The sequence below is a fragment of the Camelus bactrianus genome, chromosome 27 (assembly GCF_048773025.1).
Source record: "Camelus bactrianus isolate YW-2024 breed Bactrian camel chromosome 27, ASM4877302v1, whole genome shotgun sequence".
Classification (NCBI taxonomy): Eukaryota; Metazoa; Chordata; class Mammalia; order Artiodactyla; family Camelidae; genus Camelus; species Camelus bactrianus.
Window position 1 is genome coordinate 33,614,074 of NC_133565.1, and position 70,581 is coordinate 33,684,654.

The window sequence follows — 70,581 nt, forward strand, 5'->3', positions numbered from 1 at the left end:
CCCCTTGAGGGCAGGAATCATCAGTGTGCTTCCAGGAGCTGGCACAGGGTTGGCACACAGTAGGTTCTCAGTGAATGTACATTGAATGAACATGCCTCAAGCTCAGGCGCTCGGTAGGCCTCCATTGCCCTCAGGACCTAAATCCCTCTTCAGGTCCACAGTGGGGGCCTTGAGCCCCAAAGTCCTCCCAGAAGGAGGGGGTGTCATTCTGGGTCTTGAAGGAGCCAAAGGGCAAGAAGGGCACTTTGCCTGACCCTCCGGCTCTTCAAGGCACCAACCTCTGCTGGAAGCACTGAAGCATCCACTCAGTTTTGTTTTGCTTTGTTTGCTTTTTAATTTAAAGGCATCATTGCAAGACTGAGGGATGAATTCATGCTTTTCAATAAAGGAATCTTCAAATCAAATAGCCCTTGTAGCTGTTGCATCAATCCACTGGAGCACTAGCCACAGAGATAACTCGTTCATGAAATAACGGAGTGAGGATGGGACATTGTGAGATGTCAGTTAAGTGAATTTTTGCTTCATCAAGTGCCTTTCCCCCATAACATTTATACATTCTGAAGGCCCAGTGGATGCCAGGGAGGGATGGGCTTGGCTAGCCTGGCTTACCAGGTCTTCTCATTTCTCTCCTAAGTAAGACCCTGCTGGGATGCGGCTGTGGGAGAGCCTGGGGTCAGACCTCCCTCCTGGAGGCCCAGCAGAGCGCACCTGGACCCAGGCTGTCATTATATATTGCTCCCCTCGCATCTGGCTGCCCGGAAGCTCCGGGTTTGCAGTGAGAGCCCCCTTCACTATGGAGAATGGAGCTTCATGTCCTAGGACACCTTCCTCTCCTCCCCCACCTCCCACCCCCCAACTCCTCCTAGTCCTCCTCGATTCGCAAGTGCAAGGCAAGCATTGCCCGGTCTTCCTTCAAGAGGAAGCCGACACTTCTCTGCTTTTTTAAGGTGTGAGCTCTGGGCTGCGGACAGAACAATGGCGAACGGCTGTGTGGAGTGAATCACTCTCTCACCGGATCGCCCCTGTCAGCAGTGGCACCCCTAGGATGGCTGGATGAGGTAGGGGCTCAGCTGCGGGGCAGGTTCAGTCTACATTAGGAATTAGGGCTCAGGGAGAGGCCAAGGAGGGGACACAGTCAGGGCAAGGGAGGGGCTCAGCCTGCTCTCCTTGACTCAGCGCCCCGATCTCCAGTGTAAACCATCCTTCACATACAAAAATGCAAAACAACGTGTCCCGCTCCTGTTTTAAAACCTCCCATGAAAAAAAGAAAAAAAAAAAAAACTTCAGCGGTTCCTCGTGGCCTTTAGGATCACACTTAAGACCCTCCTAGCTTGGTCTCTGCTGGTTCTCTGCCTTCCTGGCCACTCCCATCCACGCAGCTTTCATTCAAGGCAGGTGAGCTGCTCGCAGTCCCTGAAGTGGCTGCTGCCCTCTGGCCTCTCTGTTCCCAAGGCCACTTCCCCTCCCGGGACTGACTCTGCTTCCCCTCAGGACTGTGCAGGGCCCTGAAGCTCCAGCTCTAGCGCTGAGCAAAGCCGGGTTTGATCCCTGATTTATCACTTGCTGACTGTGGGACTTGGGGCAAGTAGCTTAGCCTCATCTGAGCACAGAGGACAGTTACAGCACCCAGGCATGGGCCGGGGTCAGGTTTTCAGGGTTTGGGGCTAAAACCACAGACAGGGTATAACACTTAATACTCATTTTAATCACTCCGTTATTCCCTGTTGTGTTTATGTCTGATGAACACTGGGCATCCCATTCTTACCCCTCTCCTGGTGGCCCTCCTGGATTGCTGTGATTGGAAAGCTAAAAATGACACTTACTAGGCCCCTTACCGCTGAGGATGAGCTCAGTTCCAGCAACGCGAGGCACTTTGGCGAGACCCGGGCCGCAAATTTGGAGGCCATCTTTGGCTGCTCTGGGCCTGCAAGCCTGGTTGTGGAAATGCAGCCACATTGCAGGGTTGAGTCTTCAGACTCACGGGTGCTGGCAGGCAGCAGCATGACCCCTGCCTCCCGGCCCGGCCACAGCAGCGAGGTCCTGAACCCAGTGCCTCCAGGAATTCCTCCCTACACCCCGTGTTTCTTTGCTGCCGTAATCGAGTGCCACAAACTCACAGGCTTAAAACAACACGAACTGATTCTCTTAACTCTGGAGGTCAGAAGTCCAAAATCAATCTCATTGGACTAAAACCAAGGTGGGCAGTCCCGTGTCCCACTGGAGGCTCTAGGGGAGAATCGTTTCCCCGGCTTTTCTCGCTGCTTGATGTTGCTTGCACTCCTTGGTTCGTGGCCCCTTCCTCCATCCTCAAGCCAGATCCTGCTTCTGTCACCCTGTTTCTTTCTTTTTTCCCTGGCTCTCCTTTCCTGCCTCCCTCCTATCTAACCTCCCTTGTGGTTATATTGAGCCCACCTGGATAATCCAGGGCACTCTACCCATCTCAAGATTCTTTTTTTTCATTGAAGTATAGTTGATTTGTTACATTGTGTTAGTTTTAGGTGTACAGCAAAGCGATTCAGGTTTGTCCTTCAGATTACATTCTACTATAACTCATTATAAGATATTGAATAAGGTTCCCTGTACTATACAGCCCATTTTTGTTGCTTACCTACTCTATGTATAGTGGTTTGTTAATCCCATACTCCTCACTTGTTTCTCCCTCTTCCCCTCCCTCTCCCCACTTTGGCAACCACAAGTTTGTTTTCTACACCTGTGGGTCTGCTTCTGTTTTGTATATAGATTCATTTGTGTTACTTTTAGATCCCACATGTAAGTGATACCATATAGTATTTGTCTTTCTCTGACTTACTTCACTAAATATAATATTCTCTAGATCCAACCATGTTGCTGCAAATGCAATAGTTTGTTCTTCTTTATGGCTGAGTAAGATTCCATTATATATATATATATCCATTGTGTCTGTGTATATATGTATAATGACATAAGATTCCATAAAATGACTTCCAATACTATGTTGAGTGGAAGCGGTGAGAATGAGCATCTTTGTCTTGTTCCTGAATTTAGTAGGATTCAGCTTTTCACACCGAGTGTTATGTTGGCTGTGGGTCTGTTGTAAATGGCTTTGTTATGTTGATATATATTCCCTCTGTACCCACTTTGGTGAGATCAAGACTCTTAATCACATCTGCAAAGTGTCCTTTACCATTATAAGGTAATATTCACAGGTTCCAGAAATGAGGACGTGGGCATTGCCGGGCGAGGGGATTGCTCCAGCGTCCCACAGTGCCTCTCACTGTGGCCAAGGTAGCCGCCTCCTGGCTGGTCCCTTCTGGACTATTCTGGGAGTCATTCCTGGAGACCCAGCCCCAAGCCTGCTCCTTCAGCCCTTCCAACAATTTTGCAAACACCCTGCATGCAACCCCTTTCTGCTTAGAATCCAGTAGCTTCTGTTTCCTACACACAACCATGACTGAAATACCAATCATCCTCCACGTCTCAGTTCAAATGTCACATATTTGGGAAGCCTTCCCCAATTCCTCCAAGGTTTCTTGCTCCCAACTCTGGACCCCACAGCTCCTCCTAGATCAAATCTCCCTGGTGGATCATGACCTCTCCGTGCAACTACAGCACAGGATCAAACATAAAGGAAGGCTACATAAAGAACTGAACCAGAGGCCATCAGCTGAAAGCAACCGTCTGAGCATTAAGCCTTGGGGGTGGACAGAGACAGGCATGGCCTAGGAAGGTGGGGATCAGCCAGGGTGGGGCCTGGCTGCCTGGGCAGCTAGCAACACGAGAAGGGGAGCCTGGGATAGGAGTGCCACCTCAACCTCGCAAAACCCCCAGGGCTCAGAGGGAAAGCAGAAGGAATTTTCAGATACAGAAGAAAGTCAGCAGCTGAACAGATGTGAAACAGTACATTCTTCTGCTCCAGAGCTGCTGACCAGTCTGGGACTTCATGGCTCTGAATGCAGAAATGCAGAAACAATGGTGTGTGATGGAAGGGGCAGGCCCTGATCCACAGGAGGATGTGAAGGGTCAAATCTAGAAAACAACCAATGAGCAGAGGCTGAATCTTCCTTGGATGGAGGCAAAAAAGGAAACAGGCCAAATGATGTCCTCAGTCTACGACCAGGCCGTGACTCCAGTTCACCTGGGATGGGACAAGCAGTCTGACCCCAGAACCCAGAAGGGCATGCCCGTGCCTGGGTGTACATGGAGCAAGGAACCTGTCCCTTCAGCTGCATGCAACAAATCAAAGGGAACTCTGCGTACCCCTTAGAGGACGTGCATATGAAGATGGGACAGTAGGGGAGATAGCCCTGCAGAAGACATCCCCGCCTCCCTGGCCAGCAAGAACCAACAGGCCCAAACTGGAAAGCTCAGAGGTTCTGCCCTGCGTGTGGCTGTTGCATGTCGTGACATCAGGCAGACTCCCTGCCCTTCCTGAGCCTCAGTCTCCTCCATCTGTACAGTGGGAATAGCAGACTCTGTGCCAAAGATCTTAGGGAAATAAGGAAAACAAGAAAGCACCGTGCAAAGTAGGAGGTTAGGCAGGGCAGAGGAGTGGGAGATGCAGATCCTGCACCGTGGCAGGAAGGAGGCTCCGGCTGAGGAGGGAGGCCTGGGAGGCCTGGGGTGTCACTAATGAGGCCCCAGCAGACAGGGCTGGGCATGAGCAAGCTTAGGGAAGCAGCCCTCCTCCATCTCGACGCTCGGCACACTTCAAATTAATAATTAAAATGCTTCCTGTCAGATCCCAGCCTGACACGTAATTAGAGCAGCTCCAGGCTTTAGGCGATGGTGATGAAAACAGTTCTTGTTAGAAAGAGACTTTTCTGGGGATAAGCCGGGTGAGGATAGAACCTTCCTCCCCAGATTTCTCTGTCAAGGCCTCTCTCCATCTGCATTCCGGACAGATACAGACAGGGGTTTTCCTGCCAGCCTGGGGAGGGGCGGAGGCGTGGGGAGGAGCATTCATTTCCCCACTGTCTGCACCAGGAGGAGGTTGGGCCAGGTGACATCCTAACTGACAGGAGAGGGCGGCATGGGGGTCCATGCAAGGAGGAGGGCAGGAGGGGACTCCTTGGACTTTCAAAGGCCAGACACAAATCTGGGGCCAGCTGCAGATCCCAAGTGCCACCCCAACATATGTACACAAGGTATTGCTGTCAGAGCCTTTCCTCCCAGGGCTGCTGGGGAGCACCTGAGTTCAGGGGTCAGGGCCCCCCAGGCCCCTCCCTATCAACCCATGGCACCCATCACTTCCTTCTAGAGCACAGCTCTTCCTATCAACAAAGTGGGGCCCGGACCCAGCAGTCCTAGGCCCCAGCCCCTGGGCATCCCAGATCCCCGGGGGCACAGCTTGGAGGTGCTGTCCATGGTTCTGGTTCCAGAGACGCTTCTAATTTTCAGGCTCCTCCCCTGTCAGTTCTCCCAGGGCCTCAGCCAGGCTCATCAACCCCTTCCCCCAGAGTACAGTCCCTGAGCCTTGTCAAACCACCCTGCCTCCTCACCTGCCACCAGGCCTGGCCCCCTGAGGAAGGAAGGGGACCCCCTTCCTGCTTAGCTCATTCAGGGAGAACCCCAAGTGCTCAACCCTGGGGCTTCACCCTGATGGGCCTGCCCTTAGGAGCTTGGCACTCAGAGCTCATGCCAAAGCTACCTATTAGGAGAAGAAATTCACTTTAAAGCAATGTTGTGTTGCTTCATTGAAGTTGCCTTCATAAATATTTTAAAAGTGTTTATTAGGAAAACCACAGGAGCAGAGAGGAGGCTGCTGAGGCTGTGAGGAGACATGTCCTGTGAGGCCTCAGCCGCCACTGCCGCCACCACCAGCGCAACGTCTCCCTCGGGGGCCCTGGCCCTTTGGGGGCTGCAAAGAGGAGAAGCCCACTTTGTTGGGCTGCCCCCCCCCCCTTGCAGGAGGTGGCTGCTCCAAGGCCATGTTCCTGTCCTTGGATTGAACCCCAGAGGGCGATATAACAGAGTCTTATGGACCCAGTGCTGAGCTGGGGCAGGAGCCTCGGGGGCTCTCCTCCGAGCACAGCTCCCAGCCGCTGGGCAGTTGCTCCCCTTCTCTGACTCAGTGGTACAAGGTAAAGAGCTGGGAGGTCCCTTCCCGGACAGGCTGACGTGCCCAGATTTGTCGATGCTTTCCTCCTCTCTCCTGTCCCCACTCCCTCACCTGCTCCCCTCCCCCCATGCACATACCCATCCAGGGCTGCAGCAGAGCCCGAGCAGGTGCACGGGGCCAGACAACCATCCCAGGAGCCCCTCAGCCCAGGCCTCTCAGCCTCGCCTTGCCCCACTCCAGTGGGCAGGGAGAGCCCAGCTTGTGGCCTGGGGAGGGGGTAAGAATGGTGTCTCCTGCCCCAGCTTCCCTCTGTGGGGGTGGGGCAGGGATGGAGGTGCCATGGCTGCCTCTGACACAGCTCTTCTCCTTGGGAAAGAGCCTCTTTCTCTTCCCCAAGCCAAAGCCAACAAGCCAATTAAACCCCGAGAAAGCAAATCAATCTGCAGGCCAAGGGATTACATTGATCTGCAGTGCTGGTACCCAGGGGGCCATGGCTGCCTCCCCTTCACGCCTGGAGCTCCTTCTACTGCTGTCTTCAGCTGAGCGGTGAGCAGCCCTCCCCACCCACCTCTGTCCTCTACCACCCCCCTCACCCCCGCCACCCACCCTCTGACTGCCTGCCTGTCCCCTCTCTGTTTGTCTCAGGTCAAATCTCTCTCCTTTGTATGGCCTGAGCCTGAGGCCATCTGTTGAGGCCCATCCGTTCACACTGCACAGTGCAGGTGAGGGGGCCCCATGAGGCCTCTGTCCTCTGGGCGATCTCTCTCCATCTCAGTCACCCAGGGAAGGGGGTGCTACTCTTGCCCCCATTTTACAGACACAACCTGCAAGGGCACAGAGTACCCAGCACGCCAAGGGTTAGCAGGTAGCGTCCCCCACCCAGAGCGTGGGAGTGGGCTAATGGAGCCTAGGGAATCTTCTCTGGTAAATAAAAAGAGAGAGTGCCTTGCAATTACCATATCAATTGTTTCTGGGTAAATAGGGGCTTCTAAGAGATTTTTAAAATAGATTATTCCTTTAACTAGGTTAAGCACCCTTTGACAGCCTCATTTACATTCTTCATTTGCTGGAAAATCCTTTTTTTCAGGGATAGTGCAGAAGCAAACTTCAGCCTCAGTCTGAATCCCATTCAGACACTGGACTAAGGTGGTTTGAATACTTCCCTGCCTGCAGTGTTCCAGAGGTGAGGGGCTGCTCTGTGCCCTGGGCTGGGTGGGGGAAATCGAGACCTGATCTGGGGAGAAGAGATGAATTTCCAGAGACCAGTGAAGGAGCCGGTGCTTTCTTACGGCTGTGAAACACGGAGGTGAACCCAGAGGGCCGCACGGGAGGGAGTGTGTAGGATCCGCACAGGCACAGAAGACAGAGGGCAGACCCGCTGGGAGGAGAGCTTGAACAAAGCTTAGAAACAGGATAGAACGTGGTCCGTGCAACTTCTGCCACTCCGTCAGTCATCTCTGTCCCCTTCTCCCTCATCGCTCACCCTCCAGACAGAGCAAACTGCACCCCTCTCCCAGCATGGCAGAGCCAGCTCCACAAATGCCCCAGGTCTGGAGGCCCTGGTTGCCAGCACAGTCTGGGGCTGACCCAGATCCTCCTGGCTGCAGCGGGTGGGCGGACACTCTGAAGGGCAGCCCGGGTAGATGCCAAGGAGATCAGCAGCCTGGCCCTGCCTCCCAGGTCACCAAGGACCTCGGCATCATCAGCCAAGGAGGCCGAGCTCCCCCTGCCACCTGGCCAGCTTCGGGTTCTCAGAATGTTTGCTGAAGCAGCCACAGTGAGCACAGGGACTTCAGGGCAATTATGAAAGCTATAGGAACAAGAAGGAATGTGCTCATTCATCAGCAGCAGATTACACTAAATTCTCCTGGCAAATAAAGCAAAACAGTTCAGTGGCTGGAAGAGACACACGTTGGTCCTTACTCCCAACGCTCGGAGAGTAGGGGTCACATTCTGTAGGAACTGTTTAGAGAGGATATTGAAACATAAGAGGCAGGAAGGGAGTGAACAGGGTGCAGACCAGGACTCGGGGAGCCCAACAGTCTGTGAATTATGGGACTAGACAGGTGGACTCCAGATAGGTAAGTTTTGAGACTGAGGAAGGACTAGAGGCCAGAGACCCCGCAGGAGGGCGGCAGGAAGGAAGTGGTAGAAAAGAGATGCTATGCTCAGGTGATTCTGGATACGGCATGTCTACAGAGCACTGGAGGCCGCAGGATATCCGGGGGCAGAAGCAAATTTGAGGCAGGGATGGAAGAAATTAGAAAGGGCATGAAGGCTACTTCCTTGAGCCTGGCACACGCGCACAGACTGATGGGCTGCAAGGAGCAGGACAGATGGTCCTTCCCTTTGCAGAGAACACTGTGCTGGAGGGAGGGAGCCGGAACCAGCCGTGTGGCACTGCACATCTGGAAGCCTGGGGGTGATGAGGGAGGGAGACAGAGGGAGAAGGGGAGCCAGTGGGAGGAAGAGGGAAGAGCCCCCTATTTCCAGTACTCAGGCTGAAGGGGGCTGAGCCATCACTGCTGGTGCCCCCCATCTTTTCTCACTTCCCCAGAGCCCAGGTGCTTGGTCTGACTTGACCGAGGGCAGGAACTCAGGGTTCCTGCTCCCCTCTGGGCCCCACAACACAGGGAACAGGGCCCCCTTTTCTCCACACGAAACAGGATCACTTCCCTTAACCTTCCTTGTCCTTGTATTTTCTGTGCTTCCTTTAGTCGGAAAACAAACACCCCTTGGTCTGATTCAGTGACAATTAAAACAGTTGGCTTGTCTCAGGTGCCTGGTCTCAAAAGCCCCTGCTCAGGGTTGTTCCTCTGAATTCTATTTTGCATTAACTTGTAAGCCAGGCTGGAGCCCCTGGGGTATGCACATCAAATATTTAGCAATGATCCCAATCACCTGCATCAGAACTTCTGGAGATGGTGCCCAGACATCAGTATTGTTAAAAATCCAAGTGATTCTCGGGTGCAGCCAGGGTTTAGAACCACTGGACTAAGGGGACCCGGGGCTGTATCACTAGGAGCATAGTGCTCAGGACCAAGGAGGTGAGAGACTGGCCTATGATGACCTAAAACATTTCGATCCATGCCAGGGCCTCAGTCTGAAAGGGACAAAGAGGAAACATGTCCAAGGAGGGTGATGGGGCTGAAGAAACCATGTCAGGTGAGGGAAGTTGAGGGGAAGGGGTTATTTTGCGGTTCAGGTGCTGGGGAAAGGCTGGGGACAAAGGTCACAGACCCTCTGTGTCTAGGGCTGGTCTGGGTCTACCCCAGGAGACCCGTGTTTCCTGTGCTCTAACAAGCACCACCTCATTAGTGGTGCAACAGTGTCACCATAATTACCTGGAGCTGGTGGAGCCAAACGGCAGGTCATAAACACCCTCAGACACAAGTGCAGGACATTTAACTTGCCCTCAGGCACCTGCAGCCAATGAGATGCTAATGAATGTCCTGGGCGCCCCATTCATTGCGGTCAGGTGTGGTCAGAAGCAGGGCTCAGCCCACGCTTACACGGCTGCTCTCCCCAGCCCAGGAAGAGGCAGGCCTAGTCCACTCCAGGACTGGGGTCCCGGAAACATGAAGACCGTCAGGTCCTGGCCTGGCGAGCTGAGGCAGCGGCTGCCACAAGGTAGGTGGTGAAGGGGAAGGCAGTGCAGAGGAGGTGGGGGAGGAAGAGATGGCCACAGGCCTCGCCTTCTGCTGAGTCGGGCTCCGCTGCTGAGGTCCCCGAGAGCCCGGCTGGGGCGGGATTCCCAGCACGACTGCTGCCCTGGGTCCGTTTTGCTAGTGGCCCTATGTGTTCTTTGCTCGCACATTCTTACTGCCACAGGTACTGGCTAAAAAAAGGCAGCCCTAACACGTGGAAGCTCTACCAATGTTTACAACGTGCAGGCCTGTGACCCTGTGATCCCACTTCTGGGCTCCATACTGTGGACTCCAGAGCACAAGGCTGCGTTATTTGTATCCAAACTATAGAAACTGGCAAAATATATTCTAGAGCAGCAGCGCTATGAAATACTATGTAGCCATTTAAAAAGAATGAGGGAGGTCTCTGGAAGAAGCTAGACCCAGAAAAGTTTATACGGCAGGACTCCATTTATATGACATTCAGGAACAAGCAAAACAAATCATGGTGCCAGCAGCCAGAGCAGTGTCCACGGTGGGGCTGTGGCCTGGGGAGGGCAGGAGGGAGCTTCCTGGGATCTGCAAGTGCTCTGTGTCTTGAACTGCGTGACGCTGTGTTCACAACGCAGTAATGGGCCGGTGACGTGGGTTGGTAAAAGAATCACCAGAGACCGAGAAAAGTTTAAGGAAGTTTAATAGTTACTCTGCTATAGGCAACAGGGGGCCACACAGAGAAGAGGTGCCTGCGCGAGTGCCACTGAGCGCCGAGGGTGGCCGTGCAGGGTCTTTTATTGGGGGGAGGGGGCTCTGCACACAAGGAAGAGGGGGCTGCATGATGAATTGGTGCACAGGTCCCTGATTGGTTGTAAGATCTGTCGGGGACTCTCTGAACAGTAGGTTTTACTTTGATTAGGTTTTACTTTGTAAAGTAGGTTTTACTTTGGGAAGGGCAGAGTGTGAGTCCTGTCCACCGAGGGTATTGTGAGCCGGGCTGTCTTCTGGGGTGAGGAGTCCGGCCAGGGTAAACACACAACAGGAGACATTTTTATCCTGCAGAAATGCAGGTGTGCAAAGGGTCCAGCAATGGCTCCAGGCACACAGAGCCCAGGAGTGGGGGTTTTCGTGAACTTCAGAGCGGCCTCAGAGCGTGCCAGGGGGATCCCCGGGTGATGCTTACGTGGGTAAATCCACGGAGCCATACACTAAGGGCCAGCATCGTTTCCACCCCAGATGTATGCTACACCTCAATATAGAAGGTAAAGAAAAAGAACTGACTTAAGAAAATGGTAAAGAAAACAGAAAAAAAGTTGCAGGACAGTATGTACAATTTCATTTTTATCGATGTGTGAGCCTGGGGGAAAGTCTCAAAGGATTGCGAACCCTTCCTTCGTGTTGCTTCCCCTCCGAGTAGGGGCGGGGGGCTGGAGGTGAAGACTGCTGCCCCCTACGCCCCCCACATTCCCGCCGCTCATTCACAGCAGCCTCTGGTCCTGCTTCTCGGTGGGTGCCTTGCACGTGGAGGCCTGGGTTTGGGGATCCTTGGGGCAAACTTTGGCTTCACGTCTCAGTGTAAGGCTTGGGCTTTGCAACAAGAGCTTTGGATGTTGCCCAGCTCAGATTCTGCCGGGGTGTCTGCTCATGGGCCCACGCGTACCAGCATCCTGCTTGGCAGGCGCCTCCAGGGATGGGCGAGGTCAGGTGCCTCTCCCCGCACAGACCCCACGGAAGGCGCCCCTCATGCCTGTGAGCAGAAGAGCGCGTGCTAGAAGAGGAAGCGAGCCGGGGGAGAAGGCAGGCTGACTCAGGCCCCCCAGCTGCTCCGTTTGCACCCCTCAACCTGCCTCCTCCTTCTAAGTAGCCAGAGCCACTAGCTGGTCTCCATGGCCTTGGTTACAAATGGTCCTGGAGGTGAATTCCGGTCACACCTCGAGCCAGGAAAACGAACCCTTGCTCTGTCCCCTCTTTAATATGGATGTGACACCTGCAGGCTACCGCTTGTCACCCGGTAGGAATTATTTCTCCACTAAAATGAAGGAGTTGGAGCTTTGCCCAGGAAGGGCAGCTAAAAATACTGCTCTCTGGGGCACCAGTGACTGGGGGACTGAGTGGCCACCTTCCTCACCCTTCAGCCCCCAGGAAGGCCCCACACCTGTTGGGCACCCCCCTGGAGCACCTGGTACAGCGTCCTGTCTGAGCCTCGTCCCAGCCCTCTCAGAAGGAAAAAGCCCTGGTCACCGTGCCTGCTTTACAGACGGGCAAACTGAGGTTCAGACAGCTGTGCTCCACCCACAAAACCACCGAGGGAGCAGGAGCGAGGGAGCAGGAGCATGCCACCCGACCGCAGGGAGGGGGAGAGACGCCATCAGCGTGCACCCCAGCACTTCACAGTTCACAGTGTCTTCTTCCTGTTGTCCAGTCCCCACACTATCCTATAAAACAAGAACTTGTATTGTCCCCACCTTACAGGCGGGGTTGAAGCCTGGGGAGGTGAGAACACAGGGGGAGATAAGGGGCAAAGGCAGAGCCTCAACCCAAGGCTTTCGACTCTAAAACCCACCCAGAGCACCAGTGGTGGGACTTCAAGCAAGGGGACCAGCCACACTGACTTTACAACAAGCAGCCCAGTTTGTAAAGAATGCCACATACTTTTCAGAAGGGGACTCGTCACCCCTACTTAATAGATCAGGAAATTAAGGTTCAGAGGGATGAAGGGCTTGTCACAAGTGAGTAGCAGGTCTGGGAACAGAAGTCAAGTGTCCTGACCCCCGGCCCCGCTCCTCTGGCCGCCCCAGGACTGACTGGCAGATGGTGCTGAGACCCTGGCACCCAGGGGCAAATGACAGCAGTGTGCGCTGCAGGCTCCCTCGTCCCTGAACCCCCGAAACTGTCTGCTACCACGTTCACCCCCTCCTCTCGGTCTTTGGAGCTAGAAAGTGGTGAGAACCTCAGGCCCATTTTTCATGTAAGAAAACTAAGGCCCAGAGAAGCTAAATGCCCTGCTCAGGGTCACAGGGCAGGACCTGGTGCCCATCCCACTAGGTCAGCCAGGAACAGCCAGCAGAGCTCCCTTCCTGGGTCAGCTTCTTACTGGGCCTCAGCTTCTGCATCTGTGAAGTGGGGGCATCAGGGAGGACTTGAACAGGCCTAGGGTCTGACTCTTCTGAGACAAAGATATCAGATGACACTTGTAGGAGTGGGTGGAGCCCCATACAGTGACCAAGGGGCTTGGCTTCCTGGAGGCCAACCTCACTTTACCAAGGGGGAAATGGAGACCAGGGAGGGGGCCGTGCAGACCCGGTGACTTAAGGACGGGGAGAGTAAGGAGACCCAGGTGTCCCGACTCCAGCCTCAAATGTCCGGGAGGGAACCTTTCTGCAGAGTCCCGCCACCCATCCTGCTTCCACACATTTTGCAGAGAAAAAGCTTTCTACAAAGGCATTTATTTTCCCCCCAATACACCCCCCCAGTTAACAAAATTCCTCAGAGTCTCACATTTAAATTAGAAAGCCCCATGTCTTCCATTCCTGGAGAAGGGAGAGATGTCAGCGGGAGGACGTCAGAACATCAGAAGGTTACTCCCCTGGGGGCCAGAGGTCAGCCAGAGACAAGCCAGGAAGTGTGGGCCCAGCCCCAGAATAGCACCATGATGGGGGTCCCTGCTCCCAGGCTTCCCCCATGCTGTGGCTCGAGGCTCCCGGGGCCCTGCTGGGCCTGGCTGCCTGCTCCTGCCTGGAAAGATACTTTGGAAACCATCAGATTCTCCAGTTGTGGGAGAGGCTCCGTCCCTCTCTCCAGGTTTCTGCCCCCACCCTCTGCTCGGGGTAAGGATTAGGGATGGGGTGGGGGTGAGGTATCCAGGGAATTGTGGGCACAGAAGAGAGGTACACTAGGGAGCAGGCAGGAGCCCCCTCATGGACCACTCTTTCCTCACGGGTTTCCCAGCTGAAGGGCAAGCTCCTTAAGGGAAGGGCCTGTCTTGTCCTGTCGGGTCCCCAGCACCTAACACAGAGCTGACAGCCCATGGGTGCTCAGTGAACATTACTTGAATGGATAAACGAAAGGAAAGGCAGGAAAAACAGAGGGACAGAAGCTGCCCCCCAGGGGGGCCGTGCCTGCCGAGACCCCGTGTGACCAGCACGTGCTTCCCGTGGGGAGGGCGGGCAGAAGGCAGGGCTCCCAGGGCGCAGCCGGGGCAGGGGTGGTCCTCACGTGTTCCAGCACGTGCACCTGCTGTCTCCCGTGCCTGGGGGAGGGGCCCTGTCTTCACTTAGCTGGGGAGGGAGAAGGCGCCTCTAGACGCAAGGAGGTGCTCAGGCTGCAGCCGCTCTGTCTGAGGAGACAGAATCACAGGCAGGTGGGAGAAGAGGCTGAGAAGTGATAACTGTCAGGGCCATCAGAGAAACAAGGTGAGGGGTGACTGGATCACGGCTTCGGAGAAAAAAGGCAGCCAGATGGTCCGTGTTGCTTGTGCATCGGAGAAATAAGGTTGCAGGGAGGTCCGTGTATTGTGTCCATAAGAAATAAGGCAGCAGGATGGTTTGTGTGTCGTGTTCATCGGAGAAATAAGGTGGCGGGGTGGTTCTGTGTATCGTGTCCTTTGCAGAATGAGTAGACCCGCCAGAGTGGGAGCCATCTGTGGGGGCAGGGAAGCCCCCAGCCCAGGGCTCACACTGAGGCCCCAGTGCAGCCAGAGGTGGGAGCCCCGGGGCAGGGGCGGCAGCTCCCTGGTCCTTGTGGTCAGGCTATTTCTGGTCCATCATCTGCATTCCATGATGGGAAGGGAGATAAAGGGGGAGAAAGCATTAAGTGCAGGAATTCGACTCTTGGGAATGTTCCAGAACCTGGCGTAAGACAGACCAGGAAGGTGCCTGGGGGAGAGCACAGTCCTCACCGGCCTCTTCTGGATCCCCATGGGTCCACCCACCCTGCACACTTCCCTCCACCTGGCACGCTTTTCCCCTCCCAACCCCACTCCCTGCCTCGTCTGTCCCTTGACCCATCTTCCCTGACCTGGCCCACTTCCCTCCACTAGCTGGAAACCCTTTCCAACGACCCCTTCCCACGCTGATTCCTCCAAGAGAAGCGCTGTAGGGAGCCTACGGAGCCTCCTTCCCTCTGGCATCTGGTCTCCACATGGCCCAGTACCCCATGGACTCACACCTCTGGCCTTGCTCTGCTCCCTGACCTGAATGGAGAATTTAGAAGAAGGACGGGGGCATGTGTGACCCTCCCCCTCCCTCTCCCATCCTTTAGGCTCTGTCTGTCCCCAGGAGAGCAGCTCTCCCTTCTGGGGCTGCCTCTGTGCCTGTCCAGCCTGGCCAGAGACAGGGGCTCCAGGCTGCCACCCTGCGGGGCAGGACCAGGAAGCCCACGGCTCCGCACACCCAGGCCACACTCTCCAGCAAAACGTCAGAAACCACACTGACGTTCTGATCTCCATCGGCTCGACCCTTCTATGCCTCATTTGGTTCAGAACAACAGGGAGACGGATAACTTATCTCCAACCCTGCAGACCCCCACGCAGGCCTCCACTCCTGCCACGAGCACTCTGCAGCACTTGGGACCTGCTTCACAGAGCACTGGCGAACGGGGCACCTCGTGCGGGAGGTGTGGCAGGATTTCACCCCATTCCCCAGACAGGAAACTCCCCCTGGAAGGTCCCGGGCAGAGACCAAAAGCGCGGTCTCCCCTCCCAACCTGGGGGGGTCTTTCTCCTGCGTGATGCTGCCTTTCATGAGAGTCTATCACCCAGCTTTTATCATGAATTCTATGCAGGTTCCCGAGGGCCCCACGGACCCCGGTCTCCGGAAGTTTCCTGAACACAGGGCCTATGTCCTTCCTCCCCTTCTCCCCAGAGAAAAGCTAAATGCAGGGGTGAGCCTCCAGGAATTTGGTGAAAGTGTATTTCCTAAGAGGGACACCAAGGCAACCTGCAAAAGATTTAAGGTTCCAAAACCTTTGATTTTCTAAGTGGAAGCCACTCATATTTAGTGACAAGTGTGCATCAAGGAATATTTTGTTCAAAATACACACAGATGTTTACTTCCTAAAGTAACTGCTGATGTTACAATAATCTGAATACTAATGATTGCTACCATTTATTAACCGCCTACTGTGTGCCAGGAACGTGGCTGCCCAGCTGAACCCACATTTCCGAGCCTCACTTGAGTTAGGGGTCATGTGACTGGGTTCCGACTAACGGATATAAACAGGAGTGACCAGCGCTGTTTATAGTCAAGCTCTAGAAAGGAATGTCCCCTCCCTCTCCTCTTTCCCCCTTACTTCTAGAGGGGCTGTGGGAGCTGACGCCGCCACCCTGGGCCCGGGGATGGGAGCTTTGAGTAGAAGGAGGCAGAAACCAGGTAAATGGAAGCTGGTTCCAGGACATCAATAGCCTTAAGATCACCTAACGTCCTGTCCGGGTTAAGCCTCTGTCATCTCTGCATCCTATCAGAGCAGCTGGGACCTTGGTTTCTCAGCCTTCTGCCATCTGCCCAGCAGAAAGTCTAGGCTGCTTTCCTGGGAGGGAGCCTCAGGGCACCCCACCGCCAACAACCCTCCCCAGATACACACAGTCGTGAGCACACAGGTGCACAGACACAGATACACAATCGTGAGCACCACGTGTCTTTACCTTCTTTGCTTTCAGAGTGTTTCAGAGGCCGCAGGGCTGCAAAAAAGGAAGGAACACACAGTGAGGGGGGACCCGTGGAAAGTGGGGGGGGGGGGCTCAGGCGGAGGGACAGGAGCTGAGGAAGAAGTAAGGGCTAGACAGACCCGGACCCAGGAGGCAGAGGCAGGAGTGCGGGGTTGGGAGGGTATGGGTGATGTCACAGCTGCTGTCCCAGGTCCCAGCTAGACTCTGCGGCTCATCACGCCTCCTCCTGGGCCTCAGTTTTCTGCACCTTTACAGTGGGAACAACTCCCCTGCCCTGCTGTGAGTGAGAGGTGTGGAAGTGAGCCTGCCCTACAAGGAAGGGTGACGTGGGGGGCTAAAGGAGGCTGCAGGTGTCCCCAGGTGGGCCCAGGACTGTGCAGAACCCAGACCGACCACAGCTCTAAGCCACCCTCTCCTGCCCACTCCCTCCCTTCTGCAAAAGACATCTGCCTCTGAGCATGAAAAATGAGGCCTCATCCCAGGGCTGCCCCACACCCACCACACCCACCACACCCACCACACCCAGACATCCAGGACAGAATTAATTGGCATAATTTACAGCAGCCCCCAGGGGTCAGTCTCCTGCCTTCCTTCTGCTGGGCTGGGGAAGGAACCCATGTCAACTGGCAGCACCCCAAATGGCTCAGTGGGACCCTGCCTCCCAGCCCAGGAGCCAAGAAAGGGAAGGCGGCAAGGCCTCCAGCGGCCACAGGGCACCAGAGCCAGGCTTGCGACCCCACAGTGCTGTGCCCTTTGCAGAGTCACTCGAGAGAGCTTCAGAACGGCCTGTGGTGCCATCCGGGCAGGTCAGGATGACATTTTACCGACGGGAAACTGAAACCCAGAGGAACAAAGCACGTGGACCAAAGTCACACGGCCTGTAACCAGAGTGCGACAGTGTCAGACTGCAAACCCAGCCCTACCCCCAGGACTGCAGAGCGCCGAGCCCTGACAGGTGCCAGCCGTGACGCCGGGCCCTCTATGTGCATTATCTCATTCAATTTAACCCATACAGCCTATGATGGGAGGCAGGTAGGGGGAAACTGAGGCCTAGAGAGGGAAAATGGATTACTCAAAGCCACTCAGCTTCTAAGAGCTGGAGCCCTGTCTCCCACGCCCTCACTCCTCCCCCAGGAAGCCACCAGACCCCACAGCGCAGGTCACTCAGGGTGGAGCAGCCCTGGGAGGTGGGTAAAGGGAGGAGGAGGAGTGAAGCAGCACCTGGACCCGTCTCCAGGTCCAACACCGACCAAAGACCAGGCTCACCTCGGCTGGGAGGCCTCAGTCCGCGGGACACACGTCATTCAAACCTTCAAGCAAACGCAGCTCCTCCAGACCCTGGAGTCCTCTCCCCATCCCTGTGTCCATCCCCCAGCCAACAGTGCCAGCTCTTGGCTCAGACTTACCTGTCTTGGATCCTTCTCCATCCCCATCCTGGTCCTCAGCTCCTGGAAGAGTGAACAAAAAGCTTCCTCAACCCCACCTTCATCATCACACCTCTGCTCCTGGGGGCGCTGGAGCCGGTGAGTGGGGCTGAGCAGGCCTGGCTCGTGGTCCAAACGCCAGACTTAGCTCGGAGCCTGAGACCCAGTGGAGCAGAGCCCTGTGGCAGGATGAAAGGGACCCCAGCCTGGAGCCCCCAACTCAGCTGACCCCTCCACCCACCCACTCACTCATCAGCCCAGTCACCCACCACCTCCAGCAGACACCCACCCGCATGAGGATCCCCATCCTTCCACAAGCCCACTCACAGACACACTCACATGACTTACACTCACCATCATGCTTGTTTGCGTGGACACACTCACCCCCTTGACACACTTCAGCCTTACACACGCACCACTCACTCCCAGTCACACTCATATCCACTCTTCCTGCCACGTCTGCACACTCAGGGGCAGGCTCACACTTGTTTACACACACAGGACATGTTCAGCCTCAAGCTCACACACTCTAGCCCCATTTGCACACCCACATGCATTCTGTCACTGAAGAGTGACACACACATTGATGCCATGGACACCAACAAAACCAAAGACCCGCGCGCACACACCCCTCTCACTTACCTGCATTCTCCTCCTCACAGGTCTGTTTGATCTTTCTCCAGCACACAAAGGCCAAGGCCACCAGCAGAACGACAAGACAGATGGAGAGCCCCACTGTCACCCACAGGGCCTCCGGGGGGAATGTCATGGGCTGCCCTGGGAGGGAAGTGGGGAGAAGGGAGAGAGACTGTCAAGCCTGGCCCCGAGTGGCCCTGAGGACAGCACCTCTGGCTCCAAAGTATGAACGGGGGGCTCCTTCCCTCACTGGGCCCCCAGACTATGAAGAGAGCTTACTTGAGTTCCCGTGCCCCTTCCCCGCACGTCCACGTGCCCTCCCAACCTGACACAGCCGTGGCTGCTGCAGACGTGCCTCCTCCGGGGAGGGCTGAAGAGTCTGCAGTGGATGGTGCTCAAGAACCTTCCAGGGCTCTCTGCTGACGTGAGAATAAGGCTTCAATCTCCTCAGGATGCTTCCAGGACCTCTGAGATCTGGCTGCTGTCACCCCTTGCCCCCAACCCCCGCCTTTGCAATCCCACTGTACCAGCCAAACTGGTGTCCTAGCCACTCTGCAGAGACAGCTGGCCCCTCCCAGCCCCCACACCACAGCTGTCAGTTTCCTCCACCTAAAACATGCCCCCTAACTCCCCTCCGAGCTTGAGATTCCTCCGCGGGAGGCCCTCCCTGACTCCCCCAGCCCCACCTGGTGAAACCCCCCCACCTGAGATCGGGCTTCAGCCAGCTAGAGCCCATGGGCCAGATCTGGCCTGTGGCCTGTTTTCTGTGCAACCTGTGAGCTAATAATAGTTTTACATTTGTAAAGGGTTACCAAAAAAGGGAAAAGCAGCAGCAGCACAGAGATGAGATGTGGCCCACAAAACCTAAAATATGTACCATCCAGCCCTGACAGAGCATGTGTGCAGGCTCCTGCATCAAGATGAGGGTGGGCGCTGAGGGCACCAGCGTGAAGGTTCCGGGTTCACCCCAGAGGAGACCTGCCAGGGGTCTGTTTCCGGGCGACACTGAGGCCCTCCTGTTAGCTGTCCCACGGCACAGGGAGGGTGTGGAGGCGCCCACGCCTGGGTCAGGGCCAGCGGCTGTTCTGAGCGCTCCACCCTCCAGCCCAGTCCCAGGACCTACGCGGGGTCTTGGGCAGAGACCTTGGGGACAATAAATCTCACAAAAGCCAGGGGGAAAGCCATTCCTGCAGAAGGTACCATCAGAGCAGAGACGGTGCCATGAACGCCTGGGCAGCGGGGGCCTCGGCACAGACACAGGGATTTGCAGTCACCTTCAATCGGCTCAGCTGGCAAACCTCCACTCAGGACACTGGAAGCAAAGGGACCCACCAGCCTGGTGAGCAGGAGAGGAGGACAGCAGCTAACATGAAGGGCCAGGACGGCCAGTCCGTGAAGCACATGGAGGGACCCCCGGGAATCCCAGGGTAGGGCCCTGCAGGAGAGCACGGAGCAGAGCCACAGAAATACCCAGGGGGAGGGGCTCCCGCCGCGTTCGCCCCTAGGCTCGCCTCGGTGCCTGGAACACAGGGCCGACTTGCCCTCCTTCCACTAATCAAGGTCAGAGCGGGGCTCAGCCCTGCATCTTCAGACTCTAAGTCCAGTGTTTGCTCCATAAAGCCCCCTCCACATACGGCACACGCCACTAACCTCCAGCAGGTGTGGGAGAGACCAGGCTGGAGGACTGGAAGTCCGAATCCCAAAATGTTTTACCAGGCACAGAGCTGCCCTAAGCGAAATACAGGCCAAGGGCTCCAAAGTAGGCCAGACCTGCTCTAACAAAAACAGGAGGCTGTGTGGTGGGGACGAGAGAAAATTAGGCTGAGAGGCTAAAAGCTGGGCTCTGGTTCTGGTTCTGGTTCATCTGCTCCCCACACGGTGCTGGAGTCAAGGTCCAGACACCCATGGGAAAGTTTAGAGGGGCCACGAACCCCCAAAGTTTAAATGCAAATGATTGCATTTATCATTTATCCAGTTTTCAAAAAGGTATCTGACTCCCAAAAGGAGTCAGAGCCACTGTGGCCGTCTGTGGCCCTGGGGGAGTGCTCCCTCATCTCTGGGCTTCAGTTTCCTCATCTGTGAAATGAAAGCACTTTAAACATTAGCTACTAAAACTTTAAATAAAGGTTTTTCTTGCAGGTGGGGTAAATGTCCCCGGTAAGCAGGAGAGGAGAGGAGGACACCAGCTGATGTGAGGGGCCAAGAGGGGCTCGTCCTTGAAGCACAAGGACGGACCCCTGGGGATCCCGGGAGCACGGAGCAGAGCCACAGAAATACGCAGGGGGAGGGGCTCCCACCACATTCGCCCCTAGGCGGGTATCCGTGTCTGGAACACAGGGCAGGCTGGCCCTCCTTCCATTAGTCCAGGACAGAGCGGGGCTCAGCCCTGCATCTTCAGGTATATGAGCATAATCACATTTACACTCACAAGCCGTTCCTGCACAATATGGCAAATACCCAGTTCAGCTCAGTGTACAAATTATCACGAAGTTCACCGATCCTTCAAGGTCCCCTCGACTCCCACCTGTCCCTGGAGACTCTTCCTGAAACTCCAGCCCATTCTGACCACTCCCTCCTCTGAAAGCTTCAGCCTCTGCCAATCCTGCTCCATCTGATATTTCGGATTCTCTCCTGCGGATGCACCAGACCATATGCTGCTCTCTAAAGGTCAAGGAGACCTCTTGCGACATCCAGCAGCCCAGGGCAGGGACTCCCCCACAGAAAGCACAGACCTAGGGGGTCTCCAGGAAGAGGGTGGGGTCAATCTTGGGGAATGGGTGGGCAGAGGGAACACCTGAAAGAGAAGGAGGAATGAATCTGAATTCCTAGAAGACAGCTGTGATGGGCACTGGCTCTGAGCTTGCAGAAGTGAGGCCATGTGAGGTCCAGGGATGCCCATGGGGTGCGGGAAGAAAGGAATAAGCCTCTGAATCCCGAGGCTCGTACAGAAACCGGCCGCCAGGGGCATCAGGACTTGGGTGGGCGGCAGGTCAGGTGGAAGGCATAGGAAGAGAAAACGGGAGAACCAGACAGACAAGACCTGCTGCGCTGACCCCAGAGAATGCAGGGAGGCCACTGGGAAAGTTTTGCTGGCCCAAGGGGAGGAACTGAGGAGCCGGACTGAGGCCCAAACACAGATGGAGACTGCCTCCCCTGGCCTGAATGTGGAATTGAGCCCTCCTCACACCTCCAGGCACAAGGGGTGCCCACTGAGGTGGGTCCTAAAGGAAGGGAAGGGTGTCTGGGCTAGGACCCCAAAACCAGAGATTGAAGGAATCGCCAAATGGGCAGCGCTGATCTAGTGTTTGACCACATGGGGGCAGAAGAGAAAGCCCACCCATTACAGTTGCTACCTGGGTCCAGCTCACCTCCAACAGGAGAGCTGACATTGATTGATGGGGTGAGGGGGGCTGACCATCAGGAGAGGGTCAGCTGTCTCTTGGGGCCTCACGGTCAGATGGCGCCCAGCATCAGATGGTAACGTAGCAACACCTTCCCAGCACCTGGAGAAGTTCCCACAGGAAAGCAGAACTCCCAGAACTCCCACACCCACCTCTACATCCCAGCCAGGTACTCAGTCTCCCTGAGACACTTGGGAGGGCAAACGCTATACATGATTCTCATCAGCTAGACAGAGCAAGTCCCTTAAAGAGTTTTAGGGGGAGAGTTTGAGACACCTGAAATGAATGGGGGAAAAATTTTTTTAAAAAGTCTTCTGGCCACGCAAGCCTACCTAAGTTCCAGCTCAGGCGCTAGCTAAAAGGCGGGACCCCCTCCATCCTTCCCCAGCTGTTCGTCTGCCTCCTACCCGTGATGGTGACAGAGCCGTGAGCGTCCTGCTGCAGCACGGGGTTGCGCACCAGGCAGCTGTACGTGCCATTCGCGCCCAGCACCACCCTCAGGACGCTGCGCACGTCGAACAAGCCCTGCTCGTTGGCCATCTGCGACGTGGTCACGTTGCCGGTCAAGGGCGCGCCCTGCCCATCTTGCCAGAACACTTCCGCCTCGGGGTAGCCCCGATAGCTGGAGCATGTGATGGTCACCGTGTCCCCGGGCCGCAGGTCCTTGTTTGGCTCCAAGGTCATGCTGGGCTTTGAGTAGGGGGCTAGAGGGGGCCAGAGGAAAGGGCAGAGGTCAAAGTAAAGCAAGGGCAGGGGGACACAGTGGAGAGAAAGGGGTGCCTGGGGCTGCGAGGACACGGGTCAGCTGGGCAGTGGGTAGGGGGCTGCGGGAAGTACCGGGGTGAACCAAGGGGAGGACGCCCCCCTTCGCGGCGCTCACCTGCCACCTGCAGGCTGACCGCGGCGCTGCCAAAGTCCCGGATGCTCACGAAGCAGGTGAAGCTGCCCTCATCAGCCACGCGCACGCGCTGCAGCCTCAGGGACGCGTTGCCCTGAGCCAGCAGGTCCGGGAAGAGCGCGGTGCGGTTGGCATAGGAGCTGCCCTGGTCGCGGCCCTCGGCGAAGCTGTGCACCAGCTGTTTGGTGTCTGTCAGCTGCCAGATGAGGTTGAGCTGTGCCAGGCTGAAGCCGGGTTCGGGTGAGAAGGAGCAGCGAAGGGTGGCGTCGGTGCCCACCAGGGCCACCACGGGGTCTTCGGGAACCTGGATTTCCACAGCGCCTGGGGGTGAGGTTCGAGTGGCAGGGCAGTGAGGAGGGGCGGGGCCACTCTGGGCCAACAACCCACAGCCTCCCGGATCTCCTCCTCCATCAACCCCCAGGTCCCATTCCATCTTCCCATTTTCTCCCCAGACCTGAAAACAGATTGAGTCCCAGCACTCCCAGACATACAGCCTCCCTAATTTGACAAGAATCACAGTAGCCTGGCCTTGCCTGACAAGGTCCATCCACAGGGGACTGGGCCTGGGCAGCCTCCAGCCCTAGCAAAACTCCCCTCTCCGCCAGGACCCGGGTCCCTCTCCTGTCCCTGCGCTCTGCTGAGATCTGAATGCTTCTCCATCCTTTCCAGAGGTTTCCAGAGCCCTGGGGTCAGGAGACCCAGAGAGCTGGGAGGACCTGTGATCATCACCCTCACCTACTCCCACTATGGTAAGGTTCCCCCATCCCCCTTGGTTATCTTTTCCATTATTACCCCATTACCAGGCATCTCACTGCTGTGGGAGACTGAAGCTAAGCACCTAGATTCAGATCCTGTGGCCCCTGCAGACAGGACCAAACCCCTCCTCCCTCAGCGGGACATTTAAGAAAAAAATAAAACAAAAACCTGTGGGGCTTCTATGGGGCGTGATGGTGACGGAGCCGTGAGCGTCCTGCTTCAGCACGGGGTTGTGCACCAGGCAGCTGTACGTGCCATTCGCGCCCAGCACCACCCTCAGGATGCTGCGCACGTCGAACAAGCCCTGCTCGCTGGCCATCTGCGATGTGGTCACGTTGCCGGTCAAGGGCGCGCCCTGCCCATCTTGCCAGAACACTTCCGCCTCGGGGTAGCCCCGGTAGCTGGAGCATGTGATGGTCACTGTGTCCCCGGGCCGCAGGTCCTTGTTTGGCTCCAAGGTCATGCTGGGCTTTGAGTAGGGGGCTAGAGGGGGCCAGAGGAAAGGGCAGAGGTCAAAGTAAAGCAAGGGCAGGGGGACACAGTGGAGAGAAAGGGGTGCCTGGGGCTGCGAGGACACGGGTCAGCTGGGCAGTGGGTAGGGGGCTGCGGGAAGTACCGGGGTGAACCAAGGGGAGGACGCCCCCCTTCGCGGCGCTCACCTGCCACCTGCAGGCTGACCGTGGCGCTGCCAAAGTCCCGGATGCTCACGAAGCAGGTGAAGCTGCCCTCATCAGCCACGCGCACGCGCTGCAGCCTCAGGGACGCGTTGCCCTGAGCCAGCAGGTCCGGGAAGAGCGCGGTGCGGTTGGCATAGGAGCTGCCCTGGTCGCGGCCCTCGGCGAAGCTGTGCACCAGCTGTTTGGTGTCTGTCAGCTGCCAGGTGAGGTTGAGCTGTGCCAGGCTGAAGCCGGGTTCGGGTGAGAAGGAGCAGCGAAGGGTGGCGTTGGTGCCCACCAGGGCCACCACGGGGTCTTCGGGAACCTGGACTTCCACAGCGCCTGGGGGTGGGGCCAGTGGGGTGGGACGGTGAGGAGGGGCCAGGACACTCCCAGCCTCCCTAGTCCCCCTCCCCTTCCGTGTTAACTTCAGGCCTTGTCCACCCCTTGTTTACGGCTGAGTTTATTACCTGTGGTCGTGGTTCAATCAACACCAGCATAGTAAGCACCTACTATGCCAAGTGTAAGGGTTAGGAAGGCCACAGAGAACACCACCACGGTCACACCCCTGCAGAGCTTACATGTTAGTGGGAGAGAGACAGAGTAGCACACGGATCCTCATTCGCATGTGCTTAGGGGTACAAAGGACGAAAGCAAGTTAATGGATAGAAAATGAGGAAAGCCTTTCTGCTTGTCGCCGTTGAGGATTACGCTGGCTGTGGGCTTGTCATAAATAGCTTTTGCTATGTTATGTTCCCTCCGTACCCACTTTGGTGAGAGTTTTTATCATAAATGGGTGTTGGATTTTATCAGTGCTTTTCCTGCCTCTATTGAGATGATCGTGTGGTTTCTGTCCTTCCTCTTGTTGATGTGATGTATCACGTTGATCGATTTGCATGTGTTGAATCATCCTTGTGTCCCTGGGATGACCCCCACTTGATCATGATGTATGATCTTTTTCACGTGTTGTTGGATTCTGTTTGCTAATATTTTGTTGAGGATTTTTGCATCTATGTTCATCAATGATATTGGCCTGTAGCTTTCTTTTTTGGTGGTGTCTGTCTGGCTTTGGTGTCAGGGTGATGGTGGCTTCATAGAGTGAGCTTGGGAGTATTCCCTCCTCTGCGGTCCTTTGGAAGAGTTTGTGAAGGACTGGTATGAGCTCTTCATTGTATGTTTGATAGATTTCCCCAGTGAAGCCGTCTGGCCCTGGACTTCTGTTTGCAGGGAGGTTTTTTTTATTGCTGATTCTATTTCACTTCTAGCGATGGGTCTGTTCAAGTCATCTACTTCTTCTTGATTCCGTCTTGGTAGACTGTATGTTTCTAGAAACCTGTCCGTTTCTTCTAAGTTGTCCAATTTATTGCCATATAGTTGTTCACAGTATTCTCTTATGATTTTTTTCTATTTCTGTGGTGTTAGTTGTAATCTCTCCATTTTCATTTCTTACAGAATATGAAACTGAATATACGTGTATTTATGTATGACTGAAGCATTGTGCTGTACACCAGAAATTGACACAACATTGTAAACTGACTATACTTCAACTTAAAAATATTTTTTAAAAAATGAGGGAGCTTTTCACAAATCTGATAGGTATTTTACAACTGTCATGCTAGTTGCATTTCCCCATAAGTATATATTATCTTGATAAGTTGTAAAAAGGGAGTCTAAAAAAGTATACACCAGAATGTTAATAGTGGTTTTTCTCTGGATAAGAAAGAATCACAAGTGCTTTTTCTTTCTTCTTTTCCTAAACAAACATGATTAGTTTTATACAAGAAAGAAAGAATACCTATGCATTTAAATGTGGTGATGAGCCACTTTCTCCATAAAGAGATATTAAGCTGAGATTTAAAGGGAATGAAGTAGAGTCTGACATAGCCAGAGAAAGCCCCCGGGGGCAGGACCCCCTGCTTTTGGCCCTGCCCTCTACCTTGTGCATTTGCCCTGCAGCCTCCCTCCCAGTCACCTCTGCCTCCAGACCGGCTCTTCTTTGAGAGCCCTGGAAAGTTAGGCAGGAGTCCCGGATAGCCTTTCTTTCAGTAGAGTGTGCCCCCTAACCTGGCACCACCATTTTTGAGTATGGTTAGATTCAGTGTGTGATTTGGGCATCAGCAAAGCAGGCAGTCAAAAAGTGTGAAGAACAGTCTTGAAACAGAGTAACTGAATACAGCACTCATGAAAGGTTTCTCACATTTAGAAAAACAGCATTTTACAGTTAGAATTTTCATTGTGACGTAACCCAGGGCGGGGGTATCATCATCTTTGCAGTGTGAAGTTGGCCCTGGGTCTCTTGCTGCAATGCCAGGTGCCCCAGCCAGCTCTCCAGTTGGAAACCAACAGAGTGCCACATTGTATGGGGCATTTAAGGGACAAAACCTGAGGAATCACCCAGACAAAACCCTTTCTGCACAGAAATCAAAGTAGCTCTGGGTAAAGCGGTGCTTCCTCTTTAGGACCACCAGATGGCACCAGAAACTCAGCTTTGTCTTCCCAATGGAGGAAGAAGGCAATCTCCCTCAGCCCAGAAACTGATTAGGATTTGAAATATGATGATGTTATTAAAGTAGTTGCCATTACTGAATGCCAGCTCTGTGCCAAGAACTGTGTGGGAAGATTTACATCCTTTACTCCACATGGTTAGAGCACCTGCTATGTGCCTGGCATCAGTCCTGGCCCTGTAGATAAACCCTACTCTTTCAGCAGAGCAAGCAATAAGCACGTAAACATATACTCTGTCAAGTGGGGATAAATGCTGGGAGGTGGCATGGAGTAAGCTCTGGGAGAGGGGGGGTGATGTGCTATTTCGTACAAGGTAGCTGGGGGAAGGGAAAGCCTGGGGAAGGTGACATTTGAGCAAAGACTTGAATGAAATAAGGGATCAAGTCATATACACGTGTGGGGGCAGAAAGTTTCAGACTGAGGGAACAGTACGTGCAAAGGCCCTGGGGAGGAAGCACACATACAGTGTGTTCAAGAAACAGCATTATGACATTTAGTGCTCACATTGCCATTTTACAGAAGAGGAAATGGAGACCAAGAAATATACAGTAAGTTGCCTCTTGGGTCCTGGAGGTAGGGATGAGTGTGGACAAGGCACAGGGGAGATGGGAAGACGTTAGCCAAAGCCTCCCAGCCCTGCTGGACAGAGAGGGTTGGCAGGAGCCCTGATGGGAGTGGGCACCTCCTCCCCCACCTCCAGGCCCCACTCTGCTCCCCTCACCTGTGAGGCAGAACCAGAGGGCTCCCAGGGCGGTGGCCACACGCATGCCCGCGCTGCCAGGCAGATGCGGCATCTTCCCGCGAGGCAGCTGAACAGCTGGGCTCTCAGTGGTGGAAGGCTGCCCCCACCTGCGAGGAAGAGGAAGTGAGGCCTTTGTCTCAAAAGGTCCTCCCCAGGCCCTCTCTCACCTCATCCCCGACCCGGGCCAGCCTGGGGCAAGGCTGCAGCTGCCAGCTGGGAGGTACTCCCCCACACACCCCACAAAGCTCCCTGCTGAGGGATATCCTGAGATGCAGGCAGGAGCGAGTTGAGTCACTAGGGAGGCTGGACCAGGGAAGGCGGGTCAGGGGGCAGCTGGGACCCACCCATTCAGAAATAAGATGCTGGCATGTAAACACGAGGAAGTCGAGGCAAGGCAGCAAGGCAGGGCAAGGATGTGCAGAGATCAGTTTGGCTTGAGACAACAGCTGGCAGGGGAGAGTAAGACTTAGAGATTGGCAAGAGGTTGGAAGTTTATCCTAAGGCAGCTGGGAGCCACTGAAGGTTCTGGAATAGAGGAAGGATGAGGTCAGAGCTGTGCTTCATAGAGATTACTCTGACAACACCTGCAGGATAAATGAGAAGAGCTGGATGGAAGAGACCAAGCAGGTCTGGGGGAAGTGACAGCACTGTCGGGCACAGGGAGAGGGGGGACAGTCCCGGTGCCCATGGTTTTGAGCCGAGTGACCAGGTGGGTGGAGCGCTCACAGAGAGAGAAGACGGAAGGGCTCAGTGCAGGGCGTGTGAAGTTAGTGTTAGCACAGGCACTTGCGGGGACAGTTCCAGGAGACAGCCTGGTGTATGACTCTGGGGCTCAAGAGAGAGGACACAGGCTAGCTTAGCTCACGTATACGGAGTGGCCAAGACTGGCTGGACATGGCAGAGGCCTGGACTGGGGCTGACCCCCCAGGCTGGAGTCAGGACGGAGGGAGAGGTATTTTTCTGCAACTACAGGTTGGATCTGAGCTTGGGGGGGATGACCTCCGGGGGTCCAGCCCTGCAGCCCGTCCTGGTTCCCCTCTCCAACCTCCCACCAAGCTGCCTGCCTTTGCCCTTCCTGCTGACTAAGTTTTCCCGCCACATCCTGCCACCAGGGTCGATTTTTGCTACCCAACACGATTTGACAAAAATATAAAGGGTTTCACATTCTCTGAACCACCCAGGGAGCCAAGGTGCCTGACTTTGTCTCATTTTGCAAGAGGAAAAAATTAAAGCCCAGATAAGTGAGGTGACTTGGTTTATGTGATGTGATTCGCCAGCCCGCACAGGTGAGAAGGGTTCAGTGTTCCCCACCTTCTGCCACACCTCTGCCCTTCCAGGGAGCAAACAGCCATTAGAATCAATTCCAGTCACAGGCACCCAGCTTCAGCCCTCCCCATCCCGGGCGAGCACCCTCTTCCTCCAACACCCCCCCCCCCCCCCGCCACCAGCAGCTGAGCCGAGGGAGTCCCCCAGCCGGCCGGTGCATCCTGCCCCGCTCCCAGCTGTCGGTGGCAGGGAAGCCCCGAGCAGCCACTTCCTTCCCAGACACTTCCGCTCCAAACCTGGCGGCCTCACAGCCTTGCCGCCTGCTGAGTCAGCAGCCTTCGGGCTCCATTCATAAAGCCGCGCCTGGCGGGCACTACATCCTGCCCACAGGGGCCACCGCGGCCCAGAGGAAACGCCGCCAGGCAGCAGCCTGCCGGGCCTGCCGCCCCCTGAGGGAAGCGCGGAGACTAAGCATTAAGAAGCTCCCAGATTCCAAGTCTCCTGCCTTTGCTTCACCCCCAGACAGAACCAGGGCCTGTCTGTTCCTCCTGGGCCCCCCTCACCTGTCCCACTGTGGCCTATGCCCACCACCTCCCACCCTGAACTGTGCGGCCAGCCCCCTCTGATCCCCCCCACCCCGTGACCCTCCACTCTGCTCCCGCCAACTCCACCCCCCGCACCGTGTCTCCTCTCAGGACCCGAGGCAGGAATCTGCTCACACCCCTCCCCCTGCAAGAATCTCTCGTGGTTCCCCTTTTACGCCCTGAGTAAACCCTCATTCCCCTGCCTGGCACGCAAGGCCTTCCTTAGGACTGTCTCCTCCGCCCATCAAGCTAATTCCTGCCACTAGGTTTCACTCGCCAGGATCTCCTGGGCCTGCCTGCCACCTCCACAACTGCGAGGTCAGGGAGCAGCTCTCTCCTGGCCAGACCTATCAGGTTCCCCAGGGGCCAAGCTATCCTGCTCTCCAGAGGAAGGATGAGGGCTCCCAGGGGTGAGCGTTGGATTTGCTCCCTTCAATTCCCTTTCTAGACTCTGGACCCGGGGAAGTTCCCACCCTCATGCTTACCCTGGGGAGAAGCCTGACAGCCCAGATTCAAAGACACAGAGAGACTCCCACCCCAACAGCTGGGCCCCCACGGCCGAGGGCAGGAGGGAGCAACACACCTCAGAGACAGGATGCTGGCCGGGAATGAGAGCGTGGCCTGTGACCATCGGGACAGTTGGGTCGTCCAGTACACAGAGCCTCCTGGAGACGCACAGACCTCTTGCCACATTCGCAGTGCCCGGCCCATCTTTTCTACAAAGGGGAATTCTCATGCCCAGGCAGGACCTCCCCTGGGGCCAGCATGTGCCATCCCTCCCAGTCAGTCACCAGTCGGTCCTCCCTCCTCCTTCCCCCTGCCCCAGTCCCAGCCAAATGTGGGAACTCCAAGGACCCCTGCCAGGAAAGACCACAGGGTGCCCTGGCTTTCCCAGAGAAGCAGGAGTGAGGGGCCCAGGCCACCCTCGGCCTCAGGGCGCAGCAAGTGCATCCAACCCCAGCAGATACGGAGCCCCGGGAAACCCCCAAGAGATGACCCAAGATGCGGCCGCATGAAGCCCAAACCACAAATCAAGGGCGGAGGCCCGGCTCCGTACCAAGATGCCCCGGACTGGGGATGTCCAAGACAAAGCCTCACCCCTACCATGACCACCAGGAGCACCTCATGTTCTCCTAACCCCCTGCCTCTTCCCAGTCCCTGCAGGGACTGTTTGACAACACTTCCCGCAAAGAGGGCAAGAAGGGTCAAGCCACATAACCAGTGTCAGTCTTTGCTAACCAGCGTAGGCTAGAAGCACAGCTTCCGAAAACAGCAGCTAAGCCCCCGGATCGAGCTATGCCTGAAGCAAGCCGCACACCTAGACTGCCCAGATACTTGAGCCAATCATACATTTTTCCCCTCAAGCCAGTCTGAGCTAAGTTTCTATTACCTGCAACTGAAGGAGCCCTTGAATATACATTCATTCACGTATTTAGATATTCACTTAACCGTTCACTGAGTGCCTGGTAAGCACCCCAGAGAGCCGGCGTTCCCAGGAGGAAGTGCACAGGAAGCACCCCAGTTCAGTACAGCGCACTATGTAAGGTAACGGTGAGGGCTATTTGGAGGCACCTCAGGGACATGATAACCCTAAAGGTGAGTCCTGACAAATGACGAGCAGCTCCCCGGGTGGACAGGCTGGGAACGGTGGCCTCTCTCCAGCCCCAAGAGACTGTCCTCCTGGCACTGCTTGTCTGCCTTGCGGCCAGATCTCTTTGGAACAGTCAAAAGTGAGCCCAGAGTTTGGGTTCCAGCCCCAGTTCTGAAACTTTACTGTGCAGTCTTACCAGGTGACGCCCCCTCTCTGAGCTCGATGTTCCTGTCTATAAAAGAAGCGCTTCACCAGATGCTGGTGGAACTTCATGTACTACACCCCTAAGGCCCAGCCGGCTAACTGCCACGCAGGCTGCACTGAAGAGTACAGAAGGGCTGTGGCAGGAACCACTAGTGTTCCCCTTACATCTGTCCTCCTCCTGTAGAACATCTCCTTAGGCACATGGCCACTAGGCTAAAGACTACAGATCCCAGCCTGCCTTGCAGCAGGGTGTGGCCATGTGACCACTTTCTGGCTAATAGGATGTGGGAGGAACTGATGCGTACCACGTCTGGGTAGTGCCTTTAAAGAGAAGGCGCACACCCTTTCTCTTCTCTTCCCACTGGCTGGAATGCTGATGCGGTGAGCCCTCGAGGGCCATGCTGCCAAAGGCAATACCCTGGAGACTGCAGAACCCAGGACAGAAGGCCCCCGAGGGGTTCAGTATCAGCCTTGGACATCCTTGGACTGTCACATGGGTGAGAACAGGCATCTATTCTAGCGTCACTGTTATTTTGGGTCTTTCTTGCAGCATCTGAAGTGGCTAATTTAGGGGACCTTCCCTCCCTTCCTTTCCTGCCTTCTCTTCCCTCTCTTCCCACCCCATGAAAATTGCTACTGCTCAGAGCAGCAAAAGGAAACTAAACTAGGTGTTTCAAAGTATGAACTGAACACTGTCTCATCAGAGACGCTTAGTGATACCTGGGCCCAGCTTAGGAGAAATTTCAAGGGGAGCTGTGACCAGGCTTGGGGTTGTTTGTATGGGAAGGAGAAGCGAAAAGGGCCAAGGATGTGCTGAAGGCTTCAACCAGTGGGTGCACAGGGGCACACACAGAGGGTGGGAGACGGTTCCAAATCATCCATGCCAAAATGCCTACGGACCCCTGGGCACATGGGGCTGGAGCCCAGACGGGATGGGGGAGCTAACCCTGGAGGCCGAAGTCGGGATCACCGAGGTAGGTCATAGAATGAGGAAAGCCCTCCCTTCCCCCAACAAGTTCTGGACAAACCGCAGAAGTTAACGGTCAGGTAGCCAAACGGGAGCCACTCCCACAGCCTCTGTGTGCCCCCTCTAGGCAGGGGCACCCACTACCTCCCAGAGAAGCAGCTCTCATCAGTGGAAGCCTCTACCTTTTTTGGAGACAAAACCTGCCAGCCCATTATCAATCCTCGTTCGACCCCGTGGACCACACAGAACATGGTGCCCTCTCCCGTATACCCGCCCTGCAGGCAGCTCTCCCTCCCCCTGGTGGAGGGCATCCTGGGCAGCCATGCCACACTGTTCACCAAGACAACCCAAAATAATAGACTGTCCAGTACGTGGCCAGCGACCAGAAGTCATTTGCTCCCATTGCTGCAGACCCACGTCTCTGCCATCCTCTCCTGAAAGATCTGGGAAGGGGAGGAGCTGTGCAGGATGTTTCATTTGTTACGATTACATTCTCCCTGGTAAGCTAAGTCCATCACTCCAACTGCTATGATCTTTTTTTTTTTTTTTCCATCTGTGGCCAAATACACATAGCATGAAGTTTACCATTTTAACCATTTTTAAGTGTGTAATTCACTGGCATCAAGTCCGGTGTTATGTAACCACGCCGTGATCTTTTGAAGTGCTGTTTTGATGGTTCCTGGTGCGTAGAAAGTGCTCAATAATTTTTTGGTGGATGAAGAATAGAACAAATGAGTGTCATCTGAAAAGGTCGCCCTCCTCTCCTTGCTTTGTTTCATCAAGGTCCTCGGGGAGAGGACGGGAATGGGAAAACCCTGCGGCACTAGGGTCTGCCCCGGGTCAGCCTCTGCCCGCTATTCAGGGCTCTGAGGTCACAGGTCTTCCTACCTGTGCTGCCACCCCGCTGCCCGTCTGTCTTATTCCCAAGAGTCACTGCGTCTGGCGGGGAACCAGTCGAGTCGAGAAGAACCAGGCAGAGGGCTCTTTGGAAGAGGGTGGGCTCTTCCTCAAGGGCTCAACTGATCATTGGATCCAGGGCTTTGTCAGGGATGAAGGGCACGGTTACCAGTCTGTGCTTCCCATAATCTACCTTCTTCGCCATCTTCAGTCTTCCAGCATTCATTTACCCATCCACGCAACAAACACGATGCAGGCTTACAGCAGGAATTATGGGAGTGGAGCAATTCACTGGAGGAGTGGGGAGGCTCAGTGAGGACGTCACAGAGCAGGAGACAGTCCAGCTCTCTGGCTCAGGTGGCAGCACCAGCCACGTCCCAGGGAGCGAGCCCCCACAGCACACTCTGGAAGACAGGGACAGCTAGGAGAGGCTGTCAGGAGCTGAGGCAGGGAGGCTGTCAGGGGTGGGTCAGGGATCCTGGGGTGATTCTGTACACGGGGGAGGCTGTGGCGTGCTGCGACCCACACCTCCATGCCGTCTTCTGTCTGCCCTAGTCGTCCTGAAATATTCCCAGTAGCTTCTCCGAGACCTCACCTCCAAGTCCACTCAGCACCAGGACAGGCAAGCCCAGGGGCCAGAAGGTAAATCCATTTAAAGCAGATTATCACCTCCCCACCTGGCCTGAACTCCAGTTCCTTCTTGACAGCTTCTGGCCCTCCTTTCCTTGACACAGAAGCAAAATGGATGCCGAGCAGACCTTCTCTGCCTTCAGTCGTCAGTGTTGACACTGATACTTTGCTCCACACCCTTTATTCTAGAGTGCCCCTCTCTCATTCTAGGCTGGCTCCTTCTGATAACAGGTCTCGGCTTGCCTGCAGGGAACCCCGTCCACAGGGTGCGGATGGGGCTGACCCCAGCCTCAGGCTTCAGCACGTGACCAGACCTGACTTACTGGAGAACCACTGCCCTGCCCCCGCCAGTGACTTGCGTGGGAATAAGCCTGTGAGCCTAGCCACACCGAATCAGAGAATTCCCAGGGCTTTTCTGCTGGAGCTCTCAGAAAAGACTATTTCTTGCTGAGGTGGCTAAAAAGGATGTGGTCTGGGGTTGTTAGCAATGAAGCTGTCAGCTAGCAACAATCTAAAGAACTGATCCAAACAAATAAACAGAGGCGGAGGTGAAAGCAGGAGGGACACAGAGCGCTGAAAACACATTTGCGCCCCTCTGCCCGAAGCAAGCTGCACACCGAGACCGCCCAGATACAGGAGTAATCTCTTCTTTTCATTCCTTAAGCCAGTTTGAGCTAGGTTTCTGTTACCCACAACTGAATGAGTCCTTGAATATACATTCATTCGAGTATTTAAATATTCACTTAACTATTCACTGAGTGCCTGATAGGCAGGCAGGGGAGCAGGGGACAGAGAGGTGACTAAGCTGTGTCTGTCCCCAAGGAGCCTGCATTCCCACGGGGACGTGCACAGGGATCGCCACAGTTCAGTACAGTGGGAGCTCCTGGGCAGTACCTCAGAGACAAGATAGCCCCAAAGCTGAACCCTAAAAACTGACCTGAGGTTCCCCAAGTGGTCAGGCTGGGAAAGGCCATTCCAGGCAGCAGGAGAAACCCGTGCAAAGGCTGTGCCATAGGAAGCAGACGGGAAACTGGAGGAATTGTAAGCAAATCAGGATGGGCTGACGTGGGGTTTAAGATGGTGGCCACACAAGGAGGAGAAGCTAAGGGGCAGGCCAGGGCCAGAGCGGGAGGTCATGGTGGGGTTTTGTTTGTGGGTGATGGACGGGGAAAGGGTTTTAGGTAGAGGAGTAACATTATTGCCATAGGTAGGCCCAACCTTTGATGCACTGATCAATGTGTAATTTTAACCTTGCTGAAGAGGTTTGAATTTTAAAGGATGATTTTTTTTTTCTCATGTCTAATTTTATTTATTTAAAAAATTCTTTAAATTGACATATAGTTGATGTACAGTGTTGTGTTTGTTTCTGGTGTACAGCATAGTGATTCAGTTGTACATACATATATATTCCTTTTCATATTCTTTTTCATTATAGGATATTGAATATATTTTCTTGTGCCCTACAACAGGACCTTGTTGTTTATCTTAAAGGATAATATTTTAAAAGGGCAATGGTTTATTCAAAATAAGAGGGTGGCGGATGGAGAGGTTGCAGGCATCAGAGAGTTTTTTCTAGATCGTATCTTCCTGGACATGCTGAAAACAGCCAACTCGGCCAGTGTGTGGACCTACTGCTGGTCCCGGTGTAGAATCGAGTCAGGCAGGGCTCAGCAAACTGCTTCTGTGAAGGTCTGGACAGAAAATGTCTTAGGCTTTGCAGCCCTCCCATGTCTGTCTCACCTCCTCGACGCTGCCCTTGCAGCAGGTAAGCGGCCAGGGACAGTGTATACATGATGAGCAGACCTGGGTTCCAGTAGAACTTTATGGACACTCGGAATTAAATTTTCATGAATCACATGATTTTTTTCAACCAGTAGTAACGTGAGAACCATTCTTAGCTCGTGGACTGTACAAAAACAAGCGGCAGAAGGTCTGGCCCGGGGAACAGCTGGTAGGAACCGGTGAACAGAAACACCAGCTCCTCTCTCAGACACCCAGGTGGCGACACAAACGGGAAACAGTCGGGAACTGGTACAGTAATTAGGCTGCATCTGTGTGATGGGATAGCACACAGCCTTTCAAAAGAACAGGCACTAACATGGAAATGAGCCTGTGACCCAGGTCATGCGAATAAAGTATCTTGCAGATTAGATGACCTCATTTCTGTGTTACATTTACTAAAATGTTCCCGTGGCCCCATATCTGGTCACCTACCTCTCCCCATCTCCCACCGTTCAGCGCAGGCCCGTCCTGCTCAGGCACGGAGCCCCCGGGCGCTTGCTCCCAGACCTTCTTCTTCCTTGCTAGCTACTATTTTTTCCTAGATGACTTCATCTACTCTCGTGGCTTTAAATACTATTTATATGCTGGCAACTCCCAAATTTACTTCTCCAAGTCCACACCTCTCATCTGAGCTCCAAACTTAAACCCAAGTGCCCCCTAAACATCTCTGTTCCAGTGACTCACTGCCGTCTGCCTCTGAATGTGTCCCTCTTCAGACTGTTGATTTCTCCCCTAAACCTGTTCCTCCCCAGCCCTTCCCACTTAGTAAAGGCACCGTCCTCCATCCTTGGATCAAGCCAGAAACCTGACTTCTCTCACCCTTGCAATCCATCACCAGGAACAGCCGTCCCTGACCCCAGAACATATCTCAGGGCTCTCTGCAAGCTACAAATCCAGCCCACGACCCACTTTTGTTCCCTTTACCAGTTAAGGCGGGGTTTACCTTTTTAAATGGTTAGAAAATCAAAAGAAAAAGAATATCTTGTGACAAATGAAAATCACAGGAAATTCAGATTTCAGAGTCAGTAAATCAAGTTTCGCTGGCTCCCAGCCACACTTCGCTCATGGACACAGTGTCTGTGGCTGCTTCTGCTCTACAGCGGCAGAACTGAGGAAATGCAATGGTCACAAAGCCTAATACACCACTTACGTCCTGGCCCTTTACAGAAACAGTGTGCCAGCCCGATACGGCTTCCCCCCTTTCCCTCCACCTCTGCTTCTCTCCCTGGTCTGCCAATCCGCCATCACCTCTTGCCTGCATGACTACAAGCGCCTCGTCACTGGTCTCCCCGCCTTCTCTCTTCTCCCCAATACCCAGTTCTCCATTTCAACCGAGACTCTGCACAGCAGCCAGAAAAACTGCTAGAAAAACGAAAGTGCATCATGTCATCGCTTTCAATATCTAATCAGCTCCTCCATGGCCTTCAGGGCTGTGCCTGGTCCCGCCCTGCCCACCTCCCCAGCCTCACCTCCTCCTGTTCGCCCCTCGCCACAGTGTGCCTCTTCCAATGGGACCCTGTTCCCTACCTCACAGGGTTTTTGAAAACAGTTCCTTCTTCATAGATGACATCATAAGGGTCACACTGGCAGAAAAGCCGGGTCAGAGGTCTGCCACTGTAAGGTCTGTCATAGTACGTCTACCTCCCGAGCACGGAACCATGTCTGCTTTATTTACTATTGTATCCTGACTGCTAGCAAAGCCTTGGCACCTAGTGAGTGTTCAGTGCATTGTTTGATGAATGAATGAGTGAGTGAACAAGTACATGTGTGTTTAGATAAATAGAGAGCTGGGTGGATGGATGTTTGTATACAGGAAGAGGGTCTGGAGCAGTGAGAGTGAACCCAACCCTAGGGCTTAGGGATGAAGGTAAGTATCTACTTCCACCTTCTAGTTGATGCAGTTCTGTAACTCTGACAACGAGCATCTAATTCTTTTGTATTAACACAAGAAAAAGGGGAAAGAGTAACATCAAAGATTCCTGTGGGTTTTAGACCAGGCTGTGCCACTCACTTGCTAGGCTCCCTAGAGCAAGCCCGCTGGGCTCTGCACCATCTCAACCCTCAATAGAAGGTTCTGGCCACCATCCTGTGCTATGACCGTGATCACATGCGAGGCTGATATAGTCATAAGAAGCTTCATGGAAGAGGTGAGCTCTGCTGTTTTTCAGAAGACAACTCTGGAGTAAGAGATACAGGTTCAAATCCAGACTCTGCCACTTCCTAGTCATGAGATGTAGAGAAAACATCTTTGAGCCTCAGTTAGCTCATTTGTGACACAGGAATTATAAACTCTACCCTCAAAGGATGATCATAGGACCCAACTGAATAGAATTATCTACACTGACCTCGTTGGTATTGGTGCCCTATAAGTGGGTGGGCATCTGTGGGAGAGTCAAGGGGATGCCCAGAGTGCCCTGGGAATCCTGCTGGCCTTCCTTTTTCCTGATAATGAGTCAGTTTGAGCCTTTTATGTTCAAGGGTGTCCACTGGGCACCGATCCCCAGCCTCGTGATCCCACCCAAGAGAAGAAATCAATTCTTCCTCTCAAAGTGATTTCTGTGTGAGTCAAGACAGCAGTGTGTCAGTAGGGCCAGGCCGGCAGAGTGGGGCCAAGGTTTTCTTGGCATCCTCGGCCTGCTTCCTTTATGGCTTTAGGAAGAACAAAGAAGAGGGAAAACAGGCAGAGCAGAGCCCCTGGCCTCCCCAAGCCAGACCATCCCCACCGAGGCACCCTCTCCACACTGACGTTGGGGCTTCAGAACTGGAGGAGGCAAAACCAGAGAGAATGCAGACATCTCAGTGGCTTTTGCTGCAGCAGCTGGCCTGCCTTTCACCCCCTCTTCTGGCTACGGGGCCGCCACAGAATGAGTCTGCAGCCCCCAGGGTTCAACAGCCACTTGACAAGGCAGATGATACCATCTCAGAACCACAAGTGTATGCAGAGGCTATACGCATGTGCACACACATGCCCTCCATCAGGAGCTCAAAACCCTGAACTCAGAAGACATCTGGCCAAAAGACAGGATTTGAAGGAGGGGGTGGAGAGAGGAAGGGAAGGCATGAGGGAGCACGAGACCAAATCAGAGGGCGGGTCCCGGGTCAGGCCCTGGCAGGCCTGCGGGGCACATCTGCAGTCACTCAACCTCCGCTCCGTCCTGCCAAGTGCCCACCTAAATATGGCTGGAAATCCCATCCCTTCCAGAAGCCCTCACTCAAGGAAGGACCACTTCCTCCAGAGGTGTTCTGCCTAACACCTACCTCCACATTCATTACGTCTCTACCCTGAACGAGGTTCGCCCTAGCAGAGCAAGCCTGCAGAGCCCCTCCACCTAAGCACCAGCCCCTCTGGACCTCCAGGGGTTCCTCCTCAGGAGTTTAACCGGCTCCACCAGACCTCACAGCCTGAAGGCCTCTTGGCGCTCACCTGTCCAGTGCCCATTTCCATGCCCACTGCACAGGTAGGACCCTGAGTCCGTTGCAGAGATGGGAATCTGAGCCTATAGAAAGGGGATGTGGGCGGCCCAGAGGCCCACACTCAGTCTTAAGTCACTGTCAGAGGTGACTGAGAGCCAGCTCACAAGTGCCTCCAGGCCTCAGCTCCTTGCCTGTTAGATGGAGCCATCGGGCCACCTCACCTGCACCCGGCACAGCGTGGGCTCAGGAGCAAGCAGCCCCAGGTTCACATCCTGACTCAGAAGCCTTGCTAGACACATGATCAAGTACATATGACTTAACCTCTTTGAGGTTTGATTCTGCATCCCTAAAAAAGGGGTAACAACCTCCACCCCACAGGGCTACTGTGAGAATAAAATAAGACGATACACAGAGAGGACTTAGGAAAGCACCGAGCACATGAACAGTGGTGACAATTATTACTGCTTTTGTTATTATTACCATGGGCATGGAGACAAGGCCTCCTGCGACCCTCTGCACTGAGCCTCCCCTTTGCCTCCCACCCAGTCTCCCCAGCCAAGACCTCCTCTGTCAGCCTAAACATCTAGGTCCCCGAACCCTTTCCAGCTAGAACCCCATCAGCACCCCAGCTCCAAAGCAGCAAACGCACAGTTGGGCTCCATCTCTGTGTCTGGTTTATCCCTGGTGGTCCTCTCCCCCTTCCTCCCCCCAGAAGCCAGGACACAGCCACCAAGCAGTGGGCGCGAGTGGCTACTACCCCTGCTGCTGCCGGGACCCCCCACAAGCACACATTCCGGTGTCTCCCCCACAGAAGGCCCCGTTCCTGGGAGCCTATGTTGACTTTAGGGTGACCGGGGAGCCCTGCCTCCCAGAGGTAGTGTCTCTCCCTGCTCCCAGGCTCCCAACAAGAAAATGTTTCTCAGTCCCTGCTCCCAGTGGGTTCCTTCCATCATACCTTCCCTATGCTCAGGAAAGCCAAAGGCCCAAAGGCATGAGAGGCATCCATCCTCTGGACCACAAAAAGAATGAAGGATGATGGGGGCAGCTGGCTGGGAGCACTGGTCAGAACTGGAAGGAACAGGAGGGACTCCTGGAAGGCATGAGTGTGCTGAGGACCAGGCCTCTGGAAGAGTGAGATCTCTTAGCAATGGTCCAGCTGGGCTGCAGGGACAACTAGTCTGGGACACCCAGGTCAGGCCTGCCCTCTCTCCCAGCTCCCAAGACGATTCCTCTCTGCCTCACTGTGGGGACTCTTAGCACATCTTGCCAGGCTCCAGAACAAGGGGTGAAGCCTGTGCCTGCCTCCAGAGTGGCAGAAAGAGCCAGTTCCAGAGGCAGAAAACAGCTCAGCTCCAGTACTGGCCAGCTGCATGCCTTTGGCCATGTGACTTCCCGTTTCTGGGCCTCGGTTTCCCCATCTATGCAATGGAGCTAATGATACCCTACTTCACAGGGCTGCTATAATGATTAAATGAGATGATATGTAAATTAAGCATCCAGCACAGCCCCACCCCCAAAGCCTGAACACTCAATGTTCCTATCTGGAACCTCGTACTGCAGGGGTGGCAGAACTAGGGGTGGCAGGCAAAGGATATATAAAGCATGTGGCCCTCTCCCAGATGTGTGGTCCATTTTGAGCCATGGAGACCAAAGGAAATTTCTCAAAGATCACAGGGACCAGTTCCCACTCTCTTTGTGCTCCCCCAGGCCCTGACTATGCCTCCCATCTTGTGCTGGTGGACCTTCCTGTCATTCCTGCCCTGGGGGCGTGGGAAAAGAACACCGATGGAAGTGCCCACCCACTCAGAGGAGAAGCTAGCTCATGGCAGTGACATCATCCTGCCTGCCCTTCCTCCTCCTCTCCTGACCCCATGACTCAGGCTCTGTGTGGTCCTAATCACAGAGGCTGCTTGAATTTGGGTCATTTTTCTTCACACAGCCCAAACCCTCCATGTCCAACCAAGAAGCGGCCTGCACTTGTTCTACCATCCTTTCTAGGGGTCTCTTTGGGTGCTGTGGAATCTCAGCTCACAGCTCCATGATCACACTGTGTCTCTGACCCCAAATAGTATTGCCTAGCTCAGCATCAAACCCAAATCCTGTTCCAAAGAATGAAGACTGACGACTCCAGAGAAGGGTACCATTGAAGGGTGGAGGAATTCCCACAGGAAGGTTCAGAAGTCAGCCTCAGCAGAATAAGGACACCGCCTCCTCAGAAGGGACCACGCTTCTATCTGTCCTTTCCACAAACATGCAAGCACCTGGCCCGACTGTCAGGCATCTGAGTGTCTCAGACATTCAGCCACCCTGCTTCCATCGGGTGCCCAGAAAGAGCTGCAGAGGGCCAAAGACAGGAAGCAAAAGCAGTCGTCAAATCCCAGCGCCCTTCTCTCCCTCGGGCTTGCTTTCACGCAGGCTTCCCATCTCTAACAACCTGGATGGTCTGATCTCTTGGAACACAGGAGTCTGCACTGAATTGGAAAGTTCACTGAAAGCAGGCAGGAGAAACCACCAGTGATGCCATTGAAAAAGAAAAGACCTCCAGAGTCAGTTGTGGGACCCACTGAAGCCACTTAGTGCAAAGCTCACCCCCTCAAGAGTCCCCTTGCTGTATAAGCCCTTAGTGCAAAAACTGGTGTTCACAGGGCGGATCTGAAGTCACGAAGGAAAATTTCACCGACATCAGAAGCGCCCTGATATCAGACCATTATGTATGTAACACAGGGAGGAAGGATCCGATGCTCAATGGTTAACATAAAAGTATCAACGCTTCATCTCAGGAACTCCAGATGTCAGGGAAATGTACTCACCCCAAATATTCCTATTCCCAAAAGAGCTGGAAGTGCGAGCCACCACTCATACCCACAGCCTCAGAGCCCTCCACCCCTCTCCACTTAGATCACCACGCTGCCACTCAGATCAGCCCAACCCATCAGACATGTTTAGACTTCAATTTCCCTCAGCCTCCGAAAGCACCCACCTAAAGTGCAGGCCCCCAGACTACAAGCAAGGCTGCACGGCATCAGATTTCCTAGGGATTTCTGGGAGGCCAGAGAGAATCAGAGAGGAGGCTGAACTAAATAAAGAACTCTCTTGGAAAAGCTTCATTACTTTCTAATATAGAAACTAACTGCTAAAGACAGGCATGCAAGAAAAGGACCTAGGGCCTTAATTTAATAGTGAAATCAGATTCATTTACAGTTATCCAAGTACAATTTGAAGGTAAATAGTTTTTCTCAATTAAGTCAAACAAACCCTCCCCACTCCCCAGTCATTTGTGCTTTCCTGTTTGCTTAATGTTTTCTTCAGCGATGGATCCATATCTGAGTCATCCATCACACATTTCTCATTAGGGCAGGTTTGGCTTAGAAGTAAATCCCCTTTTCTGGAAGTTCACTGCCTTAGGCCCCAGACCTGCCAGTTTGCTAGCTAAGCAGCAGTTGAGAACTTGGGACACTGGGATTCAATCCCCTCCGCTCTAGTGTGCCCCCAGCCTGGGTCCCCCACCCCCCCCCCCGCCTTCCCTCCACCACATTCTCCATCCCCTCCTTCCCCACCATCTCCCTGAGGTTTCCAAGCCCAGACTGCCCCACACCTGCTCCCTCGTGTTCTGCCTCTCACCCCCGACACCTACTCACCCCTTCACCCAGGCCAGCTGTCCCTGCCTGTCCTCGGAATTTGTCCCCCTCATGCCCACTGCTGCATGTGGCAGTCCTCCAGTCGCCCACTCCATCCTTCGGGGCCAAGCAGCGTGGACCCCCCTCCCCTATCTAACCACTCCCCCTCCCCTCCCTGGCAGCTCCCGCTCCTCAGAGCTGGTGGTCAGGTTAGGGTGTTAGCCTCCGCAGCCCGCCCCCCACCCTCCACCCTCCGCGTCCCTCCCAGCTCCAGCTAGCGGCTTCACGAAGCCTTCCAGAATCAACACAATGACATCTGCCTCTGTCCCCCTGCACACCCAGGCCTCCAGATCACAACCACCCAGCCAGCCTGCTCCAGCGTCTTTCCGGGTGAGGGCAGGTCCCACAGCGCCCCAGGCCCCGCCGGCCGGAGGGAAGGCGAGGCCAGGCTCGGGGCGCGGTTGGATCCCGGCGGCCCCAGAGCCGGGGTCCCCGTGCCGGCGGCGCGGAGGCCGGCCCGGCCCCGGGGAGAGGGCTGGGGGCGTGGGCGGCGCGGGGCCCAGCTCGGCCGCAGACAAAGGCCGCCCCCGCCCGCGCCGGGCCCGCCACGCAAGCACTCACCGCGCCGCGCCGACTCCCGGGCCTCGGGGACGCGGCCGAGCGCTGCCGAGGTGCCGCCGCCGCGGGGCCGGGCCCGAAGGGGGGGCCGGGGGCGGCCCCGGGAGCCCGAGGGGCGGGGCGGGCCGGAGGAAGCCGCGGGCCGGGAAGGGCGGTGCGGCCGCGCCCCGGAGGCCGGATTGGCCCCGCGGCAGCCGCGTGGGGCGGCGGCCCGGAACCGCCCCTGGCCGCGGCCGGACCCCGCGGGCGCTCCGGCGAAGGGGCGCGGGGCTGATCCCTGCCCGCCCCGACTCCCCTTCCAGGCCGCTGGCGGCAGAGCTGGAGCTCAGATCTGGCCGCCTGACCCCCAGTCCAGTGCTCTCTGCCAGCGCCAGGCTGGTACCGAGGCCTGCGAAGGGTTAACTCGACTGTGAGGCATTCAGAGCTGCAGGGAGCTCTCTATAAATACAGTGTGTCGTGGGCGCCTGAGCCAACCGCAGGGTAATTTCCACTGAGCTGGTTTTCCTCTTTTCTTTCCACCCACGGCCACCCGGCCAGCCCGGCCCCAGTCCCAAGCCAGGCTAGTGGCCAGCCCAGGCTCCAAAAAGGGGAGCAACTCTGACACAGCTCTGGCCTTACAGGACCCAGCTCCAGCCTGGGAGGAGATGCGGGTCAGGCCCACGCCTTGGCACATCCTGCCCCTGCACCTGTTCTCCGGCCTGCGCTCCGTCCCTTACAGACAGTAACAGCTGAGGTGTGGCAGCTTCCTGTGGGCCAGGGTGGAGGCTAGGCGCTTTCCATGTTGGGCCTCCTTAGATCCTCACAACAGCCCAACCAGGCAGATAATGTTATCCCCAGTTTACAGGTGAAAAAACTGAGGCTCAGTGAGATAAAGGGACTCCAACCTTGTGCTGCAGGCCAGGCCCACTACCAAGTGGCAGCACCAATGTGGGAGAGGGCTTAGGAAATGAGGGCATCTCTATGTGTCAGCCGCTGTTTTAAGCTCTTTACCTTTTTATCTCATTTCATCTTCACAACAACTCAGTGAGGTAAATGCAATTATTATCCTCATTTTCACAAATAAAGGAATTAAGACACAAGGAGATTAGGTAACTTATTTGAGGATATCCAACAATTAAGTGGTGGAACCAAGATTTGCCCCCTTGATTTTAAGTGCTGATTTCAAACGTAATTGTGACATGTGTGTGGGGCAGTGATGCATGGGTGTGTGTATTTGTGAACACTTGTGAGCAACTATCTGTATTTGAGTCTAAGTGCACATGTGTTTCTGAATGTAAGTGTAATAGTGGCTGTGTCTGTTTGACTGCTCCTTGGGATGGGGCGGAGAGTGGGGGGGATCAAGGCCAGGCCATCTAGTCCAGAGTCCCTGAGGGTCATCAGCCTCCCCTCCAGTCCACACTGTTCCTCTCTGCTCTGTCAGGCCCTGTCCAGCCTGGGCCTGGCCTCCCGGGTCTCAGGGTAAGTAGCCCCGACGAGGCCCCACAACCTGGGGAAGGAGCACCTCAGGGAGAGATGGCCCCTGCGCTGAGAGGCCCAGGAGCCCTGCAGCAGGGCCCTGGAGGGGGCCTTTGAACAAATCTAGAGGAATGTGCTTTCCTTCCCTTCACCCAGAGTCAGTCCTGTGCTTTGTGCCCTGTGGTGGTGATGCAGGTCCTGTCCCAGAGGACTTACAGGCTGGCAGGGGAGGCACAAACAGCCCTGATGGACAGTGAAGGAACAGCACAGGTCAGTTTATAGTGTGGGGTTGGGGGACACTTGCATCGTACTTGCTTGAGAGAAATGGGAAGGAAAGATACGAGTACTGGCTCTCACCCCCGGAAGCAGCAGCTGAAGAGGCACTGATCCCTCCAGAAAGGGCAAACAGTGTGGGCAGGGGATAGACAGAGCGTCTATAGGACAGGCTCAGCTGAGACTCAGACACTTGGCCCTGGACGCAGACAGCTAGAGTGACCATCTCAGCACACAGGAACCTCCTCAGATCAGAGAATGTCTGTTCTATGCCTAGTTGAAAATGCACCCTTCCTCAGACTCCCTTGCAGCTAGAGGTGGTCACGTGATCTAATGTGGCCAACGAGATGGGAGTAAAACTCACTTGGGGCTTCAGGGAAAGCCCTTTGTGAGGGAAACAGGCTGACACTATAGAAAACAGCACGGTGGTTCCTCAAAACACTAAAACTAGAATTACCAGAGGATCCAACAGTTCTACTTCTGGGTGTATCCAAAGGAATCGAAATTAGGGTCTCAGAGATGTTGGTACACCCATGTTCATAGCAGCATTACTCACAGTAGCCAAAAGGTGAAAGCAAGTCCATTATCCATTAATGAATGAGCGGGCAAATCAAATATGGTAATGTGTACAATGGAACATTATTCATCCTTAACAAGAAAGGAAATTCTGACACATGCTACAACATGGATGAACCTTGAGGACATTATACTTAGTGAAAAAAGGCAGCCACAGAAGACAAGTAGTGTCCGGTTCCATTTATATGAGCTAGCTAATGTAGTCAAATGCTGGGAACACCGAGCAGAATGCTGGTTGCAAGGACCGGGAGAGGGAAGATGAGGAGTTACTGATTAATGGGTACAGAGTTTCAGTTTTGCAAGATAAAAAGAAACTGGAGATTGATTGCCCAACAATGTGAATATACTTACTACTGAACAATATGCTTTAAAATACATTATATGTGTATTTACCACAATTTACAAAATTTAAAAATGACTATACTTCAATTAAAAAATTTTAAAAAGCAGGCTTAGCTGGCATGAGCCTCTGCTTTTTGCCTTTCGCTCTCCCTTCTCTTTGTGCCTGAAGTGCAGACACAAAAGCAGACAGTGAAGAGGCTGTCTGGCCGCCGCCGGGAGGACAAAAGCTAAGTAAGGGCAGCAGAGGAGGACGTCAGAAGGAGCCTGGTTCCTACAGGCATCGCGGAGCTGCCGCCCTGGCCCCGGGTTGCTGCCAGCCCTTGGCCTGGCCCCCGAACTGCCGCTGTCAACTCAGGATTGTTGAGGGAGGAACGATGACCCTCAGTAACTTGTCCTCCCCAGGCTGCCTGTAAGAGACATCAGACCACCTTCTGGCAAAGGGAGGCAGTGTTCTGACCCTCTTATGACTTTCTCCAGGACAGAAATTCTGAGTTCATGGTGGAATTCAGAGACAATTTCCTTTTGCCTCCTTTGACGTACGAAAGGACAAGGGTCTCACCCATCTGTTTGAACACGCTTCAATCCAGCAGCTGGATTCCTTCACCTGGCTTCAAAGTGGGGGCTCTGCAGATGTTCTTGGCTCTTTAGAGCGCTAAGCAGCCCCTCTTTGAGAAAGCAGCTCTCAGAGAGGTTGGTATGCTTCATCTAAGAATGATATTCAAAATCTTTCATTTCCGGAAGAAAGGAAAATCAATTCTTGGCAGCCCTGGGGGTTTAAGGCCTCATCTGGGCAATTTTCTCTCCCACGGACCCCCGTGACACCAGACTCCTGGTATTGGCCTCCCTCCTCTCAGGCTGGTGGCTGCACGTTACCTCCTGAGTCGTCTGAGTTTTCAGGCCTCAAATCCTTGACGTTTTGGCAAAGGCCACATCCCCAAACCCGTCCTGCCCACTCCTGGAGGGCTCCCAGGGCCGCCATCTGGAGTCCTCCAGCCAGCCCAGACTGTCCAAGGCAACCACGCTTCCCGAATGAAAGGATCCAGAGAAGGGTTGAATATGATGCATAGTGACCCCTGCAGGTTCCTGCTTTCTAGTTTCTTATTCCTGGCACTTGAGTGTTGGGGTAGACTTCAGGTGTCTAGACTCAAACACTTCCAGCTGGAAGCTTGTGGCCAGCAAAATAACAGGGACAGCCTGAAACAAGAGCAGAACTGGTCCTCCCGGGAGAATCATCCAGAACACCTTACCCCCAGACTCAGTACACACACACACACACTGCAAAATGACACATATCCCCCAACCAGACTTGTATAGTTAGCCGCCTCCATCCCATCCACTCTCCCCTCTTCATTATCTGTGGAACCATTTAGCCTCCTCCCTCTTGCCTCCTCCTCCTCCATGGCCCAGGCTTACAACATTTCCAGTCCTAGGAATCCATCTTAGAGTCTGTGTCCTGCTGCTGGAAGGTCAGGGCGATCCTCCCAATGGGAGGATTGGGCCAGAATTAAAGAGCAAAACAAGAACATAGAAACTGCACCATGACGCCAGGGGAAATCTGTCATCACATTGGGTTTTTTTCCCTGACTTCTAATCATGTGCAGATAGCACTTGTGTGCCCCTGAGAGTGACCCCTCCTCACTTTTACGTCATAGATGCCTCAGTTACAGCACCTCAGCCCCAGGCCTGCTCTGCGGCTTGGCTTCTGACAGACTCAGAGCAGAGAGCACAGAACAGGACAAGGACGAGTTCCAGCTGGAAGAATAAGGCATGGAGAATGAGGGGTCCAGCATGTGAAGTCGGCAGCGGAGACCCTCCCAAGGAAGACAGTGGATAGGCCATGTGAAGCCCAGAAATCCTAATCTCAATCCAGGTGCTAAATTTTAAATATTAATATTGCTGGTTTTGGTCACAGGTTCTCATTGTGGTTGTTTGTTTTTAGTTAAGCTCGAGACACTGTGCCTGGGGGTCTTCAGGACGTCTTACCGTAGTCCCAGTCCTGGTGTGGACACAGGGAAGGCTTCGCTGGCCCAGGGCTGAGAGCAGTTTATTCAGCCCTCCCTGATGGGGCATTCTTAACCTGCCAGCTCATGGGTCTTGTCAATCCCCAATTGCTGGGCCAGGACCACTGATTACCAGTCCTGGCCCCCTTTCCCTTCCTGTCTTCTCTCAGCCCACTGTCCCTTTCTTTGGGAGAAATGTAGTGTATGATGGAAGTGACCTCTCTTGGACCACGTCTTGGCCACTGCTAGGTGTCCACCTCGGTACCAGATCCTGGGGAAAAAACAACGTGGGACAAGCTATGTGAGCTGTCGCATCTCCAGTGAGTGACCAAGCTTAGTTCTCTTACAGGGTCCCTCCCTCCCTGCTCCTTCCCACTGGCTGCAAACCAAGCTTTCTTCCCACTGGTCCACTTCACCCAAGGTTCCCGCATCAGATGTGGGCGATTATTTCTGATTGGCTTAACTGCTTTTTCCACGTTTGCGGCGGGCAAACCCAGTTGCTAATGAATACAATCTTGCGTTTGTTTTCTTAAAACAGGACTTTCAGCACAATAACATATTTGGCACCTCTTCTCCTTTCCTCATTTCCCGCAATGAGATCATCACAAACACAACTTCTAAAGAAATCTCTGCAACCAGACTTTCCGAGGAAACCCGACACCGCCACAGACAATCAATGGTGGGCCTCAGGGTTCCAACAGGGAACTTTAGCAGCAGCAATGACTTTTCATCCACTCAGGGAGGGGGAGGGGTGTGTGGCCACCTCTGAGCTGCCAAGTTCCTCCCCGTACCCTAGAAGCTCCCCCATCAGCCCTTCATCATTCTGTTGGGGTCAGCAGTCCTGCCAAAATGTGGTTCCTCTCCATCACTCAACACCCTCCACCCTCTGTAAATATTCACACTGACCCATTCCCTCCCCTCAGGGAGGAGTCTGTCAGAAGTGATTCTCTCAAACTGGACAAATCTGGTTACTCCCTCCTCTAAGTCCCCTTCAGGGTGCAGGTGCCGACTTCAACCCTGATCTGCTGGGACACGCACTGCCCGCAGTGCTCTCTGCTTGCCTCGGCCGTGCCATACCTCCACAGGCGCTCCGAGGGCCCCCTCGGGCAGGAGCCCAGGCTCACTCTCCAGGTTCCTCACCCGTGCTCCCTGCCTTCCCCCCACAGCTTGGAACTGAGAGAAAACTTGAGCTCTGGAGTGAATACCTCAACCGGGGCTGGCAGGACTGGGGTGTAGACAGCATGGCAGGCTGGAAACCAGGACACCAGGGCTCAGCTCCCAGCCCTGCAAGGGCTGGCTGTGTGTCTGGGGGAAGTGGGTCAGCTGTTCAGGGTCTCTGTCTTCTTTTACTCCAAAAGAATTTTCCCCAGGCTCCCCCTGCAGCCGCCGTTTCTCACTGAGAGCACTAGGACGACCCCTCCCTCAGCCCTCTAGCAGGCAGGACTAATGAGGCAGGCTAGCTCCATGGACAAGCCGCCTGCAAAGCCAGGAAGGGGCTAGTAGTTTGCCTCCAAATTCCCTGCTTTTTTCCCAAATCCTTCCCCCCATGGTTGACGTGGAGCTCAGCTGGCTACCCTGAGCCCCCTCCTGGTGGAAAGTGGAAATGCAGCTAAAGAGGGCCTCAGTCCTCACCTCATCCTGGGTCTCCAACCTGGCTTCTCAATGCCAGTCTTAGAGTTGAAGGAGAAAATGGGAGGGGAGACAAGGGAAAAGCAGGGTGGGCTGGGGCTGTGGAGGTCAGGGAAGGGTTCCTAGAGGAGCTGACCTTGAAGGAGGGGAGGTATTTGACAAGTGAACAGGCCTGGTATTTCTCTAAGACAACACACAGGCTGGGAAGACCTCCATCTGCTTACCGTGGGGGTGTGCCTGGTGGGTCTGAGAAGAGGAAAGGAGTCAGGTGATGGAGGCAGAAGGGGCAAAACCCTTGAGCGGAGCTGGGAAGGGAGACAGAGCATCGGGACCCACATACTCTGCCTGCCCACCCCCAGCCCCTGACCCCCGGAGTTGTAAGTGAAGGGGGGCGTGTTTCTGGTGAGACTGGCCCTCCTCTTGTGCACTCTCACCTACTCAAGGACATCACTCCGGGCCCTCTCCCTCTCCCCGGATTCATCCCCTCTCTTGAAACACTTCTAAAACACCCCCTCTCTTGCTTTTCTTCTTGCCTCACTGGCTGCTCCTTCCAGTCTGCTGTGCTGGCTCCTTCTCTTCTCCCCAACCCCTGAATGTTGGGGAACACCAGGACTTGGCACTCAGAACCCTTGTCTTCTGGGTCTACACCCACTCCCAGGGTCATCTCATCCCTTTAAATTCTATCTACATGCCAAGAACTCTCCGATGCAAATCTCCAGCTTGGACCGTGTCTTGAATTCTGTATTTCCAGTGGCCTACTTGACATCTCCCTTTGTCTCCCGTCAAATTCCTGATTTCCATTCCCTCCCATTACCAGTGAAATAAAACAAAACCAACCATCTTTCCTGCAGCCTTCTCCATCTCAGGTAATGGCACCTCCATTCTTTCAGTAGCTTGGGCCAAAAATCTTGAGGTCGCCCTTGATTTTTCTCTTTCTTGCACACCCGCATCACCAAACATACTGGATCTGCCTTCAGATGTGTTTGCAATCAGATACACTCTCAATCTCCATTTCTACCCCATGGTCCAAGTCATCTCCATCACTTGTCTGTATTGCAATGGCCTCCCAATTGGTCTCTTTGCTTCTGTCTTTCTCTCTATAGTTTATTCTTTATACAGCAGCTAGAGTAATGCTTTTAAACATAGATAAATTAAGTCATTCATCTGCTCAGAATTCTCCAGGGTAAAAGCTGAGTCTTCATACTGGCCTACAAAGTCCTACATGGCCTAGCCCCCTGCTATCCTGATCTCATCTCTGACCGTGCTCCCTGTTGCTTCCTTTACTCCAAGCTCCCTTCCTTGCTGTTCCTTGAACACAGCAGACATGTTTGCCTCAGCACCTTTGCACTTATTATTCTCCTGATGGGACTTTCTTCTCCCAAATGTCCATATAACTCACTCCCTTACTTTCTCCGGGTCTCTATTCAAATGTTACCTTACCAAGGAGGCCTTCCCTGACCACCCTATATATAGTGATACCCACCCACCCCCAAACCCTCGTCGTCCCCAATCCCTTTACTCTCTTTGATTTTTTCCACTTGGCATTTATTGACCTTCTGATAATATTATATATTATTTGTGTATCCATTTATTCTTCTATCTCCCTCCGTAGAACATAATTTCCATGAGAGTCAGGATTTTCTTTTGTTCACTGCTGTATTCTTACACCCAGAATAGTGTCTGGCACATAGTAGGTGTTCAATGAAAGTTTGCTGAGTAAGTGGATGGGTGAATGGAAGGACCAGTAGTTGAAGAGCACGTGGATGAGAAAAGGTTGCAGTGCTTTTTTCAAGATATGAGGGCCCTGAGCATATTTATGTGCTTGTGAGAAGGTACCAAGGCAGGAGACAATAAGTCCCCTGAGAGGGAAGGGGTATGACACCTGGCACATAGCAATCCCTGAGAAGGTGGGGAGGGACAGGATTTGGGGCCTGGGGAGGACCACTCCTTCCCTGGGCTGGGGGGAAGGAGCTGATGATGGGGTAATAAGGATGAGAGACAGGAAATCGCTGAGGCTCCACTGAAGGCCTTATTTCTCCCCTGCGAAGCAGAGGCAGGAACACCTGCTAAGAGCAAAGGGAGTGAGAGCAGGTGGAGCCTGAGATGAGGGGTGAAGATTTTGGGTTAGTGACAATGGAATGAGAGAGACTGATCCTCTGGGACACACAGCGTGGTTTTAAACAGTGATGAAAGATCACCGTTTGAAACAGCAATGATCACGTACCCTCTCCCCACCCCACCCCCATCTGTTTTAGGGGTTGCAGGCAAGATACAATAGGGCAGAGTGCTGCTGTGGGGAGGCAGGAATCCAGGTCCCCAGGTTCAGAGTCTGTGCCCTGCCTCATGACCCGTCTCTCTTCAGCTGCTCCCCCACCGTGACTGAGGCCCCCTGACCCCGTCTGGTCCCGAGGTCTGGCTTCCTCATGACTGTAATTCCACCTAAGTGTGGCAGGATGGGTCCCTGGGAGGCAGACCCTGAGATGGAGATTAGCATGCAGGAAGCTTGTTCGGGATGCTCTTGGGCTCAAGGCCTGAGGAAGAAGAGGGAAGGAAACAACTGGGCTGAGGAGAAGCTGGGCCACAATACAGGGCCCACAATGGCCTCAGCCAACCCGTGGGGCACTCTGAAGCTGGGACGCCCTCTTTAGAGTCGTCCTGTGTTGGGCCCATGGCTGGCCTTTGGTGCTCAAGCACCGTTCAGCTGTGGGATGTGGGTCTGCTAGGAAGGCAGAATGGCTCGATCCAGGTTACTGTCTTTAGCAGAAGCAACTCCCAAAGAAGACTTAAATCTGAGAGTCACCTTCCAGCAGCGCTCCTGGAAGCTGGGGGAGCAAGTTCCTCGGTCACGAAGGGGGATCCCAGCAGGACCAGAGCCTCTGCCGTGGGAGTACGCGTTTAGTTAGCCCGCGCTCTGTCCCTGGCCTAGGGCCTCCCTCAGGTTCTGTGCGGGGCTTAGAAGCTTCAGGAACTTCCCTGAGGCACCTGTGTACAGGTATCTGACTCCTGCAAAGGAGCAAGCGCCTTGGATTCTAATCCTAGGTCGGCCACTGACTCACTATGTCAGACAAGTCTCTGGTCTCTCAGCCTCGGTTTCCCCACCTGCATATGAGGTTTGAGCTGAGGTCCTCAGCCGACAGTCTATGGCCTTATGATGCTTAAAGTCGTGGGTGGCAAGGAGTTAAGCCTGTCTGTGCCTCATTCTTGGACCTCCAAGGCCACACACCCCCCCCCCCCTGCCCTCTCCCTTCTAGAGCTGCCCGGCCCAGGTCTTTGTGGGCAGGGATCACAGGCTGAATAATCCAAGTCCAAGGTTAGATTTAGGAGAGAGTGAGCATCCTGGGGCTCCTTCCAACCCCCTCAAGCCTTCGCAGAGTGGATTTTAGCTCTTCCCAGGAGTGGTCATGATTTCTGCCCCTCCAAAGAGACACACCCCTGAGCTTTTGATAGGAGAGATTCTTGGAGGTCATTGAGTTGATCACCCTGTTTTCTGTCATCATAGGCCACATGAGACACCCCCCTCTCGTGGGGAGTTATCTTCTCATGTTAGTCATTAGCAGCTTCTGGGGACAACAGGGCCTTTGAAACAGCAGAAGGCAAGATAAAAGTAAGCTGGAAGTCTGTATTTGCTTTGGGAATAACAAGAACTCCTGAAATGATCCTCCACTCCGCACGCCCCACCCCCTGCCAGCAGGTTTACGTGTCTCAGGATAGCCCTCTGCTCACCCAGCTCAGCTGCTCGTTTTTGGAATTGTTTTGGTAGATGGTTTATGCTTTTCTTTTAAAAGGAAACAGTCTTTATTCTCAGCTCCCCGATTTGCTCCCTGACTACTCGTGACCACGGTGAGCTCAGGGCGAATGTGGTGTCTCCACCCACATCTCTGCACTACTGGGAAGGTAAAGAAGAAAGCAGGCCAGCCGACAGCCGACAGCCGGGCCTGGTGCTCGGGGCCCCAGATGTGAGGTGGGGAGAGGGCCTCACATACTGTCTAGGGGACAGCGCGTGTTACAGAGGGGAAAGCCAGGCAGGAGGATGAGACCCCAGCTTCTTACCAAGGAGGAGAGCCTTCAGAAGACGAGGAGGAAGGCTTTCAGAACCTTGGTCTTGCTTTTAAAATGACAGAGTCAACATACAAACAATTCTTTGAATAACCAATACATAACAGAAATAGAAAGTAAGATGAGGCGCCATTAGCAGACCAGAAATTGTGGGAGACTTCTAGGTGATGGAAAGCAGATGGAGGTTTCACATGGCTATCTTGATGCTGAGTTAAGTGCATGGAAGGCTCCCTCCCCCCGAGAATTAGTGAGAGAGGGGGGATGTGTCCCAGAACCCGGCTCTGGAGAAACAGAAGCCAGACAGGTTCCAGTCTGGGTGAATACTGCCGATGAGAGGTGGAGAAGGTCAGCTATCACGGACAGATGAGAATCTGGGCGAAGACTCTAGTTGTGGATTTTCCCTCCTTCATCATTCTGCAGGTGTATGGTAGCCTGCCCTTTCATCTCTGTGGGCAGAAAACATCCGCATGGCGCCAGCTGGAAATGGCAAGGGAACCTCAGGGTAGTTCTGGAGCCAGCTAGGGTGAGAAATAGATTCCACAAACAGAGGCTGGCGGGTGGCCACTGAGCTGTCTCTCCTTCCTCTTCCACCCCTTGATTGGGATAAATGACTATGCAGAGGAAAGAGTGACTAGGGCAAAGCTCAGAGAGGTTCCGTGGGAGGCGCGGTTCTCTGGCTTATCTCTGGGCATCGACAAACAGGGGGCAGAAGCTCAGAGGCTCTGCACCCCGAGGCACTCCCCTCGTAGCTTCACCTGGAGGAGCCAAAGCAGGAACCGGATCTTTAATCTCACTCCTCCTCCCAAAGTACACATTATTGGCTAAGAGAGCCGACACTACCAACGGAACATGAGCTCAAAGCCAAAAGCGACCCACAAATGAATGACTCTAGCAGAAGAAGTAAAATGAAAAGACAGGGCAGAAGAAGAATTTACATTCAGGACAATACAGATCTTCAAGACTTAAGGGAGAACATTGTAAATATAAAGCAACAAGAGTAATTATTTTAAAAATAACTAGAAATGTTGGGAATGACACATATCATTGAAACAAATCACTCAGTAGTTGGGTTAAACAGCAGGATGTATTCAGCTAAAGAACAGACGAGGAAGCTGGAAGATGAGGCAGAGGACAAAAACCAACATAGTAAATGTCAGGCAGGATACAGAGATGGGAAAGATAAAGAAAAGTTGAGAGGTATGGATGACAAACTGGAGTGGATGACATCCATTTAACTGGAGTCTCAGAAAAAGAAAAAGAAACAGAAGTTATTCTAAGATACAATGTCCAATTGTTTTCCACAATGAAAGACGTGGGGCCTTTGAGAAGAGCCCTTTAAACACAGCCTGTCTCCTCTCCCAGAACACTTGCTGGCAGCTTGAGTGGCCCAGGAGGCTGGGGCCGGGTATGTGCAGCGGGGAGCGTGCAGAATCACAGGGTGAGGCTTCCCGCAGGCTCACAGTGCTTAGGAGATGAAGTCCTGCTAGCGGGAGGGGGTTTGTGTCAAACACATGGCTGGTCTCCCTTGCATATTTGCCAAATTTTGAAGCTGTTTCGTTTGGGAGGCTGAAGAGCTAAGCTCAAACCTCTGAAAGACATAAATGAATTTCCCACAGTGTCTTACGGCTAAAGAAGTAGAGACTTGACTAGCTCTCAGTCAAACCCACGCGGGAGTGATGTCTTCTAGACCCTCCCGGGGACTCTAACAGGCGACAAGAAGGTGACAGGAACCATAGTGAAAGTGGACAAAGGATGTGAAATATTTATTAGTTCCACTCATCATGTATGTCTGATTCTCCTCCCGGGTACACGGTAGGACTGCACTTTCCTGTCTCCGTGAAGTTATGTGTGCCATGTAACTTGCTTAGTCGATGAGATTTCAGTGGAAGTGACAAGTGTCAGAAGCTTAAAGTCCTTAAGTGATTCTGCAGAACCAGAGCCATTGTGCGGTTTACCACATTCTTTCCCTTCGGGGTGATAGCAAGCAAAGTTAGAGATAGTGGTGACTCCATTAGCCTGGGTTTCCGAGTGGCTCTGATAAGCGCAGACTCCTGCTGACTTGCAATGACCCAGAAATACTCCTTTGTGACTTTAAGCTGTTAAGACTTTATGGTTGTCTGTCACTCTAGCATAATTTAGTCTATCCTGACTGATACAGAAGTGGGGGTCCCACCAAACAATATAATCTAAAATATGTGACAGTGGCTGAGGAGCTGGTCATCAGGTGGTGAGGAAACTGTGAGCAGATGCCGGAAGGATAGCAATTCACATTACACAGAGGCAAAATATTGGATCAAGCTGCCACCTGCAACACCTGGAAGGCAGATCTTACACCCAATAAGCTTTTAACCCTAAGGGAAAGGAAGATAGTAGCAAGCATTCATTTCTGTTGACTGCATTTGAAATAAGCTCAGAAAATAATTGGCATATTTCCAAGCGGCAATGGAAGGAAATTGCGAAGGACCAGAAAACTGGGGTCTTTGCACAGTTGGAAATGATAACTGCTTCTCAACCCGAACAAGTAAAAGGAAAACTGAGAAGGGCCAGTTAAAATCTCAGCCTTTGGGAAGGATTAAATCAAGTTTATGGCCATTTCATCCACAGATAGGAACTTTTGAATGGATACACTGTCTCAAAGTGAGGGTCTAGCTAAAGGTGAGGTATTCAGCAATTTTTTTTTTTTTTTAGCAATTCCTTTTAATTTGACAAAATAGTTCTGGGGAAAGAGACTGAATGTGTGGCTCTTCCACAAAAGCTGAACACCTTACCAGCAATTAAGTGAAAGGGAAAGGGTGGGGAATGGGGTGGGAAAGAAAAGTAGCCGATCCAAGAAGTTTGTTTAGAAAGTAACTGTGGATGAGCTCTGCCACGTGAAGCTGGCTGCAGAGAAACCCACAGGAAGGCTGTTAAGTGTTTACAGAGCGTTGTATTGCCAAAGAAATTGCAAGTGTAAACTTTAAAAATCTGTGACCCTTTGAACCTTAAAGTGACTGTAGGGTTCCCAACCATCAACGGGCAGGAAATGTGCTGATGGCTACATCAGATAAGGCCAAAGAGGGTGATGGAGGGGAAAGAATCTTCCAGAAGGTCATGAAGGGGTTACGAAGAGTAAAGGACGAGGTAGCTACTCCCAGAGCAGGAAATCAGAGTCAAAGCAAAGAACATATGTTAGAAGGTAGATAATGACTGTGTGGAATATGTAGGAAGCCAAAATATGTCACCCCCAAGTATGCCACATTGGCATAAGGATTACATTGAGCCGAAGGCAACCGAGAAGAACTGAACACAAGAAGAGCTCCCTGCCCTAAAAGCACGACATAAATTTTCAAAGATGCCCCTCCTTTCTTCTCTACTAGAAAAGACAAGAGTTAATCACTAGAGGTGATTTAGACCCTCTCAGCTGGGGACTCTGGAGGAATCTACATAACAAATTTACTAACTAGCTTCTATCTGCCATTACTTTCCTATATATTTACCTTCCCATCGTTTGCCCTGGGAACCCTGAAAGATGGTTTCCTTTGTCCTGTCATTTCTCTACAGATTTACTGTTCTTTGTGGAAGATGCTGTGTAAGCTGGGGTTCTAAGCCCCACCTTTAAGCTACTCTCCCTGAGTCTCTCCCATGTATATAGGATATTCATGTGAATAGCCTTCTGTTTGTTTTTCTCTTGTTATTCTGTCCTTTGTTACAGGAGCCCCAGCAGAGAACCAAGAAGAGTAGAAGGAAAAAAAATTTCCCTCCCCTACAATGTTTAGGCATTTCCCTTAGGTTAGGGAGGAAGTGTACTTTTTATGACGGGAAAAAAAAACCAACTGAATGTTTGTTGACCAGAAGGATAGATGATGGTTGTTCTCCAAATATTTTCAGTTCTCCTCCATCTGGACACACAGCAGGATTTTATTTTCCCATATTCTTGAAGTTAAATGTGGCCATGTAACCAGCTATGGCAATGAAATGTGAGTGGAAATGATTTGTGCCATTTCTGGGTGGGAATTCCCGAGCCAATGCATGGTTCACCATGTTCTCTTTTCCTCTGGGATAATGACTGGCAGTGTCCGAGATTATGGCTGCCTCATCACCCTGGGTCCCTGAGTGGCTGAGGACTAGAGGTCCTCTGACAAGCCGCTATGGGCAGGGAAGAAACATTGCTTCTTTTAAGCCAACAAGAACTTTTTGGTTGTTTGCTAGAGCAGCATAATCAAGTATACCCTGGCTAATATCATAGGCAATTTATAGAGGGGGAAATCCAAGTGGTCAACATGTAGATAGGAAGAGATGCTCGAGAAATATAAATTAAAACAGCAGTGAAATACTACTTCATGTCCATCAGATGGGCAAAAATTAGAAAACAGAAAAATAGCGAGTATTGAAATATATGGAGAAATGGGGATCTCTATGAAGTGTTTGTGAGAGCAGAGAGCAGGAGGTAACTTAGGTACCCAACACCAAGAATAAATAAATAAATGTAGTGGAAGATTGTAATGGATTACCAGGTTGCATTTTAAAGCATTAATTGTGTATTTATAGAATATCATGGATATATATTTAAAACACAATGTTGACTGAAAACGGAAATAAATCTTTTAGGACCATTTATATAAGTTAAGAATATAAACACACATGAAGTAAATATTCATTCTTCCTGTAAAGAACAATAGGCGTTGAAGCATGAAGACCAAAATAAACAGTAATACTAGGACCGATGATGATGATGATGGTGATGATGATGGAATACTGTAGACTGATGATAATTGATTGCTATGAATTGAAGATTAATTCATTCCAATGCACCAGAGAGCCACAAAAGCAAAGATCAGTTTACAAAGATATCATTCAATTGATGGAGAAAGCACAGAGGAGCAATTTGCAACCTAAACAAATATAGCAGAGATTGGAAACATAAGTTAGAGATGCTTCTTCTCAAAGAGCTTCAAGGCGTTAAGGGCAGGGAGCATGAGTGGACCGTGGATAACTAATTAAAGGTCTGCCCTGGAAAACAGAGCTAGTCGTCATCCCTTCTTTCTCTATATAGGGCAGCTGGCTGCAGTGTTTGGCCCCAGGATAAAGCCATGATTACCACTCTCTAATCAAATTGGAGAATCGGCCTGAGGGGTCTCTGAGTCATGTCTTGGGACCAGAGAATCAGATTAGGCCCGAGACCAATTCTGTAAATTCACAACATAAATGGAGAAACAGAAGAAAGACAATTTTTAAATGCAGCTCACTCCTGATTAAAATAAAGCACTCTTCTTTAGAGGACAGTTTTCCTTTTTTCAGCCACTGTGTGAGCTTTTCTGACTGTCCCTGACCTAGAGTCTTTCATCAATCCTGCAATGAAGGAGAGAGAGGCCAGTTGTGGAAACAGAGCTTCAATTATTAAGAGGATGAATATAAGCTATATCTCAACCTTAGTCTTGCATTAAAAAAATATAAATGGACAAGTAAGAATCACTAGGTGTTAGGAAAACCAACAGCATGAAAGAGAAGGGCCAAGGTTAACAAGTAGGACATTCAGCCCTGGAGGAAACAAGGTTAATTCAGGAAACAGAGAACTTAAAAAAATACTTTTTTAAAGTGAATTAGTGTCCTTGGAGATAATCAAGAGCGAACTGCATCTATAAAGCGAGAATACGCTGTTATGAAAAGGTAGCAATAAGAAAATGAAAGAAATACTGACATTAAAAAGGAAAAAAATATTGGGCAAGCATTCAACATTGTTTTCCACGTAAAACATTATTTTGTCTCTAAGAAACAGAAACTGGCTTAACCAATAGGGAAACAAAGTCCAGATGCAGGGATTCCAGAATTCATTGGTTCATTAACTGTAGGATACAGCTGGAGCCCAGGTTCTTTCTGCATTTCTGCTCTGCCATCTTAGCATTGGCTTCAGCCTCAAGGTGATAGCAAGATGGCTGCCACAATTTTGGGTGGGATATCTACCTATGACAATGTCCAGAGGAAGAAGAAGGGCTGTGTTTTCTGTGTTTCTTCCTTCCTATTCACAAGATAACTCTTACCAGAAGCCCTTCGCTAATTTATCCTCCTGTCACATTACCCAGAATTGAGTCATGTTTCTGAGCCAATCGCTAGCAAAGTGAATGGAATTATTAATTGCCTGGTTGGAATGTGATCTGGGGACTCCACCAGTGCTCACTGCAGTATTTCCTATAGTGTTCACAAGGGGACAGAAGTCTTACTAAGATGACACTGTGACAGATCTAGAAGCCAGTCACTTCGTATTAGAATAATGTAATAATTAGATCAATAGGATCCAATAAAAATGTCTTCCAGAAGAGAAGTAGAATAGATTCCAAGCAAAAATGATCGATAAGAAGCTGGAAGAGCCGAGTGGTGTATTAGTTTTCTCAACAAGAGAGGCTGGCAATTAGAAATTCTAGGAAAGAGTGTGTATGAGAAAGCTGTGGTCCAAAGAGGAAGCAAAAGAAAATCTATCCGACCTGGACTTCTTCAAGCATCACAGGTTCATACCACTGATCTTGTAAAGAAGGAAATGTGAGTTGATCACAGCATAGGACTGAGAGAAGGAAAACAAACATTGTGCGTCCTAATATTGCCCCAGCATACTGTTCTGAGGCAGCTTTCTGGGTGTAGGGAGGGAGAACTCAAGCAGAATTGGTATTGCTAAGACAGATTTGGAGAGGCTGTGGTGGCTAGAATTTGGGGGGCACTATGCTGGAAAGGAGGAAGCTGCCTACAGAGAAGGCTCCAGACAGCTGCAGAAGGATCCTCAAGACAGTCTTTGGCTGAGTGCTAATCTGCACATGATTGGGGTGAAACTCCAGGAGGCTGGGAAATAACCACTGGAAAGCTTTAGGCTAAATAGTTGCTGGATCTCACACACAGTGGGGAATAGGTTTTGTTCCCACCAGCCAGAGTGAAGAGACTTTGTACTATGTGGGGCCTCCTCAGAAGAACACCTTAATAGAAGGTTTAAATAAACCTGGGGAAGCAGCTGGTCTGATGCTATGAGAACACAGAAGAGCAAGCTTCAAAATGATCAAATTTATCCACAATAATTTAACTGCATGTCAAAACAAAGCCCAACACTCTTCAAAGAAATACAACAAAAAGCAACATAAAACATGTTACCATGTAGAGCATGCAATGAAAATGATCAGGCATGCAAATAAGCAAGAAAACATGACATATACCCAGAAGAAAAACTGACCAACAGAAACAAACCCAGAAAAGACAGAGATGATGGAAACAGGGGGGCAAGGACCTTAAAGTAGCTATTCTCAATCTTATAAATACCTTCAAGATGGAAAGGAAAAGATAATGAGGAGACAAATGAAAAATACAAAAAGACCCAAATGGAACTTCTAGAGATGAAAAACAACAATCTGAATGAAATCTGTCCAGGACTGGATTAAGAGCAGATTAAACACAGGAGAAAAAAAAAAAAAAAGAGAGAGAGCAGCAAATGTGAAGACAAAGCAACAAAAACTATCCAAAATGAAAGCAAAAGTGAACAGATCCTAGTGATCCTATGAGATACTTTAAAGTGATCTAACGTAGGTATAATTTGAATTGCAGAGGAGTGGGGAACAGACACCTATTAGAAGAAATAATGGCTAATTTTCTAAATGTGATGAAAGCTGCAAACCTATAGATCCAAGAAGCTCAACGAACTTCAAGTATAAGAAACAAAGTCACAAACGCCAAGGCACATTATAATTGAACTGCTGAAAAAACAGTGACAGAAAATTTTAATAGCAGCCAGAAAAAAAAAAAAAAAAAGACGTATGTCCAGAGGAACAACAGCAAGACTTAGAGATCTACCATCAGCAATGAAGGAAACGAGACCATACGCAATGACATCTTTAATGAATTGGGAAAAAAAATCTGTCAATTTGGAATTCTGTACCTGACAAAAATACCTTTCAAAGGAGAAGTGAAACGAAAACTTTCTCAGACACAGAAAAACCTAGAAGATTCACCACAAGTAAATCAGCACCGTAACAAATGTTAAAGAAGTTGTTCAGGCAGAAAGAATGATGCCAGATGGAAGTTTGAAGAGTTCTAGAAATGGTAACTATGTAGGTATAAACATAATAAATACTTTCTCTTGTTTTTTAACCTTTTAAATTGTAATAGACTATTCAAAAATATTTTAAATCTCCATTATAATCTCTCGTGTTATTTGCAAGTATGATGTTCAATTTCCACTTATTTGGAGAATTTTCCCAGATATCTTTCTCTCATTGATTTGCAGCATATTCCATTGTATGATTACTTTTAAATTTGTTGCTTTATAGCCTGAAACATAGGCTATCTTAGGGAACGCTGCATGTGCACTTGGAAAGAATGTGTACTCTGCTACTACCAGGCAGAGTGTCCTACGAAAGCCATTAGGTCCAGTAGGTGGTCAGTGTCATACATGTCTTCTGTATCCTTACAGACTTCTCCGTCTACTTGTTCTATCAATCAATGAAAGAGATGTGTTAAAATCTCTAATTGTGGACTTGTCTCTCACTGTTCAGTTTTATCAGATTTTGTTCCAGGTATTATAAAGCTCTGCTTTCACGCACACGTCATTTCAGATTGCTACGTGCTCTTGGTGAATTGACCCCATTATGCTATGTTTCCATTATTCCCTGATAATATGTATTCTTCTGAAACCTATTTTGTCTGATATTAATACAGCCATTCCAATTTTCCTTAAATTTGTTTCTGCACGGAATACTTTTCTGATTCTTTTACTTTAAACTTATCTGTGTCTTTATATTTGAAATGGCTTTTTTATGGACAACATATAGTTGGGTCTTGTTTTTTGTTTTATCCAGATAATCTCTGTCTTTCAATTGGAGTGTTTAACCTATTTACCTTTAATATAACTATTAACTTGGTTGAGTTTTAATCTATCATATTACTATTTGTTTTCTATTTGATCCATTTTTTCTCTGTTAATTTTCCCTCTTTCCTGCCTTCTTTTGGATTAATTGAATATATTTTAAGATTCCATTTTATTATCACTGTTGTTTATTATCTCTGTCTCCTTTTTTAGTAGTTGCTCCACTGTCTTTAGTTGATCACAGATTTCCTCCACACAATATTATATCACTTCATGTAAAACATGTAAGAAACTTAATGGAATACTTCTCTTGTCCCACTCATGCCCTTTCTACAGCTTTTGTTATAAAATTTACTTCTACATAAGTAGTAAACCCCATAATACATTATTGTTTTCGCTTCAGACAGCCAATTATCTTTTAAAGATAGTTAAAAATGAGAAAAAGACTTTTATGTTTACTCATAAATTTATTATTTCCAAAGGACTTTCTCTATTTGATTTTAAGAGTTGGAATAAACTTACAGTAGTTGAGACATTGTGGTTTGGTAGAAGGCTAGACATAGAAATCAATGGAACAGAAGAGTCCAGAAACAGATGACACATATATGGACAACTTCACAGTACCGGGGCCAAGGTAATTCAATGGGAATATGACAGTATTGACAACAACTGGCATTAAAAAAAAGTCTTGACCCTTACTTCATACTATATGCAAAAATTAACTCTGAGTGGATCATAGACATAACTGTAAGGCTTCTAGAACAAAACATAGGAGAAAAATCTTTATAACTTTGGGTTAGGCAGAAATTTCTTAGGCACAAAAACATAAACGTTAAAAGAATAAGTTGTTAGGAAATTGATACAACACTGTAAACTGATTATACTTCAATTTTTAGAAATCTAAAAAAAAAAGAGAATATGTTGATAAAGGATTCAAACAAAGTTAAAACTTTTGATTTTCGAAAGATACTCTTATGAAAGTGAATACCAGGGCACAGAATGGAAGAAAATACATGTAAAACATATCTGATAAAGATTTATATTTAGAATACATATATACCACTCAATAATAAGACAAGTAACTCAATTAAAAATAGGCAAAAGATGCTAATAGGTATTTCACCAAAGAAGATATGAGGGTTGCCAATAAGTACATAAAGAGATGTTCAATATCACATATCAAGGGGGAAACACAAATTAAAACCACATAGGATAGCACATACCTGTTAGAATGACTTAAATTTAAAAGACTGCCCTTGCCAAGTATTAGTGTGGAAGAGCTGGAACTCTCAGACACTGTCGGGAACTTGGTGGTGTAACCGACTTTTGAAAACAGTTTGGCAGTTTCTTAAAAGTGAATCATACGCCTACCTACAATCCAATCATTCCACACCTGGGCATTTACCCAAGAGAAGTGAAAGCATATGTCCACACAAAGTCTTTTACGTGAATGTTTCTGCAGCTTTAATTGTAGTAGGCATTACCTGGTAACAGCCCAAAAGTTCATCAACAGGTGAATGGATAAACCAATTGTGATTTATCTATACGATGAATTACTACTCACAATAAAACACAACAAACTGTTGACACACACAACGGCGTGGATGACTCTCGAAATAGTTATGCTGAGTGAAAGCAACTGCCAAAACTAATGCATATTATATGGTTCCATTTATATAAAACTCTAAAAGAAGCAAATTTACAGTGACAGACAGAAGCAGATCAGTGGCTACCTGGGGAGGTAGGCGGTGGGGGAGGTGGGAGGAGGGATTATAAAGAGGCACATGGAAATTTCCGGGGTGATGAACGGTGATGATTTCACTGGTATATAAATGTCAAAACTTATTAAATCGTACACTTTAAACCTGTGCGGTTTGTTGTCTGTTAATTATACCTTAATAAAACTGTCTATGACATTTATTGACACTCTGTGCCATTTACTATACTAGACATTGGAGAATAAGACAGTCAATAATGCTCCTTGAGGAGCTCACAGTGGAGAGGGAACATTGTTTCTTTTTTTGTCAGCTTCATCCTCTCTCTGCAGCCTGGTGTCTCACACGTGGCAGGATGTCTGGCCACTGGCACCTGACATCTCATAGCTTATATCACTGAGGAGAGATAAACTGACTCTCAGATTTTAATCCAAAACTTTCCCAGGGCTTCTGGGTAGCCTGGCTGGAGCCTGGTGACCTTTCTTGAACTAAACAGGGGAAAAGAGTCTTACAAGAATGGAGTGGTCAGTCCAATTACAGCCATGTAGATCTGAGTATTTCTCAGGAAAAAGGAATAATACCAAAGAGATACTGCTGTTACAACTATAATCAATCATTAATATGGAAACACCAGAAATGAGTTTTCCCATTCATTCTCAACGGTGGAAAGATCACTGACCTAGAAGCATCTCGGGCATTCTGGCACTAGCCATGGAGTCACAGACTCTATTCCTTTTAAAACCAGAACCTATTAACGCTCTTTAAAGACCCTAATTCTGGGGGGAGGGTGTAGCTCAGTGGAAAGTGCGTGCGTAGCATGCACAAGGTCTTGGGTTCAATCCCCAGTACCTCCATCTAAAATAATTAAATTTTAAAAACTAATTACCCACCCCCCCCAAATAAAACCCCACCTCGTTTGGATCATTTGGGCAAAACCATTTTCCCATGGGCCCTCAGTGATGAAAGTTCTCGCAGCTGGCCTCCCTCATGGGCGTACCAACTGATGGAGGAAATGTTTCTTTGCCTTGTGGAGGGACAGGTCTCCAAACCAAGAGCATCATTATCACCTGGGAGCTTGTTAGAAATGCAGATTATCAGCACCCACCCAGAACCTAGACCTCCTGCCTCTGCATCTCCGGGGGGTGGGTGTGAAAAGAAAACAGTTATTTTGAATTGCTGCCTAAGCATTTTACAGTATGACAACCATGCTCACACCCAGAGTCTGCACATTTAGACAAGGACTTGAGTTTAGGATGCCTGCCACTTTCCCACTTTGCTTTTCCCCAGACACTTTTAAAAATAACCGCTTAGAGCTGAGCCTGAGAAGCGTTAGTAACCTCCACCCCAACCGCCTTATAAGTAACAGGTGCTGGCTGTCCTGCTTTCCAGCGCCTGCTCCCTCATGACCTGGGAAGAGGAGGACTGCCCTTTCCCTGGCTCATCATCCCTCGTTTCTGGAATTCGTAAGTAATAAATCTTGTGACTTTACTTCTTTTGTGTGAGTGTATTAAAGCTGTGTCTACAATCAGAGCTACCGTGGGGTTTTCACTTCCTCCAAGTGGGAGCTCGGATGCTGAGGGAGCTGCCTGCCACTCCCTGTGTGGGTGGCTTGTGTCTCCTCATTTACAGGTCATAATCTGCATTTCTTAATTTAATATGCCAGCTATGGCCTCCAATACCGACCCAGAAATCTGTGTTTTAACAGCCTTCTTTGTCATTCTACTGCATACTCAAAAGTTTTTTTTCAAGTTGCATTTGAGCACCTCTTCTTAATTTTAGCTGCATGTTGTAATTGCCTGGGGAGTCTTAAAAATACACTGATGCTTGGGTCACCCCCTCCAGATATTTTGATTTAATCAGTGCGGTCTAGGGATTGGGAGATTTTTTTTAAAGTTCCCAAGTGACCTAATGTGCATCAAAGTTTGAGAAGCAGTGCATTACTGCACATTAGAGTGCATTACACTGCTACACATGCTTGGCCCAACCCCAGGACAATTAAGTCAAAATCTCTGAAGCTGGGAGCCGGAGATATATATAAAATACTATATAGCCCCAGGGATTTTATGTGCACATATATTTTATGTCTGTCCCAGTTGTTTCCATATTTGAGCAGAGACTAAAAGGGGGTTATGTATTAGCCCCTAAAAGCCTGCTGTAACACCAGGGAGAGTCTGACTTGGCTGTTGAGTTGCCTTGTCCTATCCCTGCACGGGCCATCACAGTGGAGATGGTACCCAACATGCTTTCTGAAGAAATGATGAGCACCCCAACTCCTGGCCAGGAGCTAAGTCAACCTTACACCACCCTCAGCAGACCTTGCCCGGGGAGGTTGCTTCATCTTCATCTTAGACTCCTGATGTCTGAAAAGAGCTATCTTAGGAGTCTGTCTTCCTCAAGATGATGACAGCCACACTTAGCATTTTCCCTTTGGAGTTCAAAGGACTTGGGTTCAACTCTATTTGTCTTTATTACCTGGTAGCTAGGGATCTTTTTTTCTCCTTGATTACAATTTACTTACTTATTTAGTTTAATTGAAGTATAGTTGATTTACAATGTTGTGTTAGTTTTTGGTATACAGCAAAGTGATTCAGTTACATATATATACATATTCCTTTTCATATTCTTTTTCAATGTAGGCTTTCACAGGATACTGAATATAGTTCCCTGTCTTACTGCTATACAGTAGGACCTTGTTACCTTTTATATATATAGTAGTTAGTATCTGCAAATCTTGAAACCTTGGTTTATCCCTCCCCATTCTTTTTCCCCTGGTAATCATAAGTTTGTTTTCTGTCTGTGAGTCTCTGTTTTGTAAATAAGTTCATTTGTGTCACTTTTTTGATTCCTCATATAAGTGATACAATATGCTGTTTTTCTTTCTCTTTCTGGATTATTTCACTTAGTATGACAATCTTTGGGTCCATCCATGTTGCTGCAAGTGGCATTGTTTTATTCCTTTTTTTGGCTGAATAGTATTCCATTGTGTGTGTGTGTGTGTGTGTGTGTGTGTGTGTGTGTGTGTGTGTGTGTGTGTGTGTGTAAAAGAATAGGAGGATCAATGGAAAGCGAGGTATTATGTTTCATAGTTCAAAGATGGAGCCTTTTTGGGTGATTAAAATGTTGAGGGTGTAACCTCAGAGGGATGGCTCAGTTGAGGAGGCAAGACCAAAGGACTGAAACCAGGGTATTGAAGAGGTCAGCAACATGGATGCTGAACTCACTTGTAAAGTTCAGGCATGGTTCCAGGAGTTGGAAGGAGCAGGGAAACAAATTTCTTTGGTGGGTCAGAAGATGACCTTGATCAAGAAGGGCAAGGTGGTATAGCCAAATGGAAAGAGCCTCAGAGGAGCGCAGATCTTTGCATAGGAGGGAGTGGGGAAACCATTAGGAAGTTCAACATCAACTCTACTAACACTATTATCATTTTCACTGACATCCTTCCAAAGGCTGGATGAACCACACCAAAACCAGCCAACACCAACCCACCAACCAACCAATCCAGGGAAGACTTTCAATTGGGAATGGTTTATTACACGTCTTGCCACTGGGAGGCACTGGTAACACTGGAAAGCAAGACTTCCAAGCAGTCCTCGGAGGCCAGGAAAATGTCTCAGCCTGAGCACTGAGGACCCCTAAGGGCTCTTATGAGATATTTCAAGGAGCTCAGTTGTCTTCCTGCAGTGGCAAAGATTTTTAAGTTTATGTAAATCTTAAAAAAGAAAACAAATTTAAATTCTTCAGTTCCTTTAAAGAAGTTACTGAGTTACTGGAGGTTTTAGTTATCATGTATTTTTCCCAAGGATTCTTCATAACTGCAGGTTTTGAGAGTTGATGCTAACACTATACTTAAAAATTATCTTTTGGAATCACTTTTCATAAGAAACATGGCACAGTGGGAAGAGCACAGGACTGGAGTAGAAATTGTAGTGGTGGCAGCTACAATAGTACTTATTACCATTATCATCAACATTTGAGTGTTTACCTGACCCAGAAACTGTGTAAACATTGTACATAAATTTCTCATTTATTGCTCTTATAACCTTATGAGGTAAGTGTGTACTATATTAGCACCATTTGACAGATAAATAGGGTCCAGAGAGACAGGTCACTTGCCCAAGGCCACACAGCTAGTTGATGGCAGTGGTAGTGGTGGGTGGACTTGAACGCCATCTTTTCCCTAATCCGAATAGTCCAGATTATGCAGGAGAAAACACTTCTGAATTTCGGCAGTGTCGACAGACTCTACCTGCTGTACATGGGTTGGCAGGAAGGCCTGGGCTAATTGTTCTAATTTAGGGATCTAGGCTGACATAAACTTCATTTTGACACATGTTGCTACCATCGGGATCACTGATCACCATGCCAGGGGAAAGAGTATGCTAGAGTCTGCAACTGAAAACAAATGCTTCTGCTTGATGGATGTCGCTTCTCACATTTCACTGTCTGACGGAAGCAAGTCACATGCCACTCCCAACTTCCAGGGCACAAGGAAATGCACTCCTGCTGTAAGCCTAGAAGGAGGCAAACCAGATGCTTTGGTATTAATGACCACCAAAAACTTTCAGATCCTGGGTAATTTATGACTCTTTGATCTTAGTTTCCCTACCCACTAAATGAGCATAATCATTTTGTAAGGATTCCTTGATGTAAGGAACCCTAATTGAATGTGGATTTTTTTAAAAATTGAAGTATAGTCGGTTTACAATGTTGTGTTAACTTCTGGTGTATAGCATAATGATTCAGTTATACATATATATATACATTCCTTTTCATATTCTTTTTCATTATAGGCTATCACAAGATATTGAATGTAATTCCCTGTGCTATACAGTAGGACCTTGTTATTCTATCTTACATATAGTAGTTAGTATCCACAAATCCTGAAATCCCAATTTATCCCTCCCCATCCCCTTCCTCACTGGTAATCATAAGTTTGTTTTCTGTGTCTATGAGTCTGTTCCTGTTTTGTAAATAAGTTCATTTGTGTCATTTTTTCGATTCCTCATATAAGTGATACCATATGCTGTTCTTCTTTGTTTCTGGATCATTTCAGTTAGTATGACAATCTCCAGGTCCATCCATGTTGCTGCAAATCACGTTATTTCAGTCTTTTCTATGGCTGAGTAGTATTCCATTGTAAATATATACTACAACTTCTTTATCCAATCGTCTGTTGATAGACATTTAGGTCGCTTCCATGTCTTGGCTTTTGTAAATAGTGCTGTTATGAACATTGGGGTTCATGTATCTTTTCAAAGTAGAGTTTCCTCTGGATGTGTGCCCAGGAGTGGGATTGCTAGACCATACGGTAAGTCTATTTTTTGTTTTTTAAGGAATCTCCATAGTGTTTTCCATAATGGCTGCACCAAACTACATTCCCACCAACAGTGTAGGAGGGTTCCAAATGGGGATTTTGATTATGGTTATGATGAGACAGGATGACTGCATCTGACCAAAGCATCCATCAGCTGAAAATCTTGGTCCCATTGCAGGCAGCCCCATGGCCCTCCATACAGAGCTGTCTGCAGAATGGCCTTTGTCTGAAGATACATGATGACCTTCTTGTCACTCACACACCTAAGGTCTTGAAGGATACAGTTTCATTTTGAGACAGGCTGAAACCTGGGACCCTCTGCTGCAGACCTTCTATCTATCCTCAAGAAAAAGAATACAAAGAAATTATAAGGGACTAAAAATAACAGCATATATGCACAGTTGGGGCAAATTTTGAACAACAAGGTACAAAAAGACCAAAAACCCAACTGCCACTTCTGAGGTGTCAGGAGCAAAAGCAGGCCTGATCCCTGCACACAGCACCACCAAGGGGCAGGGCAGACCACCTAAGCTACTGAACACAGCACCACCAAGGGGCAGGGCAGACCACCTAAGCTACTCCTCTCGGCCAGACCCACGAATCTTCCCCTACCCTCACCCCATTTAAGGAACTAGCCTGCCCCCTATTAGGGGGCAAGTGAGGGAACTCGTTACTTGTTTTCTCTCCCTTGTGCTGAAGCACAAGTCCCAATAAAGCCTTGCCTGAATTTCTTACCTGGCCTTTTTTTAATTTGTTGATTAAGGAGTCCAAGAACCCTGGTCAGTAACAATTTCAGTCAACAGCATGCCATAGTTGTAGACTTGCTGAAAAGCTTAGCCGTCCAGTTCATGCTGAAAGCTTGAGACCACTTTGGCTTGAGAGTGTGAGGGTCATGCTGAGTGCTCCTTCTTCCAGGTTCTCTACGTTCTCCCTTTGGATTCAGTCAGGTCACCAGGACTGTTTAATTGGCTCCTCTCAGTTTCACTCCACAGACACTCCCCAAGACATCTGCCCTGAGTCAGGGATGAGCAAAGCCACAGAAACTCCTCTGCCAACTAAGGATTGATGGCCTGAAGGTAGTACCAAAAATACCCTTAAAACGAGTACTTCCCAAACTTGCATGAACAGTAGTAACCCCATTGCCAGAGCACTTGGCTGGCTCCTTTCCTGTGGGCCACTTTGCTTTGCAGTCATTTGTCCTCTTTCTCGCTCCTCTGAGAGACCAGGTTGCGAACTCTGTGAGACTGGGGACCATCTTTTCATCTAGGTCTCAGAGCTGATGTGAAAACCTGGCACACAGCAGGTACTCAGTAAGTGTTCGATGATGCATGAAAATGCTTCTGAAGATTCTTCATGACCTCCTTGTAGAACTTAGCGTCTGAACTGTCTAGCAATTAAGGCTAGTTGAACTTCAAGCCCTGAGATCCTCCGTAGCTAAAATAAGGCCAAAACGGGGGAGGTGGGAAGAGAAGGGCGAGGAAAAGGAGGACATTTCAC

General features: G+C 51.2%; 1 protein-coding gene across 3 annotated transcripts; it reads right to left on the reverse strand.

The window, feature by feature from the left end:
• Window positions 1-10,340: 10,340 nt before the first annotated feature.
• On the reverse strand, window positions 10,341-43,043 carry CD276 (CD276 molecule). 3 transcript variants are annotated; one of them, XM_074354230.1, is made up of 11 exons: window positions 42,913-42,993; window positions 27,684-27,864; window positions 27,319-27,446; window positions 24,096-24,434; window positions 23,605-23,919; window positions 22,663-23,001; window positions 22,190-22,486; window positions 18,388-18,522; window positions 17,728-17,769; window positions 16,298-16,333; window positions 10,341-14,423 (listed from the first exon to the last, which is right to left on the reverse strand). In XM_074354230.1, the coding sequence occupies exons 3-11, from the start codon at window positions 27,389-27,391 to the stop codon at window positions 14,401-14,403; spliced, it is 1,599 nt and encodes a 532-aa protein (XP_074210331.1). In that variant the 5' UTR covers window positions 27,392-27,446; window positions 27,684-27,864; window positions 42,913-42,993; the 3' UTR covers window positions 10,341-14,400. The 3 variants fall into 3 exon arrangements, 2 of the variants coding, with proteins under 2 accessions (XP_074210331.1, XP_074210330.1); XM_074354229.1 differs by lacking the exon at window positions 27,684-27,864 and having other exon boundaries at window positions 42,913-43,043; XR_012502756.1 differs by lacking the exons at window positions 10,341-14,423; window positions 16,298-16,333; window positions 17,728-17,769; window positions 27,684-27,864 and adding an exon at window positions 21,750-21,884 and having other exon boundaries at window positions 18,387-18,522; window positions 42,913-43,043.
• Between the last annotated feature and the right edge of the window lie 27,538 nt (window positions 43,044-70,581).

Excerpts from the sequence above, each read along its gene's own strand:
- CD276 (XM_074354229.1), bottom strand. The coding sequence starts at position 27,391 with ATGCCGCATCTGCCTGGCAGCGCGGGCATGCGTGTGGCCACCGCCCTG. Across the intron at positions 18,523-22,189 it reads CGGCTCTGTCACCATCACGG|GGCAGCCCATGACATTCCCC; the intron begins GTAGGAGGCAGA and ends CTTCCCTCCCAG. Across the intron at positions 16,334-17,727 it reads TGGAGAAGGATCCAAGACAG|CCCTGCGGCCTCTGAAACAC; the intron begins GTAAGTCTGAGC and ends CCTTTTTTGCAG.